This window comes from Mauremys reevesii, linkage group 13, assembly GCF_016161935.1.
Source record: "Mauremys reevesii isolate NIE-2019 linkage group 13, ASM1616193v1, whole genome shotgun sequence".
Classification (NCBI taxonomy): Eukaryota; Metazoa; Chordata; order Testudines; family Geoemydidae; genus Mauremys; species Mauremys reevesii.
The window spans coordinates 11296956-11369044 of NC_052635.1; the positions used below are offsets into that span (position 1 = coordinate 11296956).

Sequence of the window (72089 nt, forward strand, 5' to 3'; positions counted from 1 at the left end):
GTTCCTGTACCAGCTGATCCAAGAAGCAGTCATTTAAAGTATCGAGAAATTTTGTCTCTGCATTTCATCATGAGGTGACATGTTTCCAGTCAATATGAGGATAATTGAAATCCCCCAGTATTTCTTTATTTTGATAGCCCCTCTAAACTCCCTTGGCATTTCATCGTCACTATCACTGTCCTGGTCAGGTGGTCGATAATAGATCCCTACTGTTATATTCTTATTAGAGCATGAAATTACTATCCATAGATATTCTATGGAACATGCGGATTCACTTAAGATTTTTACTTCATTTGATCTATATTTTCTTTCACATATAGTGCCACTCCCCCGCCCCCGCATGACCTGTTCTGTCCTTCCACTATATTTTGTACCCCAAAATGATTGTGTCCCATTGATTGTCCTCACTTGACCAGGTTTCTGTGATGCCTATGATATCAATATTCTCCTTTATTACAAGGCACTCTAGTTCACCCATCTTATTATTTAGACTTCTATCATTTATGTACAAACACTTTAAAAACTAGTCACTGTTTATTTGTCTGGCTTTTTCTGATGTGTCAGACTCTTTTGTATGTGAATGTTTTTTATCTGATCTCGCCCCTTCTTTATCCTCTTCCATCCTCTCCTCCTGAATAAAATTAGAGTATCGCTATCAGTAGACTCTCCTCTAAGATAAATCTTTGTCTGATCCACGTGCTCCTCTGCAGCAGTCAGCTTTTCCCCATCTCTTAGTTTAAAAACTGCTCTGCAACCTAGGGTAACTAAATTTCCTAAACTGCTGTGAAAATCCCATTTTCTATCTTTATAGATTTATTGACGTTAAGCCTCTGTTGAGTTTTGGGGTATCCAAACAAGATTTGACAAATACATTCAATGCTGACCAAAATGGAGGGAAGAGTTCACATTGACTTCAATGGGTATTATGGCATAATGACATCCTTTGTTCTTTTTTCCTCTTGTGTTTTGTTTTAAATAATTATTCCAAAATTGTCTGAACCCTTATTAGTTATTTTTAGGGTTGGCAAAAGTCCATTTTTAATAATAATCTGTGATTATTTTAAGACTTTTTTTCCTAATTTATATTATTTACATTTATACATTCCACAAAAATACGTATTTTAAACTTTTTTGGTATCTATTTATATTTTCACAGTTGTATGCGGGAATCAGACATTTTTAAAATTACATTATATATTGAGAATCAAAGAGTTTAAGCTGTAGAACTATTTAAACACAAATTGTCAACATCACATGTGAAAATATACAAAGTAAAATCCTTAAATAAAACCCTAATTTGTCAGGAAGCATTTTCTTACTTTCCTATCAGTAAATTTCAATTTTTATCAATGTAAATATTTGTTGTCTGTTTGTGTGTGTATGGTGAAATCAATCTTTGTGTATATTTACAGATCAAAATCAAGTCCTTCCATGCCTAGTTATTTGTAATATACCACAAAAACGTTCTAGTTTGTAATTATTAGATTCCCCGTTATTTTTTCCAGTCCTAGGGAAATGTCTCTATTTCTCAAATTAAACAAAAGTGGGGATCCAATACTTAATTTGTAATGAAAGAGGTGATCAAACAATTTTTTTACATTCGTAACTGAGACAGTAATCCCAGAGGTGTCAGGGCTATGAATGGCCAAGCCTAGAGGTGCTGGGCTCAGCCCTGGAAAGCCCTAGCACAATTTAAGCATTGCAGGGATCTGTTTAGCAGAAATGGTGGGTGATTCCATCCACGCACCCTCCTGTGGAAAACCTCAAAACCTTTATTTTTTCAGGAATTTTTCAAAAAACTGAAACCACCCAGTCTGAAAAATGACAGTTATAAATGGGGATTTACAATGGTCTCTGGTTCTGACTGTTCATCCACTATGTGAAAATCTACTTTACCTGCAGGAAATCCAACCAGCAAAAAAATGACTAACTGTCCCTGGCAAAAGAGTCAAATATTAAGTCATACTATAATGTTTTCCCCCTTTCTTTCTCATGTATTTCTGGAAAGGATATTCTGATGCCTTTTGACACTGCCAGAAACCTATTCCATTTGTGATATAACCACAGAACCCTGTGGTCTGTGTTTCTTGTGTTTTCCATTAATGGTTCCAATCTCTGGAAAATATCCCAAAGTGACGAGATGATACAAATTTTGTCACTTGATCATCATTCTTGTCACTGCAGCCAATATCTGTATTTAGAATCATAGAATCATAGAATATTAAAGTCAGAAGAGACCTTAGGAGGTCATCTAATCATCCTAATGACCTCAGGAGGTCATCCAATCCCCTGCTCAAAGCAGGACCAATACCAACTAAATCATCCCAGCCAGGGAGTTCTCTAGCCAGGCCTTAAAACTTCTAAGGATGGAGATTCCACCACCTCCTTAGGTAACACATTCCTCCTTAGGTAACACATTCCAGTGTTTCACCACCCTCCTAGAGAAATAGTTTTTCCTACTATCCAACCTAGACCTCCCCCTGAAACTTGAGAACATTGCTTCTTGTTCTTTCATCTGCCACCACTAAGAACAGCCGAGCTCCATCTTCTTTGGAACCCCCCTTCAGGTAGTTGAAGGCTGCTATCAAATCCCCCCCTCACTCATCTCTCTGCAGACTAAACAAGCCCAGTTCCCTCAACCTCTCCTCGTAAGTCATGTGCTCCAGCCCCCTGATCATTTTTGTTGTCCTCCGCTGGACTCTCTCCAATTTGTCCACATCCCTTCTGTAGCAGGGAGACCAAATCTGGACACAATACTCCAGGTGTGGCCTCACCAGTACCGAATAATGCCACAATCCACTGGCAATGTTCCTACTAATGCAGCCCAATATGCTGATGTCCTTCTTGGCAACAAGGGCACACTGCTGACTCATATCCAACTTCTCGTTCACTGTAATCCCCAAGTTCTTTTCTATAGAACTGCTGCTTAACCAGTCAGTCCCCATCTTATAATCGTGCATGGGATTCTTCTGTCCGAAGTGCAGGACTCTGCACTTGTCCTTGTTGAACCTCATCAGATTTATTTTGGCCCAATCCTCCAATTTGTCTATGTCACTCTGGACCCTATCCCTACCTTCCAGCATATCTGCTTCTCTCCTCAGCTTAGTGTCATCTGCAATCTTGCTGAGCATGCAATCCATCCCATCATCCAGATAATTGATAAAGATGTTGAACAAAACTGGCCCCAAGACCGACCCCTGTAGCACTCCACTTGATACTAGCTGCCAGCTAGACATCGAGCCATTGATCGCTACCATTGAGCCCGACAATCTAGCCATCTTTCTATCCATCTTATTGTCTATTCATCCAATCCATACTTTTTTAACTTGCTGACAAGAATACACCTGAGCTAGCTGATGTCTGTAACTCTTACTTAGTTTGAACATCTTAGGCCAGGAGTTTTAAATGACCCTAAGGGAGTTAGGCACTGTTGCACTAAATCCTTGAAGGTTCCTTTCCAAGTCCTTGTGCCCAGTCCTACAAACTGTTCTCTGTCAATGCAGGATCAGCTGGCAGGATCAGGGATTATTCCACGTATAGTCTCATTGAAATCAGACCACTTGCATCATAAGGTACTACGCCCCAAGAACAAGTGTTGCAAAAACCTGTAGAAATACGGATGGACAGAACATGTGAATGAAGAGAAACCAAAAAACCCCCACATTGTCTGTATTAGACTAAGCGCTAAACAATGGGCCTGACCCAAAAATTATTAAAATGAATGAAAGTCTTTAATGGGCTTTGGATCATCCTATGTTGTTGCCCCTTTGGCTCAAGAGGTTAACCAGTATTCATGGCTTTGTTGGCTTGTTTCCATTAGGGGGTGGAATTGAAGCTTCAATTCAAATGTTTCTTTGGTGCAGTCCTGTTTATTTACAAAGCATGCACAGCATCCTGTGGAGACAAACAGCAGAAAGCAAGTACCTGGTTCAGAAATTCCTAGGTCTGCCCCTCCACCAAACTTTGTGCCCAAGCTGCTCTGTCTCTCTGATTCTCCTAGGGTGAGGATCATAGCTGCCTCTCCCCCCTAACACATGCTAAGCTTGCAAAAATCAAACCAAACTCATCTGCAATCAGGGAATTCCTTAGACCCCATGGCTCAGATCTGCTCAGACCTCCCCAAGCAGCCCAGGGCCTTGAGCCATTGGGTGATTAACACAGCCATTGGTGTCCACCAGGTCTGTGGTGGCTCAAACACTCACTTAATGGCAGCCATTAGCACTGTCCAACATAATAGTATGTATCCTTATTGTAAGTCAAAACTCAGGCCTGGACTATAGTTAAAATTTAGGTGAACATAGCTATGTCACTTAAGGAGGTGAAAAATCATCTACCCCCCTGAGCAATGTACCAATCCCCACCTATCCCCTGCTGTAGATGCAGCTAGACCAACTGCAGAAGACTCTCTTGACCTAGCTACAACTGCTCCTACACCAATGGAAAACTCCCTCTCACCATTGTAGGCTGTGTCTACATTCTGGGGTTATGCCAACATTGGTATGGCACCAGAGCTAGGCCACCATAGTCCCCATAGTGTAGACATGGCCTCAGACTTCCCCAGCTATGCTGCATCACCTTATCTTCCACAGCTGGTATCCTTTCTATATATTCTTGTGTAATGAAATAGCTTGCACTTGCAGCAGTTTTGATGAACTGTATATATCTGATATGAACTCAGAATGCAATCAAATGAAGAGTGGCATCAGCCTTTGCTTCAGATATATCCAATGCGGGGACACAAAACTCAGGGGGAAACCCCTACTCCACCATCCATTTACCCCCACATCATGCCTCTCATTCTCCTGAAGCCTGTGGCTGGGATTTTCAAAGGAGGCTAAGGGATTTAGACACCCAGGGCTATATCCATAAAGGGACTTAGGTGCCTAACTGCCACTTTTGATGCCAAAGTCAACATTTAGGCACCACTGAGGCCTTGAAAACTCCTGCTCAGCTGCCATCCAATTCTACAGGTGCCTACATTTACACTGGTAAAGTCCTCAAGGTGCCTAAGTTATTGGGCATGCACAAAACTGGCTATGTCCTGAATCTGCTGTGCTGCTTGTCACCTTAGCACACACCTAACCCCCAATGGGATTCACCAGTTAGTTTCCCCACTCCCACCTAGCTCACTACGGGGCCCAATCAGGCATTCTCAGAAAACACCTACCAGTTCAGGCAACACACAAAAGACAGCCAGATCCTGAATTTGGGGCATCTGCACCTCTCATTGAGCTTCTAGAGTGCAGCATTTACTACCTTATTTGGTGCTTATTTGGAGTCCTGCAGGTATTGGTTCTTGGGGATGGAAATCATGTGTGGTGTGGAGAAGGCTGTAGAGAGCACAAGGAAAAGTCAACCCAAGGATGTAAATACTGAAAATACATAATTTGATTTACATCTATATTAGGTATTTTATGTGTCCAGTTATATGCAGTGCTTTGGAGCAGTTCTTGGCACTATGCTTTTCAACATTTTTATCAGTGATCTGGAGGGAAACCTAAACTAATACTTGATAAAGTTTGCAGATGTCACAAAAAATTGAGGGAGTGACAAATAATGCAGAGGACAGGTGATTCATACAGAGTGATCTAGATCACTTGGCAAGCTGGGCACTAGCAAACAATAGGTGTTTTAATACAGTTACGTATAAAGTTACACATCTAAGAATAAACAATGTAATCCATACCTACAGGATGGGGGTCTCTATTCTGGGAAGACATGACTCTGAAAAACACTTGAGGGCCATGGTGGATAAACAACTGAACGTGAGCTATCAGCTATGATGCTATGGCAACACATTAGATAGAAGCAGGAGATTCAATCCTTGGAAGCATAAACAGGGAAATCCTGAAATGACATAAAGAGGTACATTTATCTCTATATTTGGCACTGGTCCAATTGTTGCGGCAGTACTGTGATACTTCTTCTGTTGTCAAATTGGAGAGGATATGGAGAACAGCCAGGAGAGTGATTAAAGGATTAGAAAACATGCCTTATACTGATAGATTCAAGAAGTTCAATCTATTTAGCTTATGAAAGAGAAGGTTAAAGGGTGATTGAACAGGGATGGTGTCCCTAGCCTCTGTTTGCCAGAAGTTGGGAATGGGTGACAGGGAATGGATCACTTGATGATGACCTGTTCTGTTCATTCCCTCTGGGGCACCTGGCATTGGCCACTGTCGGACCTTTGGTGTAACCCAGAATGGCCGTTCTTATGTTGTTATGATTTGATCACTGTCTATAAGTACCTACCCTGGGAATAAATATTTCATAATAGAGGGTTCTTCTATTTGGCCGGCAAAGGCATATCAAGATTCAACGGCTAGAAGTTGAGGCTAGACAAATTGAGATTGGAAATAAGATGTAAATTTCTAACACTGTGGGTAATTAATTATTGGATCAATTTATGCGGGTCTGTGGTAGATTCACCATCACTGTCAATTTTTAAATAAGACTGGATTGTTTTTCTAAGAGACTTGCTCTAATTAAAACATGAGTTCTTTCAGGAAAATTCTATGACCTTGGTTCTACAGAATGTCTGACTACATGATTACAATTGTTCTCTTCTGTCCTTCAAGTCTATGAAACCAAAACTGGATTGGATGGATATTGAAACTAATGCTAACCATTTTCACTTCATTTACAGTACATAATAGGTCAATTCTAGCATGAAACTGCCAAGCACATTCTGGTTACCTAACAGGATCCTGGTCTCAGGTGTATTTAGGTTTGGAAGCATTAGATATTTTATCAGTAAATGCCGTAAATATTAATTGCACAGTATTCACACAAAGTGACAAAAATATTTCCATCTATAATAGATTAAATGTACAGATAGAAAGAGTAAGAAAAATTTCACCTGAGAACGTATTAGAGTTTGATTACGGATATTTTCTTTGTTTAGTTTGACATGTGAAGTTGACAATTTGTGTTTTAACAGTTACAAAGTTATAAAGTTATTAAGTAATTATTTTCTGACCCCTTCTATTGTCTGACACCCCCCAATTTCCCACAACTGTGAAATTTTAAATCAATCAGAATTGAAAAAAGTGCTTAAAATAAACACTGAAATTTTTCATCAACATTATTTAAAAAATACAAATCAAATTCTGCCAAACCTATTCATACTGGTGTTAATCTAGAATAACTCCATGAGCTTCAGTGATATTGATCCAGATTAACTCACCCTTTAATGAGAGCAGAATCTGGTCCATTGACGTGGGATATAGTTACAGAAAAATACAAATTTCCCAATGTTAATTCTGCCTTAGATCACTTATCTCAGTGCTAGGTTGTGCCTTCTTTAATGTAGGTATGTAGTCAGGGCCAGGGTACTTGTGGACATAAGGACCAGGGGCGGCTCTAGAAAGTAGGCTGCCCCCAGCGCGCGCGCGCGCGCTGCGCCGCTTCCCGCCCGGGTCGCGGGTCCCCCTCCCCCGCGGCTCGTTGAGCTCCCCCCGCAGCCAGCCGCAGGTCAGCCGCCAGCGCGGACCGGACGCGGATGGCTGCGCGCGGGGCCGCGCGGAGCGCTCAAGAAGACCGGGACCGCGGGCACCGCTGCGTCATGGTCCGCCTGCAGTCCCGCTCCCGACCCCGTCGCGGGCCGCGCGGCCATGCCAACCGGAGCCAACGCCCCCAAACCGCCCCCCAAACCCCCGCCAAGCGCCTGCTTGGCGCGCTGGGGTCTAGAGCCGCCCCTGATAAGGACTATAGATGGTCAGCAATTTATTGACATTTTAACATAAAAAAATGCTGGTTCACTGAAACCAGAATCATTTGTGGGTAAGGGGTTCACTTTGATGAATTTCTTTTCTCAATGTATATGAAAAACAAGTTCTGAAATTGTCAAAATAGGAAATTTGGATATTTATGAAATGAAACAAAAAAGTCTTTTTTTCATTCAAAATGACTTTTTTGTTTAGAAATGTATAGTAAAAAATACCAAAGATCAAAATTGAAATGAATGTTTTTGAAATTATCATGATTTAATATTTTGACCAACCTGATTCATTTTTTCCCCAGTTTGTGAAAACTTTGACCTTTCATCCTGATTCAGCATGGGTTTTATTTGTTTGTTTTAAATCTCACAAATTCTCACCACACAGGAAAACTGTTTCACACTCAGCTGTAGTAAGGACTGTTCCTTGCTCCTTTTTCAGCCCAAGCAGAATTGCAGTCTCCGAGAGGAACAGTGACCATTTTTCCCCATATTCTCCTGGAATCACAGGGGTTGGTAGTAGAGCTGGTGGGAAATTTTAATTGAAACTATTTTTCAATGGTCACTCTCTTCCTGCATCATGGGGGTCTGTTCCTTTGGGACTCCTTCCTGCCACCCTCTGACCAGCTCTTCACAAACTCATCGGCCAGCCACCCTGCATGTTGCGGGTTCTCTGGCTTTTTGTCCCTCAACCACAGCCTCAGGTCAGATGGGCACCGCTCATACAGTTGCTCTAGTACAATCAGATTAACCAGGTCCTCCTTCGTCTGGGTCCTGTCTGCCCACTTATTGGCGTATCCCTCCATGTGGACGGCTAGTTGCAGATATGAGACCTCAGGGGTTTTACACTGGCTCCAGAACCTTTCCTGGTACATCTCAGGAGTCAGCCCAAACTCATGTAGCAGGGCCTTTTTGAATAGTTTGTAGTCCCCTTTCTCCATCCCTTCCAGTTGGCGGTACAATGCCACGGCTTTGGGGTCCAGTAAGGGGGTGAGAACCCGGAGCCTGTCCGTAGGATCAACCTGGTGCAGCTCAAAGGCCATCTCAAAGGCATCCAGGAAGTCATCAATGTCCTCTCCCTCCTTACTCTGGGCCAAGATGCCCTTATCAAAGCTCCATGCAGTCCTGGGTCCTCCCTCACTCACCACAGCCAGGTGCCCGCTGCTCCTCAGCCTCTCCAGCTCCAGTTCATGCTGCCTCTGTCTCTCTTTCTCCTCCAGTTCATGCTGTCTCTGTTTTTCACAATCCTCCAGCTCTCTCATTTTTCTCTCTCTCTCCCATTTCAGCCGCTTCCGCTCCACGGATGCCGAGCATCACTGGGAGGATCCCCTGCTGGCCGGGTGTGTCACGGTGCCCTCGGTATTTTCTGGGCTCCTCCCCGCCCTTCCCCTAGGCATACACAGGAGAAGTCTCGAGAGGCCCTCAGCAGCCGACTGACCACTCCCTGCTGGGAGACAAGGTGCCTGCACTGCGTCTGCCAGGCTGCTTCCCTCAGAGACAGGGATCAGTTCATTTGAGTGATCTCCCTCCTCCAGCTGGGGAATCAGCTGTTCTTTGGTGAGCGTCCCACTGCGCAGCCCCCTGTGCTTGCACAGCTCGACCAGGTCACTCTTAAGGCACTTGGAATACATCTTCCTGCTGGCCACTCACAGGTCTGAGTGCTCACCGCTCCCCACAGTTTCCAGGGAGACCCCTAGTGTGCCAGCCCTTCTCGAGGTCACCACCTCTCTCCCAGTGTTGAACGGCAGACTCCTCCACCCCTGGGACTGCTCGCTGCAATCCCCCGGGGGACCCTGGTAGTGCAAAAGTCCTTCTTGCTGGTTACACACTTCCGGGGTTTAATTGTCCCCTGAAACCATCCCTCACTGACTCTTCAGCATGCCTGGTACCCGTCAATCCCCCTTTGTTTTACTGCTCCTCAGTCACTTACTGCAGGAAGTGCCGTCCATGGGGTGCAGTAGATCCCACCTCTACCACCAGTTGTCACAGAGTGTGGGGGAGACAAGGCCCTGCACCCCTGGCTTCCTGCAATTCACCATGACTCTCAGCCAGCCAGTAAAACAGACGGTTTATTTAGACAGTCCAAAACAGGTCTTGCCGATACAGACAACAGGACCCCCTTTAGTTAGGTCCATCTGGAGGTCCCAGGGAGGCCACAGCCCTGTTGGTCGGGGTGCCCCTCTTTATTTCCCAGCCAGCTCCAAACTGAAACTCCATTCAGCCATCTCCTTTCTGGCCTTCCCCCTGGCTTCTCTCCCAGCCTTTGTGACCGTTGTCCAGTTTCCCAGGCAGAGGTGTTACCTGGCCTCCAACCCCCGTCCTGGGTTCTCATGTTACATGTTCAGGTATCCTCCCTTCCTCAATGCAGGCAGTCCCAGCAAACTCCCCCTGCAACCTTCCCAGGTTAATACTCCCCACTCAGCATTCAAAGAACACATCAAGAACATTCCCACTTCATCATGGGGGTGAAGGGCCTTCAGGGGATATTTTGTGGGGATAGGGATTCCAAGTGACCCTCCTCTGAATTTTTGTGTAAATCACTTCGTGGTGGCACCATACCGTCCAAGGACAAGGAAAGGAATTTGTGCCTTGGGGAAGTTTTAAACCTAATCTCAGGTGATCTTCAGTGGGATTCTACCTGTTCCTAGGGAAGGGCGCCAAAGGGGTGAGAGGATCGTGATGATTAAGTTTTGGAGGAGGTGGTGGTTACAAGGGAGGGCTTTGGATGTATGGGCACTGGGCTTTTTTGGGGACAGACAACTGTTCTTCTGGGGGCTCACCTAAGTAGGGAGGAAGGAAGAGGAAGAGAGGAGGAGGGAGCTGCTCATCTGATTAAAAAAGCTAAACTAGAGGGACTGGGGGGAGGGAGGGAGGAGGTCCTGTCTCTCTCGCTTTTTTTTCATTTTCACATTGAGAGTAACAGAACAACATATATAGCCAGAGGGGGGGGGGGAGGGGGAAGAGGAGGGGGGGGATCTATCTATAATCTAGTTTCACCAATAAAGCTTAGGAATGGGAGGAGGAATGGGGAGCTCCTGGTCCGGGAATTGAACGAAAATATCGAAAACAGAATAAAAGAAACATGGTGTAGAGTGTCATGATGGAGTACATGTATGGAAGGGTATGTGAGTTTAAGAAAGGAAAGGGTAAAGGTGGTAAAGGGGTAGGGTAGCATAAAATAATAATGTAAAATGTAATGTAAAATGGCAATAATGAATATAAAAATACAATACAGAGTCTGTTTGGGCAATGGTCACAGAAAAATAGAAAGAAAAGGAGCAGGATAGTGATTGTGATTGACCGCCAGGAGAGAGGATCTAGGATAGAGATGGAGAGAGAAGAGAGCTCTTTAAATGTTTTAAAAGAGGAACACTAATAGATCAATTCATGGGGATGATATAGATTGGAATAGATTAGAAAAAAATAATAATGAATAATATAATAATAATCAGCTTTTCCTAGTTAGATAGATAATGAATTCATCATCAAATCAAGTGGTTGCTGAATGCGGGGATGCCATTTTAGATTTGATTTTTGTTGAGAAGTGGTGTTGTGTTTGTTGTGTTGGACAATGTTGACTCAGGAGTGATCATGATCATGAGTGGTTTCCAAAAATAATGGGAGAATATATATATAATCTGAGACTCATGATGGTGTGTGTATGATTTATTTTAAATTAATTTTAATAAATAGGATAGTTAGTTAGTTAGGGAACTAGATATATAGGGGGGGGGGGGGGATCTATGGGCAGGGGGGTTACTTCAAGTTGAAGTTGTTCAGAGGCATGTAGGCATGTAAGGGGGCATGAGAAGAAGAAGGCTTAGACCGAGCCGTTTTAGATTTAGCTGGATGAGCAAGCAGAGGTAAGAGGAAAAGCAGAAAGCAGAAAGCGGTGGGAGGAGGAAGGAGTGGGACGAGAGCCTTAGGGAGGTCAGAGGGAGAAAGGGCTGTGAGAGAGGGAAAGGAGAAAAGGCAAAGCGGGAGGTGGAGATGGACCCTAGCGCAGCATATTAAAATTTAGCCATATATTTTAAAAGAAAAAAAAAAAAGAAGAAAACCAGAAAAGAAAAAGGGAAATGGATTAGATTAATAGGATGGATGGGAGGATATATCAATGAATATGGCAATATCTGAATGAATATTTTTTATATGTCTTTAATGAGGCTAAATGATGAAGGAGGAAAGGTGATGAAGGGGAATGGGGGGATGAAGATATGGGGGGGGGGTAGTATCTAATATAACTAGAACAAAACACTTGAACAAATGGGAAAATAAAATCCGGGCGAATAATATTAAAATATATTAGATATTGCTAGCCTAGTATATTATAATTAATAATAAATATAAATCCCAATTTTGTAGAATGACTGATTTTAGACTGACTGAGAACTAGCTGAATTAAGTCAAAAATAAAAGAAGAAGGGGAAAAAAAAGAGGCCTGTTAGTCTATATGTGGTAGTAAAAAAGTTCAAAAAAAAAGCAAAAAAGAGGGAAAAAGTAGAAAGAGGTAGATGGCAGCGGGGATGGATTATGGCATGGATTTACGAAGATCATTCCATTTAAATTTGAGATCTCTACCAATCTTTTTTGAACAGATTTTTTTGAGAGAGGACATGATTTTTTTGAGATGGATCTTTTGGATCTATATTATCTGGATTTATTACATGAGAAGGATGGTGTTAAATGAAAAAAAAAATTTTGAAATGAAAAAGGGAGGGGAGAAAGGGAAAAAGGAGAAGGTGGAGAAGGAGGTGGGGGGGGGGGAGGGGGGAGGGGGGGGGGGGAGGTTAACTGTCAAGGCTCGGGGGGGTTGGGGTTTTATTTTTTTGCTTTATTTTTATCCGATTTGGTGGATTTAGGAGTGGCTGATAAAAGACCAAGAGATGACACCGTTGGGGGGTTTGGGGATTCATTGAGAGGGGTGAGATGGATATTCTCCAGGAGATTTAGATGAGGAGGGGAGATTTAGATGAGATTAAACATGAAAGTATTTAGTGTGGAAGTGTAAGGTTAGGATGAGGGGAAAGGTTATGAGTTTAGGTATAAGGAAGAGAGGGGAGGAAGAGTTGGGAGTAGAGGAGGAGAGAGAGAGAAGGAGGAGAAGGAGGAAGTTGATGAGGGGATGTGGCATGATGATAAATGAGAAGGCAATGAATGAAATGGTGTAGGTAGGTAAGTAGGGGTATTTGGTTATTAGGGGGGGTGTTAGTAGGAGTATTAATAGGAGGTGTGTGTTAATGTATATTCATTATTGTGTGTGTTTCATTTTTTGGAGTTTGAGGTCTCTGGTACAAAGAAGAAGGAAGAAGGAAAAGAAGAATGAGAACAGAGAAGAGAAGGAAATGAATGGAGGAAGGAGAAAAAGGAAGAAAGGAGGAGGAAAGGAGAAAAGGAAGATAGAGAGAGATGAAGAATTTCTTTATTAAATATAAGAATAATAAGAGATTTATATATATAATATAAATATAATTACAGATAGGAGAAGATAAATTTCAGGTCAGTGATAGAATTCAGCTGTCAGAAATTCAGACAGAAGGCTTCAAATTAGAAAAACAGTCAGGAAATTCAGGGGGAAAATTAGGAACAAACAGGGGGAGGAGGAGACTGGCAGGACAGTAGGGATGACTTGGAGGATGAAGGAGTAAAGATTTGGAAATTAAGTATAATAAGGATATGGAGGATATATAACTAGCTGGGGATATATGTAGGTATATCATGAGTAGTCAATAGGTCAATTTGGTGCCTGGTTTGAGGTTTCAGCTTTCAGAGCTGTAGAGGGGCTAGGTTGCGGGAATCTTCCGAGGTTGGAAGGCAATGGGAATGGGAATTTTTTTCAGAGGTTTTTCAGGTTTGGGCAAGCATCCTCAGGGCATGGGGAGCAGTCTCAGGTGGTGGCAGGGCAGGGGAGTGGGTGTATCGGGGGGGCATGGTCATATTCAGGATGGTCTGATTCCCTTCTGATCTCTTGATTCTATGATTCTAATCTGGTAGAATAGTGTATAAGCTTAGGGGGTCTTTCATGCAGGTCCCCACATCTGTACCCCAGAGTTCAGAGTGTGTGTGGGGGGGACCCTGACAGGAGATTAGACTATAATTATTTAATGACAGTATATGCTGACATTCAAAATTCACACTTTATAACTATTAAAACACAAATTGTCACATCATATGTCAAGATATACAAAGCAAATATCCTTAAAGCAAACTCTAATAAGTTCTTAAACAGCATTTTTCTTACTTGGCCTATCTGTAAATTTTGAATATTATCAACGGAAATATTTTTTCATCAGTTTGTATGCATATGGTGAAATGACATTTATGATACAATTCTAATCATTCTGAGTCAAAATGTAAAAAATTGTAGTTGCCAGACCCACACCTCAGATTAGAAGAAAGTTATTTAGAAGAAAATTGTTTTTTTCCTCTACTGATTCATTTGTATGTATTTGATATCTCTCTGGGTGAAATTCGCCCAGGCTGGGATTTTCAGTTGACACTCAACCCAAAATGAATCTCAATAGGAGCAGAGTGCCCTTTTGAAAATTCAAGTCCTTGTCTAAAGAGACAGCACAATTCCAATACACCATGGAAGTCGTTCCTTAGTGGACTACCTATGTTTGAAGTGTTGCATAGGCCTTTATTACACCCTCTCCTTATTATTATTGTTATAATACAATAGGAGTGTGAGTGTAGGCCAATTTCTGATCATCATCAATATCCACAAACGGGGCAACAATAAGACTACAAACATAGCCTATTGTTGTAATATGTGACCAGTTTATTCCCTATTTGTATTGTGATTTTTCTCCTTGTTTCACCCAGTGCATTATAGTAGCACACTAACAGAAATTCATTTCTCTGCAGTCTTTTGTTAGCAGGGAACTAAACTGTGAAAGAATAAAATCAGAAACCAACTTTTTTCCAGATGTTTAACGATGGGAAGGCTTTTCCTGGCCCAGTCAGCTTCCTGGGTCTGCAGGGACTTGTTAGAGAGCCTGGTTAGTAATTGTCTCCCTGCTAATTAAGGTAGGAAGTCATGGCAAGGAAGCACTGTAGTTGTGCATATCCTAAAGTGTCTCATTAGATTAGCAGATTAGGGTTCTTGCCAGCTGGGCATCCCAGAGGCAAAGCTGGGAGCGTCTTTGAAGTGACTGTAACTGCAATGACTGAGACTCCCAATGCTTGTCATTTCAGGTCTAATCATCCTCTTACTTTGGTCCTGCATCCCTGGCCAGAGCCTGTAATTGAATTAAGTGTGAAATCGCCATCCTCCTGTGCATCCTCTGCTCTTTGAGCCTAGCTGGGTCATTCACATCATTTTCTATGTACACAAACACTGGGTAAAGCCCCTGGGACAGTCCCACAACTGAACTAGCAGCTGAGACTTGCTGGGCAGGAATACTCAGCAGCAAACATCACTGTGATTGTGGCAGATTGAGCCAAATGGAAAAGGTCAGAGAAAACCTGTAACCTTGGGAGTTTAATACAAGTGGCCAGTATTAATTTTTAGAATCCTTGTGTGCCTCCACCCTCTGCACTCAAGTGGTGAATCAGCCTTGACATGGTGCCAGAGCTGTGGGATCATTTTGAACCAGAAGCACAGACCCCAGGATTTTAAAAGGACACTTTTCCTTTTGGCAGCCTGGAAAGCCAGGGAGTTTTTTTTTTCTTTCATTCGTTTCTTTGCTGGCTGAGGGAGAACAGGCATGTAAAGGGTTCAGCAAGTCCAACAAGCAGTTTATTTATTTTTTTCTATTTTCGTGGCAACAAAATAACTAGGCAAAATAGGACAGCCCTGTGCATGAGGTTGAGGTCGGGCACCAAAACCCTAGAGAAACCAGTCTTCCCAGTACGGAGCAAAGATGTGAAAATTTGCCCCATGCTATTAAATGATGAGTTGCTGGATGAAGCAGATAGTTCAGGGTTATCTTAGACAAGGTTTCCTTGGATTGTTGCCATTACAACTTGTGCACCAGAATTTAAGATTTTATATATTTTAAGGGGGATTTTTTTTAAAAAAAAGGTCAATAGATGAAAGAGTCAATAGAATTTGAGTGCCTAAATCCCTTAGGCTCTTTTGAAAATCTTTCATAAAATATAGAGCCAGAAAGGGACAGTGTGATCATCTAGTCAGGCCGCATGTATAACACCGGCCAGAGCCCTTTCCTGAATTAATTCCTTTTTGAACTACAGTAGATCTTTAAGAAAAATATCCCACCTGGATTTAAAAATTGCCACAGCCCTCTGTAAATTGTCCCAGTGGTTAATATCCCTTTAATGTTTATGGGGCCAGGATTTGAGTGAAACAATATAATGTGTTCCGGAGTCTGCAGAGAGCCTAACACAATGACTGTGGGGTAGGCACGAGCTGCTCCCATTCACTGCAGAAAGCAGAGTGGCTCAGAAAAGGTGGTGAGAGATTGTTTTTGTTTTCTTTTTTCCTCTCAACTGAAAAAATGACATTTTGTCAAAAAAGAGAAAACCCAAAATCTGACTTGCTTTGGTCAAAAAATAAAAAATAAAGTTTTTGGGGTGTCAATTTTCAGTTTTCACATGAAAAAACAGACATATTGTAGAAAGCAGATTTTGGAGGAAAGTCTTTGTTTTGTCACAAACCCAATTTTTGACCAAGCCTAGAAGTAAGATGTCGATCCTGAAACCTAATGGTGGTTGTGTACATGCCAAAGAATCCATTAACTATTTCCCTGCTGTTGAAATGAAGCAAGGAAGAATATGGATAGTCTGTTGTGAGTGACATTTTAATTTGAATTGTGAATGGGTGGATGTAGGAGTTTGTGGACATCCCTCCCTGTCTATCTCGGAAGGAGGCCGTGCCTCCTCGCTGTCTAGTTCCTAAGAAGGCAGTCTGGAAAAGAGAGAATTCAGTTGTCTCTGGTGTCCAGTCCCTCTGAGCGGGGCTGGGCAGTAATCAGGCTCTGGAGCTCAAGCCCTCAGGCAAGGGGAGGCCCCAAACAGTCTAGGGCTCTGGCCCTCAGGCAGAGCAGTAAGTAATCTTTGAACCCAGACTTTCAAGCAGTGGGGCACAAACGGTCTATGGGAGCTCCGGTCCTCATGGAAGGCAGAGCTCCAAACAGTCTAGGTCTCAGGCCTCAGGCAAGGTGCAGCAACACACAGTCTAGGGGTCCAGGCCCTTAGGCAGGGCAAGGCACCAAGCAGTCTAAGGCTCCAGCCCTCAGGCAGGGCAGAGCAGCACAGGGTCTCTAGCATCCTAACTCTGGCAGACAATAGACTACACAGGCCTCCCGGCCTACAGTGGGGAGGCTGCCACCGCAGGGCTGGGGTGGCAGGGGCAGGGTAACCAGGGCCCAGCCTACTCCACTGGGTCCCAGCCCAGGGCCCTAACAGTGATGGAGTATTCCACAACTGGGTCAGTGGGAAACCCAGCTGCAACATGCTGACCTGTCTTCAGGCAGCAAGGCAACCGGACTAGAGTTGGCTGTCCCTAGGCTACTTCCTCTCCCACCCTTGGTGTGTGTCTGGATCCAGGGGTCATCCTCTGTCTCCCAGGGATACAATGTCAGTGGAAGTCCCAGTAGCTCCTTGGTGTTTGGAGTGGCAGGACGCTCTGGAAGCTCAGGCAAATCCTCGGGGCAGCAACAGTCCTCGACATCCCACTCTGGCAGCAGGGGAGAAGGATCTGTCTCCCTTGGATGCTCCAGACCAACTGAGCTTCAGGGTCTACCTTTTCTACTTCCTGTTCCTGTCCTGCCCCTCTGCTTCCAGCATGGAGGCAGGGACTTCTTAGTTCCGCCTACCAGGATGTGTGAGGACGTCCCTCCCTGTTGATCTCCAAGGGAGGTCACACCTCCTTGCTACAGTGGAATTTAGGTTGTGGAGGGAGCTGGGAAGAGTAACACCACTGTTTGGATTTCAGTATGGACCTGGCATGTTCAAATAAAATAACTTAGCAAGTGGTGCCTAGATATTCTTGAACGAACCTAACAAAGCTTCCCCACCATGATCATAGAATCATAGAACCATATGGTTAGAAGGGACTGCAAGAGTCATCTAATCTAATCCCCTGCCAAAATGCAGGATTTGTTATATCAAAAGCATCCAAGACAGAGGCCTATGCAGCTTCCTTTTGAAAACCTCCAGTAAAGGAACTTCCACAACCTCCCTAGGCAGGTCCTGCTGTTCTTACAGTTAGGAAGTTTAATCTCAATCTGCTTTGCTGTAGTTTGAACCCAATGCTTCTTGTCCGGCATTCTATGGCAAAAGAGAACAACTTTTCTCCATCTGTTTTATGGCAGTCTTTCAAATATTTCAAGACTGCTATTGTGCCCCCTTTAATCTCCTCTTTTTCAAACTAAACATACCCAGTTCCTTCAGCCTTTGATCATACGGCTTGCATTCCATCCCTCTGATCATCTTTCTCTCTCACCTCTGGATTCTTTCCCATTTCTCTACATCCTTTCTATACACTGGTGACTAAAAGTGGACACCTTATCTGCTAGCTGGATCCTCAATTCACTTATTCCTAATTAGATCCTGATCTGCTAATATGGCGAAGTGGGTAGAAAATAGTTCACCTCATAGTTTGATGGTTTCTTCAGAGTTAAAGATTAGGGTTACAGCTCAAAAATGCATTCAAAATTTCTCAAAACTACACTCTGTGTTGGCCTGCTTTTCTAGTTTGTTACACTATAAAGCTCATGAGCCAGAACCCCAGCTGATCTAAACTGATGTAGTCAATGGGGCCCAGTCCCTAGCTGGTGTAAAACAGCAATAGTACCAATGGTGCCATATTCTTGGAAGAGAGATTGTTTTGCTTTGAATTGAATCTCTTCTTCCACTGAATCATCCTTGGATTGATGAGATGATCTTTCATTTGCTGAGCTGGGGTCCTAATGAATTTCAGTGACGGTCAGGTGCCCAACTCCTTTAGGCTTCTTTGAGAATCCCGATATCAGTGAATGAAAATACTATGATTGCATAGGGGTCAATCCTACAGGATGTTGGGAATTGCCCTTAAATGCTCTCAATTCTCACTGAGAACTCAGAAATCGCTGAAATTTGAGGAGATTTCCTATAGATTAGGTGCCATCTCCCATTGAATTTCCAAGGGAATCAGGTACCTAACTCCAGCAGCCTCCTTTAAGAATTCCAGTTTCATTACCATACAGGTAAGGTCTTGATGAAGGGAGGTGGTACATCATACAAGTCATATGGCTGTGGTGCATCATAGAATATCAGGGTTGGAAGGAACCTCGGGAGGTCGTCTAGTCCAACCCCCTGCTCAAAGCAGGACCAATCCCCAACTAAATCATCCAAGACAGGGCTTTGTCAAGTCTGACCTTAAAAACCTCTAAGGATGGAGATTCCACCACCTCCCTAGGTAACCCATTACAGCATAGTGAAAAAGTTTTTTTCTAATATCCAACCTAAACCTCCCTCACTGCAACTTGAGACAATTACTCCTTGTTCTGTCATCTGCTACCCCAGAACAGTCTAGATCCATCCTCTTTGGAACCTCCTTTCAGTTAGTTGAAAGCAGCTATCAAATCCCCCCTCATTCTTCTCTGTAGCATAATAAATAATCCCAGTTCCCTCAGCTTCTCCTCATAAGTCATGTTCTCCAGCCCCCTAATCATTTTTGTTTCCAACTGCTGGACTCTTTCCAATCTTTCCACATCCTCCTTGTAGTGTGGGGCCCAAAATGGGACCGCTTCATTGCCATCTGTTACCCACTCCTCTACCTCAAAAAATGGGGTAGAGGGGTGCGTAACAGATAGCAATGATGCGGTCATATACCATGGCAACCAAGAGGAACTCTTCAGTGGTGATGAAGAGGGATAACAACAGCAACTGGGTCACTCATCCTGCATACGAAATGGCCTGGTTCTGGGTGAAGAAATTGGCCAAGGGTCTGGGGGCTGCCTTTTTTTTAAACTTTGAAATTTGGCCAAAAAATCATTTTTGGCAGAAAATTTTTCAGCCCAAAGCTTTTTAGTTTTGGACTTCCTAAATAACTCAGGCCATAGGAGAGATCATAATATTTTAAACTGGTATTTTAAAAAAAGTCATAAGTGAAATTGGTGCTTAACTCCCAATGTCTTTTAAAGGGAACTGGAAGTCTAACTCCTTCAGGCCTTTTTGAAAATCCCAGCCTTAATAAACACATTTTGCCCACTCTCTGCATATGTGTGTAATGATACCCATGGTTGCACCATTTGAGCATGCCATTGGCAGCAAGAGTTACAGGTAGGACACACTTGAAAATGGTTGTTTTTCCATGAAAAAAATTGACTTTTCTTTGAAAAACTAACACCAAAACTTTTGCCAAAAATCATTTTTTAATTAATATTTTTAGACTAAAATTGTGGTGTTTTAATTATTATTTTACTTTATTCAGACAAAAGTTAAAACATGCATAGTTCTTAAGAAAAACTTGATTCCCTCCTTCCTCCTAACCAGAAAGCAGAAACTTTTGGTAAAAAAATAAGTTTAGTAAAAAGCTTAATTTCCAAAGAAAAACAATTTCCATGGAAAATTTCCAACCATCCTTCGTTACAAGGCAAAAGAGCCTCTATAATCCATTACACTTAAATGAAAAGCTGGGCACAACTCCAGTGTGATGGGACATAAGTATATCCCAAAGTATTCTGTGACTTACTGGATCTGTCTCCAACCACTACCTATGCACAACTGGGTTGTATAGGGAAAACCAAGCCCACACTTGTCTTAGGACTCACAGTGGACTGTCTCCAGAGCATCCAGTCTGACGTTTGACAGGCAACAGACTCTTTCCAAGAGGATGCAAAATTGTCATTCAAGAGACTCCAGGTCTATTCCTGGCACTGACACTAGCATGTTTTCTGACCTTAGTCAAGTCCTTTCTCTTCTCTAGTTCCTCTTCTACATCATGCATGTACAACCCCTCTCATGTGGATGCACTTATAGCATCATAAAAATGAAATAGACAGGTATTACTTCTTCCTGTACTGGAAGGAAAATAAATTATATAATATAAGGCACGTTTTTACTGGTATAACTGTGTCCATAGTATGGGTTGTATTTGTATAACTATTTCAACAACAAGACATTTACACTCCTAACTAAAATAGATACAAAAGCTGTGTATAGGCCAGGACTTACCCTGTGTCTTGTAAGACACCTAGCACAATAGAGCTCTGATCACAGTTGAGGCTTCATGGTGTTACTTTTAATATAAATAGATGGAAAGGCACACACTCAGCTCAATTGCTATTCAGCCTCATCATCCTAGGTGCAACTGCCTTTTATTGTTCTAGGATTCCAAACAGATAATCTCCAGTATAAGCATCATGATGCCAGTTACAGTCTCTGGGTGATCTCCAGTTCAATTGTTCTCATATCTATTCTTTTTCAGGTGCAACAGTTGTTGGCTTCAGTGAGCACAGAAGGTTTTCATTAAGAGGGTAATAATCTACATTCGTACTTTACCTTCTTTACCAATGAGTACTGCTGTGCAAATAACTGATTTTCCTGTTCAATGGTGGTGTAACAGGGACAACTCCTTGTCTCTGAGTCTGGGAAATGAGCTCTGGTCCAGTTGGCACTGCCTTCTATCATTTGATCATTCTGAGGCCTCTCTCTCTCTCTTTCTCTCTCTTGCTCTCCTCCTTCGCTACTCAGCCTTCCAACTGGATCACTGTATAGTCCCCCGCCTCCTTCCAGGATAACAAAATCCCTCTGGACCAGCTGTCCAGTTGGCATCTCCCACAATCCTGTGCCCAGTGGATAGTAGGGAAACCTGGGCCAGCCCTCTACTCCAAGTTCCAGCCTATAGTCAGCAGCCAAGCTCTGCACAATCTCAAACCTCACTGCTCTTTCCTTGTGCTGCTTCCTACTCTGCCTCCAACAGGCTTTCTTCTCCACCCTTCTGGGTAAACCCTTCCATCGGGCCAGGATCCCAGGGCTTCTCACTCTACTTGGCTTTCCTCCTTTTCCATCTCCAACCCTGAGAGTGACTGGTGGCTTCCACACTGCAGTCCCTTTCTGCTGCACACTTCCTGGTTTTATTCCTTAGCCAATTTCTCCACCAGCTGGGCTTCATCAGCCATTGGTCATTTTCAGTCAAGCCAGAATCCCTACCGGTTATGGCTTATAAGGTTAACTGGCCCTATCTATGCCATCTTATCCCCTTCTAGGATCATGTGGTGAGAACACCCAATCACAAAATGAATAAAAAATTAGAAAAAATAAATTGGGAATAGGGAGAGATGTCCATCCCCTGTTGCCCATTCACAGCTTCTGGCAAACAGAAGTGTGTTATCGTATCTCCCTCTACTGGCCGACCTCATTTGCTAAACTCCCTGCTATTGTCCAAAGGGGTTAAGGTAGGATTTTCGGGAATAATCAGTGTTGCAGTTAATGGGCATTTTACCTTTGACTTCAATGGTGAAAGATTTAGGTTGACAGCAAACACTTCTGAAAATCTTATTCTGATGCTTTCAGTTCAAATTGCAGGGCTTTGTGCTCTGTTACGGGGATTTTCGTAGCCTAAAAGAAACAGGGGCCCAATTCCCTTTGTTGCTCAGTGGCAGATGGGTGCCAAACTCCCTTTGGGGATATTCACAAACTTTATCCACAGTTTTCAGTTCAAACCCATCTCTGGTTTATAGACTCATAGATTCCAAGACCAGAATGGACAGCTGTGATTATCTAGGCTGTAAAACACAGGCCATAAAACTTCCCCAAAATAAATACCAGAGATCACCTTTTATAAGAGCATACGATCTTGATTTAAAAGTTGCATAACAGTGAACTGGAGAAAGAAATGATGTGTAGCAGGAAATGAAAGGAGTGAGAGAACAAACTCATGAGTAGAGATGGGCAAACATTTTTCAGCTAAAAAAATGTAGATTCTGCTTGGTCAAAATATTTCATGAATGTTGGTCAAATTCACCAAAAAGTTTCAGTCCAAAATAAATAAATACATGCATACATACATAAATTAAATAATTAAATCATAAAAAAGCTGAAACAGTCTTAATATTTTTAAAAGAAATGTTTCAGTTCACAAAAATCCATTTTTTTGTTTAGAATGTTGCTCGCTATATTATTTTTAAACAAAAGGTTAAAAAAAAACCTTCATTTTTTTCTCAAAGCAAATGTTTTGTTCAATCCAAAAAGATTTTTTTTACTTGTTTGCTTCACTGAAAAATTGAACAAGAGTTTGTTTCAACAGACTTGTCAGACACCTAGTTGAACATAATTTGTTGGGGAAGAGTCACTATGATTTTTGTTAAGGGAAATCATGCCTCACCAGTTTACTAGAATTCTTTGAGGGGGTCAACAAGCATGTGCACAAGGGGTATCCAGTGGATATAGTGCACTTAGATTTTCACAAAGCCTTTGACAAGGTCCCTCATCAAAGGCTCTCAAGCAAAGTAAGATGTCATGGATTAGGAGGGAAGGTCTTCTCATAGATCAATCATTGGTTAAAGATATGAAACAAAGGGTAGGAATAAATGGTCAGTTTTCAGAATGGAGAGAGGTAGATAGTAGTATCCCTCAGGGGTCTCTACTGGGACCAGTACTACTGAACATATTCATAAATGATCTAGAAAAAGGGGTAACCAGTGGGGTGGCAAAATTTGCAGATGATACAAATCTACTCAAGATAGTTCAGTTCAAAGCAGACTGCAAAGAGTTACAAAGGTAACTGGGTGACTGGGCATGAAAATGGCAGATGAAAGTCAATGTTGGGAAATGCAAAGTAGTGCACATTGTAAAACATAATCCCAACTATACATATACAATGATAGGGGTCTAAATTTGCTGTTACTACTCATGCAAGAGATCTTGGAGTCATTGTGGATAGTTCTCTGAAACCATCCATTCAATGTGCAGCGGCAGTCAAAAACACTAACAAGATTAAGTGCTAGATAATAAGACAGAAAATATCACATTGCCTGTATATAAATCCACGATATGCCCACATCTTGCAGTTGGGCTCGCCCCATCTCAAAAAAAGATATATTGGAATTGAAAAAAAAGGTTCAGAAAAGGAAAACAAAAAATATTAGGGGTATGGAACAGTTTCCCTATGAAGAGAGATTAATAAGTCTGGGTCTTTTCAGCTTGGAAAAAAGACTACTAAAGGGTGAGATGGTAGAGGTCTATAAAATCATGACTTGTGTGGAGAAAATAAATAAGGAAATGTTATTTAGTCCTCCTAACTCAAGAACAAGGGGTCACCATGTGAAATCAATAGGTTACAAGTTTAAAAGAAACAAAAGGAAGTATTTCTTCACACAAAGCATAGTCAACCTGTTTAACTCTTCACCAGACGATGTTGTGAAGGCCAAGACTAGAAGAGGGTTCAAAAAAGAACTAGATAAATTTATAGAGGATAGGTCCATCAATGGTTATTAGCCAGGATGGGCAGGATTGGTATCCCTAGCCTTTTTTTGCCAGAAGCTGGGAATGGGCAACTCTCCCCTTTCTCAATTTCTTTTTTTCTAATTTTTATTCATTTTGTGATTGGGTGTTCACACCACATGATCCTGGAAGGGGGTAAGATGACACAGATAGGGCCAATTATCTTTATAAGCCACTCCTGGTGGAAATTCTGGCTTGACTGAAAATAACCAATGGCTAATAAAGTATGCGAGCGCACACACACGCACACACAAAACTATTTCTCCCCAAGATTCAAGGGTGTTTGGATACAGATTTCTAGACTAGTGCATTTCTAAGGGAAATGTAAAATATAACATAAAAACATGGAGGATTTATTTATTACATTTTTTTCTAGTGGCATAGGACAGTGTTTGATGATAGATAGATTAGATTAGATGTTGAACAATAAATCCTTCCAATATACCAAGGGATTATTTAGCTCAATGTTCATAGAAAAGGTTCATTTCAAAACCATTATACAGCCTATAGTTCTTCTCAAAGCTTCTTTAACATCGTTGTTCCTTAGGCTGTAGATGAAGGGATTCAACATGGGGATGACTAGGGTGTAAAATACAGACACCATTTTACCCTGATCTGGGGAGGATAATGAATTCGGCTGGGCATACATGAAGGAAACAGTCCCGTATAATAAACTCACAACCACTATGTGGGAGGTGCAAGTGGAGAAGGTCTTGTGCCTGCCCGTGGCACAGCGAGTCTGGAGGACAGCAGAAATTATATAGATATAAGAGACAAGAATGATCAGGGCAGTGCTCATTATGATGAGGCCACATAAAGGAAACAGCACCATTTGATTGATGTATGTGTCGGTGCATGAGAGGGTTAGCAGGGGTGGAACATCACAGAAGAAGTGATCAATCTCATTAGAGCCACAGAAGCGCAGAGTAAAGGTGAAGCTGGTTTGCACCATGGCGTTCACACTGGCACAGAGATAGGACCCCACCACCAGCTGAATGCAGACTGGCTTGGACATGGTGGTGGGATACAGGAGTGGGTTGCAGATGGCGGTGTATCGATCATATGCCATGGCCGACAGGATGAATGCCTCAGTAGTGACAAAAAGAGAGAAGAAGAATAATTGGGTGGCACATCCCCTGTAGGAAATGGTTTTGGTGTCTGTTAGGAAGCTCACCATGGCTCTGGGGGCAATAACGGAGGAGTAGCAGAGGTCTAAGAGTGACAGGTTCATGAGGAGGAAGTACATGGGGGTGTGAAGGCGAGAGTCGGCTGTAATGATGAGGACCAGGATGGTGTTCCCTATCACAGTTATTGTGTAAATCACCAGGAACATCATAAAAGGGACCACCTGGAGCCCTGGACCTCTTCCAAACCCCAGCAGGATAAATTCTGTCACTTCAGTGTGGTTCGCATCTCTCCCTGGCTCCGCCGCTGACATTTCCTTTGTAAAAGTGATGAGATAAAAGATTAAAGAAGAACTGAAGGTGCTAGATAGATTGCAGCAGGCTAGAGGTGTGTTTGGGTTCATTCTCATTGAAGTCCAGCACAAGACTCCCATTGGTTTTGTTAACAGTGGGCAGAAACTTTGGAAAGCTAGTTAAATATATACGGAACAAATCTTGAGAAATGCTGACCCTTTTGCAGTAAAGTAAAAATGTATTACATTTCTCATGTAATAATGATTTGTGAGAGTGGACTTTGATAGTGCAAAATTATGATAATCTCGTAACCCACATGGATACCCTGTCCCATTGAAATCCATGATACTCCCTATGAGTGAAGGTGATTTTACCCACTCCTTGCATGAGTGCGTAAAGATGCCTATGTCTGGGTGCTATTCAACATGAGTCTGTGTGGTGGAATGTTGCCCTTGATCCACAGATTCATATATCTTAAAGCCAGAAGAGAGCAATATGAGCATCTAATATGACCTCTTGCCCAATAACTTTTAGCTGACTTGGAGCATATCTCTGCCCATGCCACAGTAATTACTCAAGACACTGAGTCAACAGATTTATCAGATTGCTTCTCATCAACTCCAACACAAGCACCCCATCCAAATACCAGCATTAACAATAAGCTATAAATACAGTCATAGGACCGGTCCTGCTGGGTAATTTCCATTGAACTTCACTGACTTCTTAGCAGTCAGACTGGTTGTCCTTCTAAAATATCTGCTCTAGCTTAAACAGATGTGGGAGTCACTGGATGGGTTTCTCTGCTGTGTGCTACCCAGGAGGTCAAACTAAATGGTCTCTTCTGGCCTTAAAATCTTTCAGCTGATGGAAAACATCAATGTCTTCCTGTGAAATAGGTGCAATTGCAAGGCTGCAAAACTGGCTTAATGATTCCCGTAGACTGGGGTTCAACCTAGAGCTTAAGTCCAACATAATTTTGGCTCCTGCTATTTGTACTGGCCCCCTGCATAGTGTGAATTTCACCTGTGTAGAGTTACACACTTTAAATTGCTCACTAAAAACTACGTTAAAAGAATGTTATTAAGACTACAAGTCAGGTACTCAAAAGTTAAGAAACAATGGAATTAAAGATGCCCACACAATCTTAATTCAGTCCCCTTGTATATATCCATTATGAGGCAGTTTTTAATTAAATGATCACATATTATTTTTTACACCAGACACCCACCTCATTCGGTCCAGAGGTGGAACGGTGCTCTGGGGAATGAATCATGGCTGTGTAGTGAGGGGAGCTCTAGTCTGTAGGATCCATTTAATGCAGAAGGTGGAAGGTGTTTAGAAATTGAGGCAGGGAACTGCAGCAAGAGAAAGGATGGCCTAAGGCAGGTACAGCAGTTGAATGTTGCCCTTGCGAACTACATTCTACCCCTGAAAGTCACTTAAAACAGACATTTCACAGGTGATCACTAACTGTGTGTTCCTCATGTTCTGGGAGCCTTACCTGAGACCCTGAGATCTAATGCTAAGAAATGCTGAGCAATCACAGCTGCAGCTGAAGTCAATGGGTCCTGGGCTCAGCAGTTTGAAAAATCAGGTGCTACGCATCTCGGATTGGGCAGCCAAAATTTTGACCTGAATCTCTCTGTGCCTCGGTTCCCCATCTGTAAAATAGAGAATATAATACCTGTTAAAATAAATGGGTCGCCACGTGTACCCTAATTGTGAGTTCAGTGGTAAAAAAACGAGCAAAACTTCATAAGATATCACAATAACATCTTGCAACATATGTGGATAGGAAAAAGTGCAAAAAAGAGACTGAAAGACTGAATTAGTCCAAACGAAGAGACCTGCTGACGTAATTTGTGAGCTGTGTTGAAATCCTGTCTCGTAAACAAGGACATTTTGAGAATGAAAATCAAGGAACCAAAACTAGAGTGTCGGAAATTAGGCCAAATTGGTGGACAAAATAAGGAGGGGATGGGCTATTCCACTCATCACTCCCCTTTGGGGCCCTTAAGAAAGAGACTCTGGAGAGAAACATTGGCTATTGGAGTGAGCTTCACCATCATGGCTGTCACTCCCACCATCTCCTGGGAACTGGGTCTGCATCATCCTGACCCTGAGTAATGCCCTGATGAGACCAGGCAAGAGAGAGGGAACCAGATGGCATCACCATTTCTACCACAACTGGCTGAATCCCAATTACCACCTAGAGTTTGTCTCTCTCTCTTCTCCCCTCACCCCTGTGTGTCCTTTTCCTTTCCCACCTTATGTTTTTTTTCCTGATCTCTCTCCTTTTGCCTTCTATTTAGTAAGAGTCTGGCTTAGCTGCCCAAGACTACATGTTCTCCAACACTGCTGTAAGCCTGTGAGCAGAAAGGCAACTAAAAGCGATGTCCTAAACAGCCCTATGCTGGCACAAGCTTGTCAGATTTTGGAGTGGCTGACAAGACCATGTGCTGTGCCTGTGTTTTTTCCAGCAGTGAGGTTGCACGCGAGAGTCAACTCCAGAGATAGAAGCTGCATTTTCTATCTTTGCTGTTCTTTCCCCTCCCCTGTTTTGTGTGTTTGTCTTGGTTTGTGTTCCAGGAGATGGGATCTGACTTTAACAACAACAGCTCCAGCCCACCTCAAGTAACATCTTCTCCTTTCCCCTCTAAAGGATAGTTATTATCATCTAAAGATTGTCATACAATGTTCCCCCTCCTTTTAAAGACTCTCCAGCTAAAGGGAAGGGAATAAGGAATGTTTTTAAAAGGAAACCTTACCTAATACTCTAAAATTAAAATGCTTTAAATGCCCGCCCACCCCCATCTTCAATTCAGGGTCAAAAGGATGTTTAATATTGTGTTTGCCATGGCACTAGCAGGTTGAAGTCACTTTAGACCAACCCCAAACGTTGTTTAATGTTGGACAGTGGCTGTGTTATGTTAACACATGTGGCTCCTATATTCCATCTAACTTAACACAACATCTCCCTGGTCTCAGGTGCTATGAAAACAAATTCATGAATGTTTGTGAAGCACTCAGACAGTACAGGAGAAAAGCCTATGAAGAAATTAATACATTATTTCTTCAGAGCGAGGTTTGACTAGTGTGCTGTCAATGAGGCCAGGGACCCCACACTGAGCAATATGGATAAAACAAAATATTGACTAGCTGGTCATTAAGGTACTGGAAACAGAGTTGTCATCATCTATGAGGACCAGTACTATGGAGAGGTGGGACCATTTCCCAGTGAGTTTCAAAGCTATTTGCTGATAGCAGAGGAATTATAAGACCCAGGAACCTTGGGTTCCAGGTACTGGAGGGGAGAGTGATCTACAGGGTGCGGATTTTTCTGCTCATTCCCCTAAAGCCTGAGCTCTCCTGCCCCATCCCCTCCAGACTGTCCTTATGTCACGTTTCTCTCATCTGCCCCCTCGGCTACTTGTCCCATTCCCAGCCTCCTCACCTTAATCTCGATCTCCAATCTTCCGACTTCTCATCCCAGTCTCCATGCCCAGCAATCCTAGTCTGACACCTCCAGATTCCCAGTCCTAGTCCCAGTCTCTCCTACCATTCCCAGTCCCAGTCTCCTTGCCCAGCCAGTCCCCTTCCCCGGGATTTTTACCTGATTTGTTTCTCTCTCCTACCCTGGCTCCCATCCCCCCACCAACACTACATTCCCCTTCCCTGCTGGTTCCCAGTCCAATCTACCTAACCAGGCTCCTCATCCAATCTCCATGTCTCCTTCCAACAGATATTTCTCCTGACCACTTTGCACAGCCAGTGTCAATTCTTCCCCTTCACCCACGATCCTCATCAGATTTGTCTCCCATCCTCCCTCATCTCCTTCCCCTCATCCCACTGGTTATCAGTCCCAGTCTTCTTGCTCCACAAGTCCCAGTATCCCCTGAAGTTCCTCATCTGAGCTCAGTCTCCCCCTTGACAACTGGCACCCAATCCCCATCCCCGCTTCCTTCTCTGGCCCCCAGTACTAGTATCTTTGCCAACAAGTCCCAGTCTGCCCCCAACTCCCAGTCCCAATCTTCTTGCCAAGCCTGTCCAAGTCTCCACTTCATTACCCAGTTTCCCTCTCCCCACCCCACCACCTTTCAGTCCTCTGCCCCCACCAAAGTCTGGCTCTTCTCTCCACTGCATTTGAATCAGGCAGCATCTTCCTCTATGCTGCCAGCCAGGTGATTAAGAGCACAGGAGAGACGGACCCTTTCTCTCAGTTCAAGTAAACAGACTCTGGACCTGGCATAGCCCACAGCAGCCCAGAGCTGCAATTGCAGGGACAGTCCCTCTCAGTCACACACCGGAGCATGCTCAGTGTGGATGGAACCTGGAATATTTCAGCCCAAATAATTAGCATTTTGCCATGTTATAAAGGAACTGAAAACAAGGTCTTACAAAGGGAAGTGTCGAGTAACCTTAATAATCAGTAGCACTATCAAACAGTCCTATAACAACAATTTTGCATTGCCAACGTAACATTTGCAGGGGATTCTGATCCATAACTGGGGCTCTTCCTCACTAAAATGACACACAGAAATAATAATCATAACAACTTTTTAAAAGTTAAAAACTAGAGGTGGGATTTTTCTTTTCTGCTGAAAATCAGTGGGAGTTGGGTATCTAAATCCTTCAGGCTTCTCTGAAAATCCCAGCCTACATCAATGCCGATGTTCCATCTATCAACTTTTTCAGTATCAGGAGACTCATCATATGGGCTTTATTATGTTTCTTCTCTCACTTTCAAGATTAGGAGCAATCATAACATTCTTTCAAATCCGGCTTACAATGGGCACTCTTACAGTGTGAAGTACCTGACTCTGAGTAACCCAACTGACTTCAGTTAGACTCCTCATGTAGTAAGACTAGAATTTTTAAAGTACGGAGTCCTCATATCCCAATGAACTGAGTTGGGAGCCTACATGCCAGATTTTAAAAGGTATTTAGGCATGTAAAGGTACAAATAGGTGCCTAGTGGAAATTTCAAAAGCACCCAAGGCCAGATTTTTAGGCACCTAAATAAGCTCTAATAAGAATAAATACAAACAAAACACAGGTGTAATGACATTTCAGGTTGTGTCAGGACACACCTCACTCACCAAAACCATAAAGCATGGGAGTTAGAAGTGCAGGAAAAAATCTTCTGCATTTCTTGCCAACTTTTAATTGTCTATACACTGTCAATAGCTCACCCCCAACTCTCCATATGGCTTTCACTTCCATCTGCAACAGATACTTTGAAGCAATATATACCACAGCTTCATTCAACTCACACTCTAGTGCAAAACATTAATAGCAACAACACAGACTATTGTATCAATAGATCTGCACAACTGACTGGCACACAGCCCAAGCACTTGGGGAGTTAGTCTCCTTTAAACATAACTGAGGGAGCTGGGTGGTAAAAATCCACTCCTCCCAACTCAGGTGCCAGGACTGTGACCATTATAGTTCTAGCACTAGCCTGAAAAGTCACATTTACCTCTGCCAAATGTCCACGTTTCCTCCTCACCGACCTCTAAACAATGAGCATAGCTCCATAGATTAGTATTTCTGCTTGGTTCCCAGAACCTCTGGGTCTTCCTCCCTGGGTGCCTCATTAGGGTCAGAACTTCAGACTGGAAGACAACAAACACCCTGTCAGCAAGATTTTTGGCACGATTTTGTTTGAATTACAATAATTTCTGAGACAGAAATATTGGGATCTCAAGCATTCAGTGTGTTTTTCAACTTGTTTCCATATAGACCCTGGGTACCTTCCTAAAATGAACACACTTAATGAAAGCAACCTTGTGTCCTATTCTGCAACCCTTACTCTCCCTGAGTAGCACTTACAGATGCAAGTAGTTCTCTGGAATAAAGGTTGAAGAATTTGCCCCTGGGGAGTAATAATTGTTTATATGAATATGGGACTGCATGAACCAGTCCTTAGACTGGAATTTTCAAGTAAGCCTGAGGGGGATCGATAGGTGCCTCATGTCCAGTGAAAGTCAATGGGAGTTGGTCACCTAATTTCTGTAAATTCCTTTGAAAATCACAGCTCTTCACCCCAATAGCAATAATAATCCCATGAAAGATCGAAAATAGGAAGAAATGACTCACAACACAAATTTCTGAATACGAAAATGACTTACAATTATCAGCATTTTTCACAAAAAAAGTTTGCCTCAGTTTTCAACCATCTATCATCTCTATGAAAGGAAAAAACCCTTGACAATTAGGCCTAGTCTACACACAATTTGTGCATTCAGTATACATAGATTCTAAGGCCAGAAGAGACCATTGTGATCATCTAGTCTGGCCTCTAGTATAACACAGGGACATAAAATTTCCTTGTATTCATTTCTGTTTGGACTAAAATATATTTTAGGGAAAAAATATCCAATCTTGATTTTAAAATTGCCCCCCACAATCCTTGGGAAATTGTTCAGATTGCTAGCTACCTTCATTACGGATTGAATTCTTTAATTAGGAGTGTGATTTTGTAGCTATTCAGTTAAATTACGCTAGTCTTTCATGTGTACACATTTATACCCATATGAAGATATTTAAACTGATATAGCTTATTCCTGTGAATTTACATTTAAAGTTCACATAGTCATTGCAGTGACTGAGTAAATCCACTACATTGTAATACCTAATTCAAGGGAAGTGACTACATTTGAATAAATAACTTCATAACCAATACTGCTACATCTATATGGAAGGTCAGATTTTTACAAGCATTCAGTGCCTGGTAGGATTTTCAAAAGGATCCATCAATTTCAGTAGGTGTTAGGTGCCTAGGTGCTTTGCAAAACTTAACTACTGACTGTGGGATGTAAACTATCACTAAAACCAGCTTCTGTGCCAGATGAGTGGAGGATAGTTAATGTGACACCAATTATTTAAAAGGCTCCAGTGGAGATCCTTGTAATTATAGGCCAGTAAACCTAACTTCAGTCCCAGGCAAATTGTTTGAAACTATAGTAAAGAACATAGATTGTAGATTCATAGATTATAAGGCCCAAATGGATCTTGCGATAATGTAGCCTGAGCATTTGCATAATGCCAGCTATAGAACACATTTCAAAGGTTGGCTGGGCTATAAAGGGAGGAGGAGTGAACCCCTAAGTCATCCTTCACTTGAGGATACAAGGATTGGCTACAAGCGGTAGCAGGACCGGGGCCTACCCTACTCCACCAGGTCCCAGCCCAGGAGGGTTCTGCCACTGGATCAGCAGGGATCCCACTGAAACATGCTGACCTAGACTCTGGCAATACAACCGGACTAATATCTGGTGACCCTGGGCCACTTCCTACTACCCCTTCTAAATATACCTCCATCTCTGGGGGTTCCTCGATAACTCCAATGTACATGGCTATTGTCAGTTCCAGTAACTCCTTTGGGTACTTTGTGGCACTCTGTACCTCAAAGCAGCACTCTGGAAAACCCATATTCACCCATCATATAATGATGAGATAGATAGATAGATAGATAGATGTGAAAAGAAAGAAAGAATGTGGAGGGAAGGATAGTTAGCAACAGAGGGGCAGTTAGCTAGATAGATACCTCATTTAAGATTTTGTAGTCCAAGGTTTGTATCACTTACTATGTTAAACTCATTACCAAGATGCGTTAACCTCATTACCCTAAGAATAAGTTTATTTTTGCCTCTGGGCTTTAACCAATATCAATACTGAACAATGCTTTATATTCAGAGCATGAGTAGAGGGGTTCAAATTTTAATAAACCATCACAAATTATTGCCATCTGAGCAGAGTGAGCCAATCCACCCAACCACCCCAGTGTCACTAGATCCATACACATGCCAGGGTTCACGATTGTCAAGTATCTTAGTGGTTTATAGATGGCCACATACTGATCAATCACCGTCCCCACAAGAAAAAAGACCATAGCACTAGCAATGAAGTGGAAGAAGAACATCTGTAGGATGCACTCATTGAAGAAGATAGTTTTGCGTTGGGAGAGGAGATTCAACAGCAATTTGGGAGCATTTACCGATGACTCACTGATGTCTAGGAAAGCCAAATTGCCCAGCAGGAAGTACATGGGGGTGTGGAGATGGTGATCAATAATCACAGTCATGATGACGGTGAAGTTTCACAGCCAGATGGTGATCTAGACAGTGAAGAAGACCATGAAAAGAAAATACTGTAGCTCATGATTCTGAGTGAGGCCCAGTGGAACAAATTCAGTCATGGTGGTGGTAAGGTTCTGCTGGTCCATTCAGTATTTTTACAGTATACCTGCAGGGAAAATAGCAATAATAAGGATAATATTTATGATGCACTTATAATTATTTCCTCCTTAAATTACTGATATGAAATAAAAAATAACTCTGCATTAACAGAGACATGTTCGTTAGGAATTTCCTTAGTTTTCTAAATTCTGTGTCTTCAGCAGACCAGAGAAATCCCAACAGCGGGTATCTTTAATCCTGGAGTGAAGGAATAGTAATGTGCTGCTCACAAAATATCCCTCTATAACCACTGTCTCCATTTATCTGCCTGCAGCCCTTATTCTGCAGAGTTCCCAAGATTCACAAAGGCCACATGGGACCTTGAGATTCAGAGCTGGGAAGAATGTGGATTTGTAGTGGATGCATGTAGGCAGAGATTCTCAGAGTCAACATGGGGATCACAAGCATGTGTCAGGACTGCAATAAAGTTTTATCAGAAAATGGCCATGTCATAACTATAAAGGGACGGGTAATAACCCTCCTGTGTATAATACAATAAAATCCCTCCTGGCCATGGACACCAAAATCCTTTTACCTTAAAGGGTTAAGAAGCTCAGGTAACCTGGCTGACAGCTGACCCAAAGGACTAATAAAGGGACAAGATACTTTCAAATCTTGGGGGTGGGGGAGAAGGCTTTTGTTTGTGCTCTTTGTTTTTGGGTGTGCGTTCGCTCTTGGGACTAAGAGGGACCGGACATCAATCCATGTTCTCCAAATATTTCTGCACAAGTCTCTCATATTTCAAACCTGTAAGTAACAGCCAGGCAAGGCGTGTTAGTTTTATCTTTATTTTCTCAACTTGTAAATGTTCCTTTTCTAGAGGGAGGTTTATCCCTGTTTTGCTGTAACTTTGAACCTAAGGCTAGAGGTGGTTCCTCTGGGCTCTTTAAATCTGATTACCCTGTAAAGTTATTTCCATCCTGATTTTACAGAGATGAACTTCACCTTTTCTTTTAATAAAATTCTTTTAAGAACCTGATTGATTTTTCATTGTTTTAAGATCCAAGGGTTTTGGATCTATGTTCACCAGGACTAATTGGTGAGGGTATACTCTCAAGCCTATCCAGGAAAAGGGGTGTAAGGACTTGGTAGGGGGGAGGAATTAGTCTCAAATCTGACCAGGAAAGGAGGGGTTAGGGACTTGGGAAATAGTTGGGGGAAGGCAGAGTTCCAAGTGGCTCTCGCCTAAGATTTGGAACATCTGCTTGAGGTGGCAGCTTACTGTTCACCTAAGCTGGTAAATAAGCTTAGGGGGTCTTTCATGCGGGTCCCCACATCTGTATCCTAAAGTTCATAGTGAGGAAGGAACCCTGACTTGGTGGCAGTGGTGGGATTATTTTAAACCAAAAGCCAGTAAGGTTTTTTTTCCTCTTTTTTAGATGCTTAGAAAGCATCGTCCCAGCACAGCAGTCTCCAGCAACCCACCTCGCCCCAGTGAGCAGTCAGCTGGGTGATGTTTTAAATGTAATGAGCTGGGGCATGAGAAGGCCAAGAACCCCAACAGACTGCAGTTCATTACACCAGAGTCACACCCAAAGTCCTCAGGCCCAGATGCCTCCCAGGTACCCTCAGAGCGAAGGAAAACTGTGAGTCTGGGCGGGAAGAAGGTTACAGCATGGAGGGACACTGGAGCACAGGTGTCAGCTATCCACCAATCCTTTGTAGACCCCAAATTCATCAACCCAGAGGCCCAAGTGATGATTCAACCATTCATGTCAAAATCTTTAAACTTGCCTATAGCTGAGTTGCCTGTCCAGTACAAGGGCTGGTCAGGAATGTGGACTTTTGCAGCCTATGATGATTAACCCATTCCCGTGCTGCTGGGGGAAGATTTGGTCAAAATTTGAAGCTAGCCAAGGGGGTGGGAATGGTCACCGGCAGCCAGGCTAAGCAAGCCTTCACACCTATCCCTGTTCCTGAGCTTTACACCATGGCCCCGTCTGTGTTACCAGAGACCCAGACAGAGGTGGTGGAACTGGATTCCCTGCCATCAACTGCAGTAGTGGATCCAGTCCCAGAGACTAAGCAAAAGCCAGTCCCAGAACCGGAACTGTCGAAGCAACCAGCACCAGAACCATTGCCAGTACTGAGTCCAGTGCTTGCAAACCCATCTACAATTTCAACACCAGAGGGCACCACCGATCCTGCACTGGCAGCAGCAGCAGATAACCCTACACAAGAGGCTCAGCCAGAGCCTGAAATACCACATAGTGCAGCAGCGGAGAGCGGTTCACCATCAACGGAAACAGCCCCATCACCTGCATCGCTTCCAGAGGGACCAACCTCAGGTCCACAATCCAGTGAGGCACTGATGTCTCCAGCATCAAGGGAACAGTTCCAGGCTGAGCAGGAAGCAGATGACAGCCTCCAGGGAGCTTGGACGGCGGCACGGAGCAACCCACCGCCTCTCAGCTCTTCTAACCAATCCTGGTTTGTTGTAGAACAAGGACTTTTATACAAGGAAACTCTTTCTGGTGGACACCAGGAAGACTGGCATCCTCAGAGACATTTGGTAGTTCCAACTAAGTACCGGGTAAAGCTCTTGAGCTTAGCCCGCGATCATCCTAGTGGCCATGCTGGGGTGAACAGGACCAAAGACTGTTTGGGGAGGTCATTCCACTGGGAGGGAATGAGCAAGGATGTTTCTACTTATGTCCAGTCTTGTGAGGTGTGCCAATGAGTGGGAAAGCCCCAAGACCAGGTCAAAGCCCCTCTCCAGCCATTCCCCATATGTGAGGTCCCATTTCAGTGAGTAACTGTGGATATTCTGGGTCCTTTCCCAAAGAAGACACACAGAGGAAAGCAGTACATACTGACTTTCATGGAGTTTGCTACCCATTGGCTGGAAGCAGTAGCGCTAAGAAACACCAGGGCTAAAAGTGTGTGCCAAGCACTAACAGACATTTTTGCCAGGGTAGGTTGGCCCTCTGACATCCTTACAGATTCATGAACTAATTTCCTGGCAGAGACCATGAAAAGCCTGTGGGAAGATCGTGGGGTGACCCACTTGGTTGCCACCCCTTATCACCATCAAACAAATGACCCGGTGGAAAAGTTTAATGGAACTTTGGGGGCCATGATACGTAAATTCATAAATGAGCACTCCAGTGATTGGGACCTAGTGTTGCAGCAGTTGCTCTTTCCAGTTTAGGGTTTTCACCATGTGAACTTGTATATGGCCGTGAGGTTAAGGGGCCATTACAGTTGGTGAAGAAGCAATGGGAGGGTTCTACACCTTCTCTAGGAACTAACATTCTGGACTTTGTAAAAAACCTACAAAACACCCTCTGAGACTCTTTAGCCGTTGCTGGAGAAAACCTAAAAGAGGCTCAAGAAGAGCAAAAATCTTGGTATGATAAACATGCCAGATAGCGTTCCTTCAAAGTAGGGGACCAGGTTATGGTCTTGAGGGCGCTCCAGGCCTGTAAGATGGAAGCATCTTGGGAAGGGCCATTCACGGTCCAAGAGCGCCTGGGAGCTGTTAACTATCTCATAGCATCCCCCATCTCAAACCTAAAGCCTAAAGTGTACCATGTTAATTCTCTAAAGCCCTTTTATTCCAGAGAATTAAAGGTTTCTCAGTTTACAGCCCAGGAAGGAGATGACACTGAGTGGCCTAAAGGTGTCTACTACAAAGGAAAAAGTGACAGTGGCGTGAAAGAGGTGAACCTCTGCATGACCCTTGGGCGTATGCAGTGACAGCAAATCAAGGACCTGTGCACTAGCTTCGCGCTGATGTTCTCAGCCTCCCCAGGACAGACCGAATGGGCATACCACTCCATTGACACAGGTAATGCTCAGTGATGAGCTGCCAAAATCTTAACAACGGGCTCCCTATAAAAAGTTCTGATTTAAGGGATGTGCGACAGCATGTATTTTTTGTACCAATAGGGTTACCATACGTCCATATTTTCCCAGGAGGTTATTAAGAACCGAAAAGCCTGACATGTCCAGGAAAATACAGATGTATTTTAACCCTACCTAAAGTTCTTTTTTAAAAAGATGGGGCTGAACTAGAAATGAGCTCCGTTTCACATGTGTGGGTGGTGATCAGGGATAGTCTCAATTTTTGGGTCTTTTTCTTATATAGGCTCCTATTACCCCTCACCCCCGTCCTGATTTTTCACACTTGCTGTCTGGTCACTCTAGGGTGTGCACATGTGTGGGTCCCAGCTGCTCCTGCCCCCATTGAAGCAGGTGTGCAGGGTTACGGCCCTGGGAACTGCAGGGCACCAGTGGATGTGGGGCTGGCTGCAGATAGGGGCGTGGGGCAGGGCTAGCTGGAGGCAGGGAGTGACACGGGCTGGCTGTGGGCAGGTGATGCAGACGGGCGGGCTGCGGGTGGCTGTGAGCAGGGGGTGGCTGCAGGCAGGGGCTGGCTGGGGGTGGCTGGGGGCAGGGAAGGCGGGGGAGGGGCGCAGATACTCACACGGGGGGCGGGGCTGGGAGCAGCAGGACGCAGCCGGGGACCCACCAGGCAGCAGCAGCAGGAGTCCCAGGGCCAGAGGTCCAAAGAGCAGAAGCAGCAACCGGGCCAGGAGGCAGCTCACATGGCTCTCGCAGCACAGCGCAGCGCCCCCCGGCGGCCGGGAGGAGGAATTACAGGCTTCCCAGGCAGAGCCCATCAAAGCTTCCCTCGCAGGGAAGCTAGTTAACAAGCGGTTCTAAAACCGCTTCTAAATTTAACAACGGGGTCGCGCGAACCGGTGCGAACCGGCTCCAGCTCACCCCTGTAGCTCACCCAATTAGAGTCCATCCCTACCGGGTGTCTCCTCATGCTCAAACTGCTGTAGAATGGGAAATCAAGGATATGCTACAGATGGGTGTAATCCACCCCTCTGACAGTGCATGGGCATCTCCAGTGGTTCTAGTTCCCAAACCAGATGGGGAAATACGCTTTTACATGGACTACCATCAGGGGCGGCTCTAGAAATGACGCTGCCCCAAGCAGCGCGGAGTGCTGCGCCGCCCTTCCCCGGTCCCGCGGCGGGTCCCCTCTTCCCGCGGCTCCGGTTGAGCTCCTGCCGGCATGCCTGCGGCAGGTCACCGGAGCCCGGACGAGCGGACCTGCCGCAGTCATGCCTGCGGGAGCTCAACCGGAGCCGCGGGAAGACGGGACCCGCCGCAGTCATGCCTGTGGCAGGTCCGCTCGTCCCGGGCTCCGGTTGACCTGCCGCAGGCATGCCGGCGGGAGCTCCACCGGAGCCAAATGCCGCCCCCCCGGGAAACAGCCGCCCCAAGCGCCTGCTTGGCGCGCTGGTGTCTAGAGCCGCCCCTGACTACCATAAGCTAAATGTTGTAACTCACCCAGACAACTATCCAATGCCACACACAGATGAGCTATTGGAGAAACTGGGATGTGCCCAGTTCATCTCTACCTTAGACTTAACCAAGGGGTACTGGCTGGTACTGCTAGATAAATCCACCAAGGAAAGGTCAGCCTTCATCACCCATGTCGGGCTGTATGAATTTAATGTGCTCTCTTTCGGGCTGCAAAATGCACCCGCCACCTTCCAAAAACTTGTAGATGGTCTCCTACTGGGATTGGAAGAATCTGCCATAGCCTATCTTGAAGATGTGGCCATCTTTTCTGATTCATGGACAGAACACCTGGAACATCTGCAAAAAGTCTTCGAGTGCATAAGGGAGGCAGGACTAACTGTTAAGGCAAAAAAGTGTCAAATATGCCTAAACAGAGTGACTTACCTTGGATACCAGGTGGGTGAAGGAGCTATCAACCCCCTAAAGGCCAAAGTGGATGCTATTCAAAAATGGCTGGTCCTAAAGTCAAAGAAACAGGTCCAATCCTTCTTAGACTTGGCCGGATATTACAGGTGATTTGTACCACACTACAACCAAATCGCCACCCACTGACAGATCTAACCAAAAAGAAACAGCCAAATGCAGTTCAGTGGACTGATGAGTGTCAGAAGGCCTTTAACCAGCTTAAGGCGACACTCATGTCTGACCCTGTGTTAAGGGCCCCAGACTTTGACAAACCATTTCTAGTAACCACAGATGCGCCCAGGCATGGTGTGGGAACAGTTTTAATGCAGGAGGGACCAGATCAAGAATTCCATCCTGTCGTGTTTCTCAGCAAAAAAACTCTCTCAGAGGGAAAGCCACTGGTCAATCAGTGAAAAGGAATGTTATGCCATTGTATATGTGCTGGAGAAGCTGTGCCCATATGTTTGGGGACGGCATTTCCACCTGCAAACTGACCATGCTGCGCTGAAGTGGCTTCATACCTTCAAGGACAATAACAAAAAACTTCTTCGGTGGAGTTTATCTCTCCAAGATTTTGATTTTGAAATACAACACATTTCACGAGCTTCTAACAAAGTGGCTGATGCACTCTCTCATGAAAATTTCCCAGAATCAACTGGTTTAAATCATCCTTGAAATGTGGAAAATATTGTTAGTTTTTACATAATCAGTAGTATATCTAGAATTGCAGGTGTCTTATTAATTCTGTTTTCTCCTAGAGCTCCAGGAAGAAATCACAGCCAGTGTGGAGCAGACTGTCCAGCACCGTCTATGATTTGGAGGGCATGTCATAAACATACAGCTAAAGGTAACATAAAATCCCTCTTTACACTGTAAAGGGTTAATTCCTCTTTTACCTGTAAAGGGTTAAGAAGCTCAGGTAACCTGGGTGGCACCTGACCAAAAGGAGCAATAAGGAGAGAAGATATTTTCAAAACTGTGGAGGAAGGTTTTTTGTCTGTGTCTCCCAGAGTCAACAAGGAACCAGGGCAGGGAAAATACATCTACCTAAGCCATATCTAAGCTAAGCATCTAATATTGCAGAAATAGTAAGTAATAGCAAATAAATGTGTTAGGTTATCTTTTGTTTTAGCTTGTGAATTTTCCCTGTGCTAAGAGAGAGGTTTATCCCTGTTTTTGTAACTTTAAAGTTTTGCCTAGAGGGGAAATTCTCTATGTTTTTAAATCTTTTGTTATTGTGTAAAGTACTTGCCATCCTGATTTTACAGAGGTGATTCTTTTACCTTTTCTTTAATTAAAATTTTTCTTTTAAGAACCCAATTGATTTTTCATTGATCTTAAGATACAAGGGTTTGGGTCTGTGTTCACCTGTACCAGTTGGTGAGGATGTTATTCCCAAGCCTTCCCCAGGAAAGAGGGTGCAGGGCTTCGGGAATATTTTGGGGGAATAGGACTACAAGTGATTCTTTCCCTGATTCTTTGTCTAAATCACTTGGTGGTGGCAGCATACTGTTCAAGACAAGGTGGAATTTGTGCCTTGGGAAAGTTTTTAACCTAAGCTGGTAAACATAAGCTTAGAGGGTCTTTCATGCGGGTCCCCACATCTGTACCCCAGAGTTCATAGTGGGGAAGGATCCCTGACAGATGCTGTGTGGAATGCTTTTGGGGGAGAGAGCACATAGGGAGCAGCAACCCTGGAGTTCTCCAAGGACTGCAAAGCCTGGGGAGTCTAGGATTTTGAACCTGTAGTTCAACCAGGGTCTTGTAGATTTGGGGTTTTCTGCCTGAGAAGACCCTTTAAGTCCTTTGGCATCTTCCTCTTCACATCCTGCTAATAGTTCTGGGCCTTTCTCCTGTCCACTTTTTCCTTCTCCATGCTGTCTGCCATGTCAGCCCTCCAGACCCTTTGCTCACTCTCTGATGCAGCACTGGTTTACAAGATCTTGATGATTATGTCCCCCTTAGTCCTCTTCTTTCTCCTCCTCCTCAGGGTCAGATATTCTGTGTGTATGGAGGAGGCCCATCTCAAGACCACAAAAGCAGCAACTTCTGATAAAAACACAGATATGCCACTGGATTTACAGTCACAGTGGAAAGGGAAAACTCTCTTTCCTTATTCCCATCAAAACTTTTTATAAGACATGCTTACTGGCTAGCCAGCTTTGGAGCACCTCTGCACAGCACTGCTCTCTATCCCCAGTCCAGGTGAGTAAGGCCCACTGGGGGTGAAGCAGGGGAAAGGAATATTGGTTGCATGAAACAATTCCAGCTCCTATTTCCATGGGTATGAGTACAAGGACGATGGCACGGAGCACTGGCACTATTTTCCATGGTGGGTGTTAATTTTAGCTGATATCTCATACCTGATGGTTACAAAGGAAGAGAGAACACAGCTGCTGCTAATGAGCCAAAGCCACCCAGGGCCATATGCGGCTAGCCTGTTTACTACAATGATACCAACTGAACTCACTGTGGAGTTGCATAAGAAAACATCCTACCAAGGGGAAAGAGATAAGGCCTGTTCCAAAAAATCTTCAGGAGAGGATTGCAGAGAATCTCCATAAAAGTTTCATTAAGATCTCTCAGGAGGATACAAAGGACATTCCTATGTACATAAACAAACAAGCTCTGCATGGCTCCCATGCCTAACCCAAGAGGGGAATGAAAAGCATGTCAGCTCTATCTCTGTCTGTTGTAATGCTACTATGACACTGGAAGACTAGGTGCCAGATCATGCCACAGTCCCGGGGCCTCACTGAAAGCTGACAAATCCAGAGCTGGAAACCAGTCTGGCTTGCCTGTGGGTTAGTATAGTTAAAAGAGAGATTATTGTTATAGGAATGTGTTTAGTGTTTAAACTTTACAGAATGCTGGTAGGATGCTGCATATATTAATCCTGTATCCCGTGGTATAAAGTGATTGCATTATAATTGTGCAACAATTTATAATTTTGTAATTGTGTAACAACCCAAACAGAAAAAAAATAATTAGCTAAGGTAAAGTGTTCATTGTGCACATAAGATGGTCCACTGAAGGCAAATGAGTCATTGTGCAGCACCAAAGGACAGAGACTTTTTTGGTTACATTCCTCTCTCTCTCCAGGAAGGAGAGGCCTGTGCATGAACTCATCCCTTCAGCCTGGATTCTGGGGTGAAGGGGATAAAAATCCCTAACAAGAAGAAACTGGGATCTTTATGCTAAGTGGACTCTGAGCAGAAAAGATTCCTAAACATTAGCAAGAGATCCCCATAGTGCTTGGCACGGGTCAGCCATAAAGGATATATAGAGCTGCCTATTATAGAAGTTTATATGACCCTTTAAAACCTAAAACTAATTTATTTGTGTGTGTGTGTGTTTCTTGTTTTAACCTTGTAAATAACTCATTTATTTCCTTAGTTAATAAATTGTACAGGATTGGCTACAGGCACTGTCTTTGGTTTGAGATCTGAGTACAACTGACTGGGAGTAACCTGACTATTGTTGTGATTTTAGGTGTACAGTGACCTCATATCATATAGTCCATTTGCCTGTGTGGCAAGATAAACTGGAACGCCCAAGGGGACCGTATGTGACTCCTTGGTAAAGACTATTACAGAGCTTGAGGAGTTCACACAGCTGGTGTAAATTGACCGTAGCTCCATGGAAGTCAATGGGCCAGCTCCCCAGTTTTATGAGTTGTTATAGCTCCATTAGAGTCAATGTGGTCAGATACCCAGCTGGTGTAAATCAAGGTAACTCCATTGAAATCAAAGGTTCAGACCCCAAGCTTGTGTACATCAGCTGTAGCTCCTTTGAAATCAAAGGTCCAGCTGCCCAGTTCGCATAAAAAAGCCTAGCGACCCTGATAGTCAATGGAACTATAGCAATTTACATCAGCTCCGGACTTGGCCCTCAGTTTTAAGTGCTTGTCTCTGGCAGCTTCTTAGTGACCAACTTCAAACAGCCAGGGCAGCCTGAGCTGTGGGTTCCTCTAGTGGCTGCATCTCAAGAGCTGATGAAGCAATGCAGGAGAAAAACTTCCCTGTTCCCCAGAGGTAATCATGTGGAGTTAATTAAGGAACAGGCTGCTCCAGGCCAGCTGGGGCTCTGATGCCACTGGGCTTTGAGCTATTGTAGGTCACATATTTGTGCTTTAAATATATATTTTATTCTGAAAACGCCTTGGGAAACCCTCTGTGCATCAGCCCTGACTTCTTTTTAGCCAAGGGTCCTTGCAAGGATGCTGCTGTTGTGTGAGATCCATGGCAGGTGCTGTTCCCCCCTGTGGAGATATGGTCAGATAGGGCATGGTGACCAGTGGGTTTGCTCCTGAGGTGAGATCAGAGCTGAGATCCCTGCCCTGGAGAGCAGGTTTTGTTATTTAGCCTCCGAGCAAGGACATCCTGGTCTGTGACACTGTTGGAAGCCTGCACAAGCCAGGATCAGCTCTAGGGTTTGGAGGGGTGTCAGTCCCTCATCCCATTTAGTCCTTCGCCTCTCAACCAAGCCTGCCCGAGGAGGGGAGCAGGGAGCACCTATCTATGGAGTGGATCCCTGTCTGCTAGGAACTGCAGAGAGACCCAGCAACTCAGGAAATCCAGGAAAGGGACTGTGAAAGAGCTGGTGGATAATGCAGTGATGGGGGCATGATAGACTGATAGATAATGGCCAGTGATTGCTAGCACTGGAGGATCAAATTCATCACAAGCTGGGAAAAATTCCACAGAGATCAACACAGTAAGTTTGCGCTTTCAATTAAATGAGTTAGGATATTAGACAGCTCAAATTTAAATAGATACATATGGAGTATTTTTGGAACTCTTTAAGACTTTTGCTATCAATTTAATCAAATATCTAGAGCTTGTCAGAATTTTTTTATCACAAAAAATGCAGACTTTTAATAGAAGTCCCCAAAATCCCAAATTTTTGTGTTTTGGCTGCTGAGAAACAAACATTTTAAAGCAAAAATGGCTGTAAACTGAAAATTTTCAGAGTGAATCTATTCTCCAGAAAGGGGTTCTCAGTTTTCCTTCTTCACCCTGGCAAAGGCCTTTAATCATAGATCAGGGTTGGAAGAGACCTCAGGAAGTCATCTAGTCCAATCCCCTGCTTACAGCAGGACCAACACCAACTAAATCATCCCAGCAAAGTCTTTGTCAAGCTGGGTCTTGAAAACCTCTAATGATGGAGGTTCCACCACCTCCCTAGGGAACCCATTCCAGTGATTTATCACCCTCCTAGTGAAATAGTGTTTCCTGATATCCAAACTAGACCTCCACCACTGCAACTTGAGACCATTGCTTCTTGTTCTGCCATGTGCCACCATTGAAAACAGCTGAGCTCCAGTCTCTTTGGAACCCTCCTTCAGGTAGTTGAAGGCTGCTATCAAATCCCCCCTCAATCTTCTTTTCTGCAGACTAAACAAGCCCAGTTCTCTCAGCCTTTCCTCGTAAGTCATGTGCCCCAGCCACCTGCTCATTTTTGTTACCCTCCACTGGATTCTTTCCAATTTGTCCACATCTTTTCTGTAGTGGGGGGCCCAAAACCGGATGCAATTCTTCAGATGTGGCCTCACTAGTGCCAAATAGAGGGGAATAATCACTTTCCTTGATCTGCTGGCAATGCTCCTACTAATGCAGCCCAATATGCCGTTAGCCTTCTTGGCAACAAGGGCACACTGCTGACTCATATCCAGTTTCTCATCCGCTGTAATCTCCAGGTCCTTTTCTGCAGAACCACTGCTTAGTATAGGCACATCTGTACTGCAACTGCGAGCATACTTCCCAGTTTAGGTAGACAGATAAGCACTAGCTGTGCTCAAGCTAGGATGCTACAAATGGAATAATCAGGGGTAGAAATGGTAGGGGCTTGGATTAGCCACCAGAGCACAAACCCGTTGTAGGGTGTGAAGGCACATATTCTAGGTCAAAGACATCAGAACACCTCCTGGTCTAGCACTGTATTGATTGTACAACATTGCTGCCAGCTAAGCACAAATATAGTAAAGGAATACACAGAACATGCACATAATAAAACACAGACCATCCATCCCTTAAGACAAAGGCAAGCTCCTGCTAGGGAGCGGGGTCTGGGACTTGCTCCACTCTGGCACTATGGCTGGGGAACTGACTCTGGGGCTGCACCATGCAGCGCAGCCCCACTCTGGTACTCCAGACGGGGGCCGCTCCAGCACTCCAGGCAGGGCACTGGGTCAGGGGTCACACCACATGGCTTGGCCCTGCTCTGGTACTCCGGCTGGGGTGCTGGGTGAGGGGCCACACCACGCGGTGCCTGGAAGCCATGGCACACTCCTACACACTCCAATGCCCACCCCCAGTGCTCCAATGGGAGCTGCAGGGGCGGTGCCTGGGATGGGGCAGTGTTCAGAGATGCCTGGCCGTGCCTCTGCATAGGAACTGAGGAAGGGACATGCCACTGTTTCCGGGAGCCACTTGAGGTAAGTGCTGCTTAGAGTCTGCACTCCTGAGCCTCTCCCCATGCCCCAACTCTGTGCCCCAGCCCTAATCCCCCTCCCACTCTCCAAATCCCTCAGTTCCAGCCTGCAGCAGCCTCCTCCACCCCAAACCTCACATCCCCAGCCCTACCCCAGAGCCTGCACCCTCAACAGGAACCTCTAATGGTGTAACCTGAAGCAACCCCATTGACTTTAAGGGAGCTATGCCACTTTACACTCATGTGACAACCCCCTGATTAGTGCTCTGAATCTCTGTGGTGAGGGGCACTCACCATCCACAGTGAATGGAAGTGACAAATTCTGTGCTCCTTTGACAGTCACATTATGAGATATTATAAAAAGGGAAGTCAGGGTCAATCTTCTGACACTCTAATCCTGCCCTAATGCCCTTCTCCTTCCCTCCACAGCCATCACCCAATGTACTGAGAAAGAAAATGTCTAACCGAACCACTGTAACTGAGTTCCTTCTTCTGGGATTCTCTGACATCTGGGAGTTGCAGATTTTGCACTTTGTTCTATTTCTAGTGGTTTACCTGGCAGCCCTGGTTGGTAATCTTCTCATCATCATGGTTGTAGCCCTTGACCACCACCTTCATACTCCCATGTACTTCTTCCTGATGAATTTGTCCATCCTAGACCTCGGCTCCATCTCTGTCACTGTCCCCAAATCCATGGCTAATTCCCTAAGCAACACCAGATTGATTTCCTATTCTGGATGCATTGTCCAAGTCTTTCTCTTCATGTTCCTTCTTTCATCAGATCTTGCCTTACTGACCATCATGGCGTACGACCGATACATTGCCATCTGCCAACCCCTGCACTATGAGAGAGTGATGAACAGGAGAGCTTGTGTCCAAATGGCTGCAAGTGCCTGGATGAGTGGTCTTCTCTACTCCACACTACACACTGGGAACACATTCGCATTAAATTTTTGTGGAGACAACGTGGTGGACCAGTTCTTTTGTGAAATCCCTCAGTTACTCAAGCTCATCTGCTCTGACTCATACCTCAATGAATTTGGGGTTATTGCATTTGGTGCACGTGTAGCCCTAGGTTGCTTTGTTTTCGTAATTGCGTCGTATGTTCAGATCTTCAAAACAGTGCTGAGAATCCCCTCTGAGCAGGGCCGGCATAAAGCTTTCTCCACCTGCCTTCCCCACCTCATTGTCATTTCCATGTTTCTTTCCTTTTCCTCCTTTGCCTATCTGAAGCCCACCTCCAGCTCAAAAACAGGGTTGGATATCTTGGTGGCTGTTCTCTATTCCATGGTGCCTCCAGTGATGAATCCGATTATCTATAGCATGAGGAATAAGAAGATCAAAGATGCAATTAGGAAGCTGACTGGGTGGAGGTTATTCACCAATAATAAGAGTACTATCTGTCTCCCTTGACTGTGGTTTTATCCTACATTTCTTTATAAATATAATCAACTGTTGACAACACTGTTGCCATCGCGTGCAGTCTGTTTATGCAGTAGTAAAAATCCACACTTACTCGACTGAAGTCAATTGAATTCCACAAGAATGAAAAAATATCAGAATCTATCTATCTTAGGGATTTGTACTGCCACAGTCACCACACTATCCAAGCACTTTGAATATAAAATATGAAGCCATAGTTAAGCCCCTGATGGACTTCATGGAGGCTGTCTCTCTTCTTTTTAGGGGTAAAATTTTTGATTGAAATCTGAAAGGTTTTGTTTGCTGGATTGTCTCTGTTTCATGTTTTTTTGTACTGGTTGGTTAGTTGATTTATTTCTTTGTTTCATGTGTTTACCCCAGCAGAAATAAAATCACAATCTATCTTTCTAATGTAAGGATCTACATGGCCATCATCACCACACTATCTAAGCATATTACCCACAAAATCAGTAGCCAGAAGTAAGTCCACATTGGAATTCATGGACTTTCTCTCTTCTCCTATTTTGGGATAAAACATCTACTTGGGGTCTGAAAGGCTTTATTTGTTTGTTTGATTTTCTTTCTCTTTGCTGTTGTTTTTTTCATTAACTAGTTGATTTGTTGTAGATTTGGGGGCGGGGAGGAATTTGAGAGGGTCAGGTGTGTTTGATTAGATGGTGGTATCTTATTGTCATCTATTGGAGGTGTCAATGTGATCACCTCTTTAATTAGGTTCTCTGTCAAAGGTGAAGCTTTACTTCTAACAATTATGGAAGGTGGAAAAGAGATTCTCTAGGAGTGTGGATGGCTGAGATTCTGTAGAAATTATTATTTTAAAGGTTTTCAAGATTTTACTGTGTTAGTGATATTTTCAGGCACCTAGATCCTTGGATAAACATCTTTTTACTATTTTTATATAAATGAATATCATTCTTGATATGAGGGAAACATTTGTTTGAGCAGAAAAGTTTTGCCATGTTTCCTAAAGACAATCTGAACCTGAATAATGAGAACAATATTTTATCCCATTGAACTTTTTGGTGAGACAAATGTGGGGTTTTTATGTAATCTTTTCTCTGATGTTCTGCTTTGTTCTTACTGTGGTAAATAAATCAGATTTTATTTGGAGCAGGGTGTCTGGTCACTCTACGTACTGCAGGTCAGAGCTCCTGACAGAAGAGCTGCATGGACCAAGGCAGTCTGATCTGCTGGGAAATCACAATTAGTGCACAGGGGGATGTTGCCTGGGACAAATTTAAGAGGGGACGAATCATGTGACTCAGGCCTAGGAGATGGGCAGGCACAAGGCCAAGACCTTATGGGTGAAGTCAAAGAGACCAGAGAAGGGTCAGAGGTTCAGCTAGCACTGTAACCACGACCACTGGGATTTAGCCATTCCCTTCAAAGACAGATGGATTTGGCTAATAGCCTTTCATCCACACAAGGATCCAAATATGTCTAAAGGTGCCTTGAATTACAGGATTTGGCTACTGTTTATTTATTTATTTATCGCTATGGTCAGTCTCTCTTGTTGAAGCTGTTCTACTGTTGATAAATATTTAAAAACAATCATTGGAGTAGACAGAGAGTGACAGATCGAAGGACTCTGTTGTCTGGTTTTTAGAGCCCTCTTCTAGAGAGTGGGAAACCCATGGCCATACTCCAATGTCTCTTTAATTGTTTGCCCACAATGGAACAGCTTCAACAGAAGAGACTGAGGGACCAACATCAGAGTACCCAGCAGCCAGTGGTTTGGACACTCTGCTTAGAGGTGGAAGTTCCCTGTTCAGTTTGGCATTATTATTTGAATATACAGTTGTTTACACTACATATTCAATAGTCCAGTGGTCCCCAAAGTTTTCAGGGGCGCACCCGCCTCTTACCCCTCTCTCCAGAAGCTGGGGCCAGGAGCAGGGCTGCCTCTCCTGGGGGAGGGGTTGATGAGGAAATGGGCCAGGGGATTAAGGCTGGGGTCACAGAGTGGGGCAAGTCTGGGGCCAGGAGCAGGACCTGGAACAGAGCTGTGGCCAGGGGCTGAGGCTGGGAGCCAGATCAGGGCCAGGGCCAAATGCAGAGCTGTGGCTAGGCCATGGTCGGGGGCTGAGGCTGGGGGTGGGATGGACATGGGTCCAGGAGAAGGGGCCACAGCTGGGGTGGGGCCAAAGCAGAACTGGGAGTGGAGTGGGTCTGGCTAGTGCTCCATTCCTGCCCCCCTGTAGGTTGACATGTGCCCCGCTATGACCCAACAAAGGTTCCTCGCCCCATAATTTGGGGACCTCTGCAATAGACAGTGCTAGAGACAGGAGCATGGTTAGATAAATAGATAATCCATGAAAATTATTGTTCTTCTTTTTTCTTTTATGACTGTCATTGTCTAGATCATTATTTTCTTAAAATATTCATTCAGCATTAGTCACCAAATAATGTATTTGAATATTGCTTGCTCGATAGCTCATTTACAAGCAGATCCTGATTTTAAATGTGTGACATTTGAGCTGTTTTGACTGGTTACATTTTAACATGCTCAATTTCTCTTTCCTGGGTGGATACACGGAAGAATTATAATCAGACCTTTTAAAACTGAATGGGAGATTGTCAGTTGGTCTAAATGGTCATAGATTCCTATCCAAAAACTCCATGATTATGACTCTAAAACTTATCTCCTTTCAATGTTTTGAACTAAGGCACAGATCCAGAAAAACACTTAAGCAAATGCAACAAAGAATCCTGTGGCACCTTATAGACTAACAGACGTTCTGCAGCATGAGCTTTCGTGGGTGAATACCCACTTCTTCAGATGCAAGTCTGAAGAAGTGGGTATTCACCCACGAAAGCTCATGCTGCAGAACGTCTGTTAGTCTATAAGGTGCCACAGGATTCTTTGTTGCTTTTACAGATCCAGACTAACACGGCTACCCCTCTGATACTTAAGCAAGTGCTTAACTTTAAACATATGAGTAGGCCCATTGAAGGCGTAAAGTTGAATACATGGTTAAGTGTTTTCTAGGGCATGAATGAGCTTTTCAGCAGGGCCTATGGTAATTAAACATGATTTTCAGTGTGAGGTCAGCAACCAACTCCTTTGGGCCACTTTGAAAATCCCATCTCAATTGCTTCAACTTCACTGTTTCCTTGCACATTCATGTCTGCACTGGCGGAATATCCGTGCACTGTAACCACAAAGTGGTCCTGAACTCATCTCAATTATATTTATTTAAAAAGTAAAATTGTCATTCAACCAAATGTCTCTTTTACTGTTGCATTTGGTACCTCAAATGACAGTGGGTAGGATCTCACTCAAGCTTCTGGGAGACATAAATACAGATGTGCCTCACAAGAGTTGAGTGTTGTAAAGTTATGCTGTATATTTCAGTAAATACCAATGTCCATACTGCTTCCTACACAGCAGTAACACCTCCAGATGTTAGGCCTCATTGAAACCATCATGGTACAGAATCTCTCCTCTCAACTAGTAATTCAGACCCCCACCCCCGAGTGTAACTGGAATAATCTGATGAGGCACCTGAGCAAACAAGTGGTGTTTCATTGATAGTGGAATTGTCTTCCATGCTACAGTCTGAGTCTATTGAAATTCAGAATGTGTCCCATAGCCTACCAATTCTCCCAAACCATCCTCAGAGGGGTGGATTGAGAGTATGAAATGACTGAGTTGATAGGAAAAATTATAGAGAGATTTTGTTGATGGAGGAGGGAGAATGTTATGGTCAATGGATGGACAATATTCTTATTAAGAGTTAAAAGGGGAGAAGTCTATTGTTGGTTGGGAGCAAAACTGTATAGATCGTGAATAGAGAAAAGTCTACAGTTTCAGTTGGAGAATTTTGTTGTTGGTTGTGGTTGGTTCCTAGGCTATGACTGCCTCTGATTGCTGCCACTATTCCCTTTTGCTTTCTGAGAGCACAGCTCTCTGTCTCTTACGTTCTCTGTGACCAGCCTGGGTCTCATCCTGGGACTTGTTTGACAACTCAGCTAAAACTGTTACTTGACATCCACATTCCCACACTAATCCAGGTTTCCCATTGCTTACAGAGCTGCAAGGATGCTCCAGGTCTGATAAAGGCTCCAAACTTCAAAAGTCATTGCCATGCTTCTGTACAATATCAATCAAGCATGTTTTCCAACACTATCTCTAACTTTCCAAATGTTCCTTTTCTTTCTGACATATTTTCTGACTGGACCAGGCTTATTAGCTTGAGCCCTGAATCAGTAGTGGACCATATCCACAAATCAGTTTGGGACTACAACACATAAAATTACAAGTTTGCAACCCTGCTCCATGTCCTCCTCCTCTATGCCAAAAAAACAAACACATTTTATCAATCATCTCCTTTCTTTCCTCCACTCCTGGCAACCAGATCACCAAATTTGTTACTCAGGGTTTTTAGAACTGAAAGCAGTGGTATCTTAATTGTTTCACTCCAGGCAGTCAGGAATAAATCAATGGGAACATGGCAATTCCATCTGATAAATGATTGATAGAAGCAAGTGTCATCACAAGCTGGGAGGAGCAAGCCACCAACCGACCCCAATGGTGCCATATCCTCCATCAGGCGGTGGCCCGCTTCAAGGGGAAGCACCTCGCCCTCAGAGCTGAAAAGAGAGAGAGAAAGAAGGAAAAAGAAAGAACTTTTTCCCAGCAGGCAGCTGGCCTACCATGAATTGTCTGTACCTACTGTTGGCAGATTTGTGGTTCAAATCTGTGGTGGAGATCACCAATCATCAGAAGCAAGTGTGCTCTTATCTAAAACTACAATTTATTATATTTTTAAGTACACACACATACGCGATTATGATTTTTTTTAAAGTGCTTGACAGCCTTATCGTTTATCTCTTTTCATTGACATCTTTGAAATGTTGGTTAAAAATAATAATTTTTAAAACACAAAAATGCTTTAAAAATGAAAAGTAATCATTGAAAAATGAAAACATCAATCAAAAAATTAAACCATTAACTAAAATATTAAAATTAGTACTGAAAAATCATTTTGTCCCTGTTCCTATTGTGTTTCTTCTGTAGGAAATCATTCTTCCCACAGATCCAACCTTGAGTTTATGAAAAGTTGGCACATCAGTATAAGCTATGGCATCCTTCCACCTCCCTTCCCAGGGACCAATGCCTGCCTTAAGACATAAAGGAGACAATCTGTGTTGTCATATACTCTCACTGTTTCTTTGCTTTAACCCCTAGGAATGTACCTGTTGGACAATCAAAGGAGTTGCTCCGTTCCTATGGACCCCAAATCAGAGTTAAACATATATGTTTTATACTAATAACATTTTTGATAACATTTTTATCAAAGTATTAATTAAATGTTAACTTGCTAACTTAAAACTATGGGTGGAGACATTATGTAACCTGTTAACCATTGGCTAATGTGCTATTTTGTCTTGCTGCAAAACCTATCCCAGGGTGTGGAACTGCCTACCCCATCACTTTCCTCCGCCCATGGAAAATCTATGTATTCTATTGTAATCAATTAACTGACAGTGTCTCTGAGCCTAATAAGCAAGGTGACACTCCACCAGCACTGTGTGTAATAAACTCCTATGCTTGACCTCTACACGGTGTGGATTTGTCCTTCATTTATTATTTTCAGTTTTCGTGTGTGTTTTTGTTTGTTTGTTTTTCATAAATAACAGAAAATTTGGATTCAAATTGAAATCTTCTGCAAAAATATTCATTTTCGTCAACAGACCATTTTTGACCTATAAATTCCAACCAGCTCTACTACTTGGGAAGTTTTGAAAATCTCAGTAAATGTTTGGGGTGTAGAAGGTCCATCACTCTCTTTTCCTCTGCCCTCATTCCACTATCTGGAACTCCCAGCCTTGACACCTAACAAGGAACATAAGGAAACCAGATGGAGTAGGGCAAAATTGGGTCAGAAAGAAAGGGGAGTAGGGCTGGGAAAACAGAACACTGTTTCCACAAAGATGCTGGTTTCTTTCTGAGACACACACATTAATAGCTGGGGTATCTTGAGCATGTCTACATTGCAGATGGGAGTAACCTTCCCAGCTTCTGTAGACAGACTCACACTAGCTTCACTTGAGCTAGCGCACTAAAACTAGGAGTGTGTGCATTGCAGAGACTCAGGCTGGCAACCCGAGCATTACAATGCTTGAGAGCCTTAGCTGCTGCTTGAGCTGCACTGTCTCCACTGCTGCTTTAGCAGGCTAGCTTGAGCACAGCTAGCTCAAGTCTGTCTAGGTGGGCTGGAAGGCTCACTCCTAGCTGCAGTGTGGACATACCCTCAAGGGCAAAGGTCCCAAGAGAAAGCTCACAAAGGTTCACCAGCCTTTTAAAATGTGCTTATTTTTTGCCAGCAAGAGATTGGTCCCAAACACCAACCCCTCCCACCACAGCCATGCACCACCCAAGCTTAGCAGAAGTTGGAATCCAAGTCTACAGCTGAAGTAGTTAGGATCAATGTTGGAATTTCAATAGTTGGCCAATTCCCTTTGACGACTTTGAAAATCCCTTTCTAAGTCTACCACAGGGCAGATTGTCCATCTACTCACACATGTGTTAATCAGGAGAAACTCCACCAAAGTCAATGGTGTCACTCACATGAATAAGGGTTTCCCAAGATTCCAGTCAAGTCAAACTAAAAATGGACATTCCACTCTTTGGAAAAACATTTCCTGGCTATCACCCTACCCAGAGCCTCTCTTATCTCCTTATTCCTCAAGCTATAAATGATTGGATTTGATAACGGTGGCAGCACAGCATAGAGCACAGATGCCAACAGGTCCCAAAAGGAAGAAGACATTGAGGTTTGCCTCATATACACAAAGCTGCCAGTGCCAAAGAATAAGCCAATGACCACAAGGTGTGGCAGGCAGGTGGAGAAGGCTTTACGCCTTCCCTGCATGGATGGGATCCTCAGCACGGTGGAAAATATCTGAATGTAGGACACGATGATAAACACAAAACAGCCCAGTGCTAAGCACACCCCAAAGAGGACCACCACAACCTTGTTGAGGTATGTGTCAGAGCAGGATAGCTTGAGCAACTGAGGGATATCACAGAAGAACTGGTCAACAACATTGGAATGGCAGAAGGGCAACCTAAAGGTGTTGCCTGTGTGAAGCATTGAATACAGGAATCCACTGACCCAGGAACCAGCTGCCATCTGGGCACAGGTGCCCCTGCTCATGATCATCCTGTAATGCAGAGGAAAACAGATGGCAGCATAGCGATCATATGCCATCACGGAGAGAAAGGCACATTCTGTGGCTGCAAGTGAAATAACCAGAAAGACTTGGGTGACGCATCCAAAGAAGGAAATGGACCTGGTGTTGGTTAGGGAGTTGGCAAACATCTTGGGGATGGTGACGGAGATGTAGCAGAGGTCTAGGAAGGATAGGTTGAATAGGAAGAAATACATGGGGGTGCGAAGGTGGCAATCGAGGGCTACAACTGCAATGATAAGAAGGTTCCCTATCACAGCTGCTAGATAAATGAGTAGGAACACGACGGAGTATAAAATCTGTTGCTCTCGGATGTCAGAGAATCCCAGAAGAAGGAACTCGCTCACAGTAGTTCTATTGACCATCTCCTTCCACATACTTGGTGCTGCCTGCAAAGGAAAAGGACTTGGAGTAATCAAAAAGAAAGGAAGCATATAAAATATTAAGGCACAAAACTCCCATTTCAGTTAAAATTGAGTTAAGATTTTGCACCTTTTTTGTGTTGATGGAGGTTTTACTACTCATACAAATATCTTGATGGAGACTTTGAAAGCCATCTAGGGAATGTGAGTGCTGGAAAGTGGTGAATGTGAGGAGGATCTAAGGGTTAACATGAGCTCCTAATGTGATGCTATGGCACAATCATGTGGGGAACATCAACCTGAATAAAATGTGATGGAGGTCTCATGCAGAGAGTACTAAAATATCTTTGGAATTCCTAAATAAAATAGGGGACAATTTCCTAACTCAAAATTGTTGCATCTAAAATGGGGGTAATTCTAGATTAGACCTTGTCCTACCAGATAAAGAGAAACTGATCACAGAACTAAGGATTAGTGTTAGCCTAGGTAATGTGATCATGACTTGATCACATTTAAAATGTGTAAGTACAATGAAGTCCAGACCATTAATATATATATACTCTGTGCTTAATAGGGCCAGTTTCGCAAAGCTGAAAACAATTGTGAGCCAAATCAGCCGGGAGGAAGACTTTAATCACAAAAATGTGAATTATAATTGGGAATCATTTTACAAATGCCCTATTAGATGCCCAAAAAGCCACAATCAAGGAGGAAGGTTGTGCAGAATATATATAAAATCTGGATTAGAGGGGAAGTTGTAAAAATAAATAAGTAAATAGAAAACAAATGGAGGAAAGGGGAAGTTGACAGTAATGAATCTAAATCAGAAGTCAAGAATTGCCGCAAATTGATAAGGGAAGCAAAGGGACACAAGGAGAAATCTATAGCCCACAGTTAAGGACAAAAAGAAGAAAAGATTTTTTAAATAAATTAGGAACAAAAAGAATCTTGATAATGGCATAGGTCCAATTACTATATAGCAATGGTAGAATTATCAATATAGTATATATTTCTATTCTGTATCTGGGAGAAATATGGTATAGTGTCGCATTGTGATGATAATACTCTTTCCACACCACAAATATAATGGATTATGTTAAACAGAATCAACTAATGTTAGACATTTTAAAATCAGCAGATGCAAATAATTTGCATACAAGTGTTTTTAAAGAGCTGGATAAGGAGCTTGCTTGGCAATTAATGTTGATTTTCAATAAGTCTTGGAGAACTGGGAAAGTATCAAAAGACTAGAAGAAAGCTAACCAATGTGCAATTTTTTCAAACAATGGCAAATGGAATTACTTGGGTATTTATAGGCTTCTCAGCCTGACATCAATTCTAAGTAAGATAATGCAGCAGCTGATAAGGGGCTTGATTAATAAAGAACTAAAGGAGAGTAATGTAATTAACTAAAATCAGCATGGATTTATAGAAATTAGATTCTGTCAAACTAATTTGATTGTTTTGATGATATTACAAATTTCATTGATAAAGGTAAAAGTGCATGTAATATACATAGATGTATGCAAGGCATTTGACTTCGTACCACATGATATTTTGATTAAAAAAGTGGAAGCATATAAAACTGAGAAGGCACACATTAAATGAATTAAAAACTGGCTAAGAGATAGGTCTCAAAATCTAACTGCAAATGGAGAATCATCATTGAGCTGGTGTTTTTCCAGTGGAGTCTGACAGAGATCAGTTCTTGTCCCTACACTATTTAACATTTTATCAATGACTTGGAAGAAAACAAAAAAAGTCACGGATAAAGTTTGCAGATGACACAAAAATTGGAAGAGTGATAAATAAAGAAGAGGATTGCTTGAATTGCTTGGATTGCTATCTGGATTGCTTGGATTTGGATTGCTACCTGGATTGCTTGGTAAACTTGATTGCTTGGTGAACTGCTCAAGAAAACAGTATGTGTATTAATATGGCTAAATGTAAATGTGCACATCTAGGAACAATAAAAGTAGGCCATACTTACCTGAGAGGCAGCTCTGTCCTGGGAAGCAATAACTATGAAAAAGATTTGTGGTAGATAATCAACTGAACACAAGCTTCCAGTCTTTCACAGTGGCCTACAGAGCTAGTTTTATCTTGAGATGCATAAACAGGGAAATCTCAAGTAGGACTAGAGAGGTTATTTTACCTCTCTTCTTGGATCTGGTGAGATCAATGCTGAAACACTATGTCCTGTTCTGGTGCCCACAATTCAAGAAGGGGGTTGATAAATGAGAATGGGTTGAGAGAAGAGCCATGAAAATGACTAAAAGATAGGAACACATAAATAATGATAGACTTCAGAAGCAAAATTTATTTATCTTACAAAAAAGACAGTTAAGGGGAGGGGTTGATTACAGTCTATAAGTACTACATGCTCCCTATTTTTGAAAATATCTGAAATTCTGAAATCATTGTAATTCCATTGGTTTTCAGTACAAACTGGGTTATTTTGGTGGTTGTTCAGTTGGTTTAGTCTTTAAACTTTTCCAATGATTTCTTTAAAAAAAAAACATTAATTTCTCTTCAGTTTTGTTCTCAAACTAATTAATTTTTGGACAATGCAATTTTCCAGTTTTTTGAAAATAACTATATTTCCTGTTTGATATTGTATGTTTTTGAAACATAGTTTCTGTATGTCAGCAAGCAAAAATCATCCCGAAATGCCAAAAACCAAATAAACAAAACATCAGTGAGGATAGCAACCAAAACACAGAAAAAAATGAAGGTCCAAGTACCTCATGCCAATAAAGACAAACACAAGGTTTGACATCTAATTCCCAGGAAAGAGAGGAGAACTTACAAAATGGGATACACACATTTACAAAACAAAAACAGGAAAAGTTCAGCTAAGCAATACACTCAAAAAAGACATGACCAGTGAACACTAAGGAAAAAAAAAGAGAAAGAATAAAGATGCAGAAATTTTGCAGCATACAGTAACTTAGAATTCAGGAGGCAAATGGACAAAAACCATTAAGAATTACTATTTCTTCTTCTGTAAATCTATCTATATTAGATTCTTATATAGTCCCCATCACCACAGCATCTGAGATCTCAAAGTGCTTTACAAGGAAGGAAGACTGAGGTGAATTAAGAAAAGTAACATGACCAGGACAATTCCATACAATGGGTCAGTACCACAGTCAAGAAAAGAACCCAGGAGACCTGACTTCCAGCCCCCGTCTCTACCACACTAGATCCCTCTCCACTCCTAGAACCAGGGATAAATCCCACAAGATCTGATTCCATGGATCTATGTTCCCTAGACCCTCTCCTGTCATTCTAAAAAGATGGAAGGGACGGATACACATTCAGACAAGATACTAGAGCCTCTGTTCTGAAAACATGCATAGCAAGAAGTTCTGCTTAAGCAGCATGCTTACAGTTATGTAGAAGGGTTTTCAGGATTAGGGCCTTAACTACCTAGGTCTAATTCTGTTTTGTTATGCTGGTGAAAATCTGGAGTAAAGTCCTTTGGCTTAAATTTCCACCCTTGGAGCTGAAAACAGGATCTGGCGCCAATCGCCCAACAGACTTTTTTCTGCTAATACTATTTGTCAGGTGATAATTCCAGGGGCAGATACACATAGATGCCAAATAGTGGGTGGCCAGTTCACAAATGGATTAGGGTCCCTTGGAAAGTTGGCACAAGAGGTGGAAATTACCTCTGCTTCACACGTTCAAAGCGGGATAATTCAAAGAGGGGTTGGCTGATTACATGGATAACTAACATATCCAGAGTTATAATAGTTAATGCTACAAATATGATTTTGGAAAAAATGTAACATCTCATACCTGAAGGCTTGAACCAGCTTCTGTCAGAGATCAAGATGAGATCTTCATGGAGAGCAGATTATACCATATATTTGTTCCATAAGGTTCTTGCACCATCCTTTCCATCATCTGGTACTCGTCACTGTCAGAGACTGGATACTGGGTTAGATGGACGAGAGGTCTGAGACAGTGTGGCAACTCCTAGCTACCTCCTATGTTCTCTGGTTTACAGAATATTCTTCACACTTTTGTCCAGCTGTATTGTTAAATGAAAGCAGATTAAATATCTGGATAACATCCTCAACTGAAATAAACTGAATCCCATAGAGCTCAGCCAGGGATCTAGCTTATTGACTCCAGTGGATCTATGGACAATTTATACCAGCTGGGGATCTGTCCCTTTGTGTTATTCTGAAAGAAAAGAAAACCCTGCTACCTCCTCTACACTAGTGCAATTGCATTTATTTCAATAGATTTACTCCTGATTCATACCTATGTAAATGAGAGGAAAATGAGACTTTTGGTTTCCATTTAGTTTATGTTCAAGACCTTTAATATATGCTCAAATTCTGGATATGAAGGGACAACTTCCAGATTCAGTTATATCAGTATTAATTCAGACTATAAAACACCATAAATGTCAATGCAGCCACAACAGATCTGCACTGGAAAAAAATAGGACATATGTAGGACCTAAAGAATCTGACTCTCTTGACTTGGTTCTGATTGATTTTTTCCATGACAATTATTGATGAAAATGAATTTATTTTCTTATTTGTATTTCCCACACACGCACCCCCCAAAAAACCCTCCCTTTTGGGGAGAAGGTGTCATCAAATAACTGAAACCCCAGCATGTTCTATAAAAACAGATTTTTTTCATTACAAATTCTATTTTCTCCAAAAAGATTTTTTTCAACAGAAAACTTTGAATCAGATCTATTCTCAACCAATAGCAAAGGGATTACACTAGTGTCAAAACACCGATTTCCAAGAAAACCTGCTTTTGAGCCCCTCCAGTCAATTTTCAAAATTGGACATAAGCACCCAAGTCATTTAGATGCTTTTGAAAACGTTATCCATGATCAGAATTTGTCTCATTACATAACAATTTCTCATCTTTATTCCAGCTGCCAATTTTAAGTTGCTTAGAGAAATGAGAAAGAAAACATTTAATAAAACTGCACTAATATCTCAGCTGGCATAAATTGCCATAGCTGGATGTATGTCAGTTTGTTCCCTTTGAGAATCATTTGAATAAAACATGTCCCTTTCACATCTAAATGACTCTGGTCTCACACCAAAGGAATTATTCTTGATTTATACCCTATTAATGTGACTAGAATATGGCCCATTGAATGCAATGACACAAAGATGCTCAAACATACCTGTCCGCAAGAAACACTTGCCCAGTGAGCGTGAGATGTCAGATCAGCATTCAACAGTGTTCAATGATGCTTTCCAAACAAAATATAGTTCCTGTGGCCTTTGGAGGCATGTGCCATGGGGATTTTCAAAGTTAAGATGCTCATGCGAACTTGAATCGGAAAATTCACATCTCAGTTATAATTTAATAACCACATTGAGTTCTATGGGCTTTACTAGTATGTTTAGCTGAGATCAGAATCTAATTGCATTTACTAATGTTTGATTTGATTCTTTGGCTGTGGTTTTCAAAGGAGAGAGTTAAGCCTTCAACTCCCATGAAACTTTCAATGTATAGACTCATAGAATATCAAGGCTGGATGGGACCTCAGGAGGTCATCTAGTCCAACCCACTGCTCAAAGAAGGACAAATCCCCAACTAAATCATCCCAGCCAGGGCTTTGTCAAGCCTGACCTTAAAAACCTCTAAGGAAGGAGCTTCCACCACCTCCCTAGGTAACCCATTCCAGTGCTTCACACCCTCCTAGTGAAAAAGTTTTTCCTAATATCCAACCTAAACCTCCCCCAATGCAACTTGAGACCATTACTCCTTGTTCTGTCATCAGGTACCACTGAGAACAGTCTAGATCCATCCTCTTTGGAACCCTCTTTTAGGAGTTGAAAGCAGCTATCAAATGCCCCCTCATTCTTCTCTTCTGCAGACTAAACAACCCTAGTTCCCTCAGCCTCTCCTCATAAGTCATGTGCTCCAGCTCCCTAATCATTTTTGTTGCCCTCCACTGGACTCTTTCCAATTTTTCCACATCCTTCTTGTAATGTGGGGCCCAAAACTGGACATAGTATTCCAGGTGTGGCCTCACCAATGTCAAATAGAGGGGAATGATCACGTCCCTCAATCTGCTGGCAATGCTCCTACTTATATAGCCCAAAATGTTGTTAGCCTTCTTGGCAACAAGGGCACACTGTTGACTCATATCCAGCTTCTTGTCCACTGTAACCCCTAGGTCATTTTCTGCAGAACTGCTGCCTAGCCACTTGGTTCCTACTTTGTAGCAGTGCATGGGATTCTTCCATCCTAAATGCAGGACTCTGCACTTGTCCTTGTTGAACCTCATCAGATTTCTTTTGGCCCAATCCTCTAATTTGTCTAGGTCTCTCTTTATCCTATCCCTACCCTCCATCATATCTACTACTCCTCCCAGTTTAATGTAATCTGCAAATTTGCTGAGGGTGCAGTCCATGCCATCCTCCAGATCATCAATAAAGATATTGAACAAAACGGGCCCCAGGACCGACCCTTGGGGCACTCCTCTTGATACCGGCTGCCAGCTAGACATTGAGCCATTGATCATCACAGTATCTGAGCACCTCAGCACCACAGTATCTGAGCACCTCAGAATTGTTACTAGATTTTTTTGGAGTTCGGTGTTCATCTGCAATGAAAGGCAAGAAGATTTGGACACCAAACTTCCTTAGGCTATTTGAAATAATATACTTCCTCAGGATCCTTTGACATAATATACTTAGACCTCTCTAAGGTGTTTGACCTAGTACTGCATGACATTTTGATTAAAAACTACAATTATATAATGTTAATATGGTATACATTAGATTGATTAAAACTGGCTAATTGATAGGTCTTAAAATTTAAATGTAAATGAGAGTCATCCCTGAATGAGTGTATTCCAGCGGGGTCCAGCAGGGATGGGTTCTTGGGCCTTTGGGATGTAACACCTTTATCAATCACCTGAAAGAGAACATCAGATCATCACAAATAAAGTTTGCAGATGACACAGAAATTAGGGGAGTGGTAAATATTGAAGAGGGCAGATCACTGATTCAGAGCAATCTAGATCTCTTGGTAAAGGAGGTGAAAGCAAACAATGTGTGGTTGAATATGGCTAAATGTAAATGGATACCTCTGGGAAGAAATAATGTTGACCATACTTAGTGGATGGGGGTCTCTATCCTGGGAAGCAGTGACTCTGAAAAAGATTTGTCAGTTGCGGTGAATAATCAGCTGAACATATTTTTCATAGATTTCTAAATAGATATTTTGTATTTCCATTCCATGAGAAATTGTAATATATTGACTTTTCATTTCAATCTGGAATGAAAACAAATGTTAAAATGTAAGAATTTGCCACAGAATGGAAATTCTGGTTTTGGTGCTGCTTCAATGAGCCATAGAATCTGGCCTGCTATCGGTGCTAGAACCTGCAAACCCGATTTAGGCTTGTCTACACCAGTGGCTCTGAACCTTTCCAGACTACTGTACCCCTTTCAGGAGTCTGATTTGTCTTGTGTACCCCCAAGTTTCACCCCACTAAAAAACTAACTACTTACAAAATCAGACGTCAAAATTGAAAAGTGGCTCAGCATGCTATTACTGAAAAATTGTGTACTTTCTCATTTTTATCACATAATTATAAATCAATTGGAATATAAATATTGTACTTAAATTTCAGAGTATAGTATGGGGGTGGCCAAACTGTGGCTTGTGAGCCACATACAGCTCTTCTACCGTTAACGTGCAGCTCACAGAGCCTTCCCCCCACATCCCCCTCCAGACTGGGGGTGGGGGAGCTTGGGACCTCTGCCTTGCAGCGGTGTGAAGTGGTAGGGGCTTCTGTCCAGTGAGGGAGGGGGGTCATCTCAGAGCTTCAGCCCTGTGGGGTGCACCTGGTGGGGCTTGGGGCTTCAACAGGAGCAGGGCTGAAGCCCTGAGCCCTGTCAGGTGCGTTTCACAGGGTTGAAGCCCCGAGCCCCAGCAGGTGAATCCTGGCTCTCAAACTTCTGAAGGATCAGTAAGTTTGGCCATCCTGGTAGAGTAACAAGTCACTGTCTGTATGAAATTTTCATTTGTACTGACTTTGTTAGTGCTTTTTCTGTAGCCTGTTGTAAAACTAGACAAATATCTAAATGAGCTGATGTACCCCCTGGTTGAGAATACACGACTGCATTAAAACACACTACGGAATTTTTAATGCACACCAGCTGGGTCTACACAGACCAATTAGCACACAGCACATTAGTGTGCTTTTAAAAACCACACCCCTGTAGACGCACTACCCCACCCTGTAGATGAGCCCTTAGATGAATCATCCTTACTGAGGAGAGTTGTCTCTCTGACTCAGAACTTTCTGCAAAGGCCTGTTGCTGAGTCCAGCTCAATCCCTCAAGTGACAGCTTCAGGCTCAATTGGAAAATTTCATTTTTGATTAAATTAAAACATTGTGAAAAGTGTCTTCTTTCCTCATTTTTTTTAAATTCTTCAAAAAATGAAACCTCAGAGTTCTCTCTCTCTCTCACTCACTCTCTCTCTCTCTCTCAGCTCTTCTCAGGCTTTGGCTCTACTTCAGCAATCCCCATATTAACTAGTTTTTTTCTCCCACAGATAAAGCAGATGCGAGCGCCATGAAAGACGCTGACTGAACGGTTATGGCTGAGCTCATTCTCATGTTTTTTCCACATCCCCAGAGCCTTTTGTGATGTTCCTGATCATCTGCCTCCTGACCATTGTCACCAACACTTCCATCATTGACATTGTCAAGACTTGTCCTAGCCGCCACTGCCCTATGTATGTGTTACTCAACAACCTCTCCTTCCTGGAAATCTGATACACCCAAGTGACAGTGCCCAAGATACTGGGTGGGCTTCTGCTGGTCAATCTCTGTCAGTAGGTGCATTGCCCAGACGTCCTCCTGGTGCTAATGGCATATGATTGCTATTTGGCCATATGCTACCCTTTGCAATACTCCACTGTTATGTGCAACACCTTATGCTTCAAGCTGTCAGCAGTCACTTGGGTCTCTGGCTTCCTGGGCTCATCCATCCTCACCTCAGCAGTGTCCATGGCCACTGATATCTACTCCTTATTCTGGACTTTGTTTCCCTGGCAAATCTCTCCTGCTCAGTCACGTATCTCATCAAGTTCATGAGCCACACCCTGATGTGGGTCCTAGCTGGTAGCTCCTTACTCCTCAGCACTGGTTCCTAACACTGCATCATACGGATGGCACAGAAGACACCTTTGGAAAGTGGGCTCCAGAAAGCTCTGTCCACCTTCAGTTCCACCCCTCAGTCACTGATATATTCTGTGGCTTAGCCCCCTCTAGGTAGGCTTGGCTGCCAGTGTTGGCGTCCTCCAACATGGACACGATGGTATCACTTTTCTTCTGCATCCTGACCCCACCCTACAGAATGACATGGTGAAGGATGCACTGAGGAAATCCATGGTGACCACAGGGTTATGTAGGGTCTAAGGAAGAACTTTCTCTGGGTGGCTTTGTAATGTTGTGGAATATCAGTGACTGCATGAATCACAAACCTCATTGATATTGGGTGTGAAGTACCCTTCAACTTAGTGTTCCAGAATTTTAAAATGTAATTCTGTGTTGTAGATGTTTAAAATAAAATAAATTAATGTTTTAAATCCCTGGATTTCAATAGTTCACTGTAAATAACTTAATAAGAATTTATCTTAGGGCTTGTCTTCACTAGGGAGAGATCAACGCTGCTGCAATCGATGCATCAGGGGTCCATTTAGCGAGTCTAGTGAAGACCTGTTAAATCGATGTCACAGTGCACTCTGGTTGACCCCGGTACTCCAGCTCTCTGAGAAGAGTAAGGGAAGTCGACTGGAGAATGCCTCCCATTGATGCAGCACAGTGGAGACACTGGGGTAAGTCAACGTAAGCAGTAGTCCAGCAGTAACGTAATTTAGATTGACTTACCTGGGTAGGAGACAAGCCCTTAGGAGTGGATCACAGTTCCTTCCCACACCAAGTAGCAATTCTCTCAGTGTGGATATTATTGGCTTTCTCTGCTGATACCCAAAGGGATGCCTCTGTTAGAAACGTTAAAGCTTTCATGAGCCATACCATGAACTTTTCTAATTGTGGTACCGAGATCATTATATGGGCTGGATTGTTTCTCTCTTGACCTTCTTGAGGAAACCTCAGTTGAAAAAGTCTAACTTTTGAAGAAGATATTGTGAGATAACTAAGGAATGAATTATCAGGAATGCTAAGGTTCCACAAACACCAATACATTGCAGTTTTTCAGTTGCAGAACTTTAGCACAGAGAGAACAGATTTGCCCACTTTTTCACAGATCTGGGAATTTAATTCAAAGAAAATGATTAGGAGGTTATGACTCTATGATTCTATGAATTCCTATCAAGCTCCTTAACTACAAAACCAGCTTTTTACTTCCCAGGCTAATAAGGCAATATGTTCAAAAGAGCTTTTCTCCCATTTGGATAATAAAATAAGTGGCCATGTGAAATGCTGGGTGCAACTTGGCTGTTGAGCTCAGTGGAATATTTGGCCATAAGTCTCACTCTGGGAACTTTGGGGTACTGAGAAATTATGAAAACATGCCCTTTAGTCGGGGGCTGAAATATGAGCTGTGCTCTTTTGAAAATATGTCTCTGACTCTTTAAATCCTGATTGAAAGTGGAACAGCTTCAAGAGGAGAGATTGAGAAAGCCACACAGCCCAGTGGTTAGGTAGGGCACTTAGTTGAGATGCAGAAGATCCTGTTCAAATCCCTTCTCCCTGTCAAGCAGAGGAGGGGACTTGAACCAGGGAACTTCTACATCCTGAGTGAGTACCCTAACTGCTGGGTCAAAATTTACCAGGCAGGTTGACCTTCCCCAGGCCCCAGCTGCTTAGGCACATGACTCTAAGCAAGGCCTGAGAATCCCAAACAGAGACTGACTTCTCCTCCAGCTGGGATTTATATGCCAAACTCCTTAATAGGGGCAGGGCTTAGGACACGTCCTTCGCCTTAGCATCTCCCATTGCCTAGCTTAGGTGGCTTCCCACTTGGCTTGCTGGTTTCTATGAATCCTATTCTGGGGTCCCATCTTGTTCCCTGTCATTGTGTGGGGAGCCTACCTTCCTAACTCAGGCCAGGTGAATCTCGTTGACTTTCTAGCTGCCTATAAGTTAGGTGCTGCAATGCACAGCATGAGAATGCCTAAGTCCCTTTGTGAATCTAGCCCTTAATGGGGTTTTGAAAAGCATCTAGGCACTTAACATCCATTGAAATCAACAGGTGTTAGGTGCTTCAGTGCTGGTACAAATCCCACTGGGAACCTAAATACATTAAATATCTTACCCTTAACTCCCATTTGTGCCTTTCAAAAATCTTCCTCAGACTTCTTCATTGTACACAAATAATGCAGTGCACCCTCTCTAAAAATAAAGCACTTTCTCTGTATACATTTTAAATTATGTACAAGGATATTTCTTAATTAATTTTAGAGTTAAAGTTATGGTCAAAGCTGTTTTATCTGCACTTCACCAACGAAAAAGCTCTATAAACTGGAATTTCTGATCTTTATTGAAATTCCAGTTTATAATCCGATTGGCGAGGGATCGGCAGGTGGTTGGGGTGTGGGAGGGGATGCAGGGTGTAGGCTCTGGGAGGGAGTTTGGGTGCAAGAGGGGACTCGGGCAGCAGGCTGGGGTGTGGGGTGCTGGATCCAGGGGTCACTCCCCTTGAGTGACTCCCTCAAGTGGCGACCTGTCTTGGCTGTTTCTAGGTAGGAGCCGCAAAGGTGGCACCTGCAGGTGGAGGCAGCATGCCGAGCTGCCTGCTGTGCCTCCACCTAGGAGTAGCTGGGACAGGTTGCCGCTTGCAGGGACCTGCTTGAGGTGAGCACCCCCCAGATCCAGCACCCCAGCCCCACTCCCAAACTCCCTCTTAGTTAACTGCCATTTTTAAGTTACCGGCATCCGCCATTCCCCCAGCATGACGGATAAAACAGCTTTTACTGTAGTTCAAAATGGTTCCTTTGAGAAAGGCAGCACTTGTGTTCTCTTTGCTTTGGCTCAAATGGTCTTAATAAAGAAATAACAGATTCTGTGAGCTTTATATGTAATGAAAATGCCTGAAAATTTATGTGGCTCCAGTTGGAGAAATGTGGTTGCAATCAAGTTAAATAATAGTATTACTACAAAAGCAGCAAAGAATCCCGTGGGTATTCATCCACGAAAGCTCATGCTGCAAAACGTCTGTTAGTCTATAAGGTGCCACAGGATTCTTTGCTGCTTTTACAGATCCAGACTAACACGGCTACCCCTCTGATACTAGTATTACTACAGTGAGAGCTACTTTAGCATTTCAGCCCATTGAGTCTCAAATGTGAATTTCCATTGCTTCAAATGTTAGAATTTCTTTTGAATTTAATTGTAAATTGAAGGCTCTTGTAACATTTGTTTTTGAGATAACCACTGCATTTCATGATTTTATTTTATTCTTAACTTCCTGATGATTATTCTCAACTTTCACTCCAATGTAACATAGATGGCACTTTTTTTTTGCCATTTCCCTCTCAGACTTTTTTTAAGTTATGTTAAAGCAATTTAATTACTTTTAATTTTAATTGATTTACTTCGAATTGATGTAATTTGAGTTAATCATTTAAATGTATTTAAATTTAAGTATAAATAGAACAGGAAAAGATTCCCTTCTCTAGCCTTGGACCTCTAACAGTGAACAGCAGCATAAGAAGCCCTTACGCCTCAAAACTGAAACCAATATATTTTCTAGCCAAGCAATGTACCACCACACTCAAAAAACCCCAAAGCCAACAGATTCACGATATTGTGGGCTTCTTCTGGTATAGGAAAGAGACAGTCTGGGCTGGTTTAAATAGCAGTCAGTAAAGACCTATGCTAAACTCCAACTCCTGTAGTCAACAGATTATGTCTAGGCTTGCATAGACATTGGTGGGTCTATTATAGATCACTAACTAGATGACACCAATATCCTTCCAAGATCATGATGAGCTAACTCCTTCACCATCAGTTTGTAATATGTGAACATTACATTTGTATTATGGAGAACTTCATTTTGGAAGAGATATGCAGATGTAAGAAAATTGCATTAGAGTTTCTAACAATTACAGATTATAATACAGGTTATTTCATCCCACATGGTGTTACTATACACTGGACTTCATCATGATGGAGAAAGATGAATTAGTCACTGGACTGGAAGTTGGTGAATGCCTAGAAACCAGTGATCATGACTTGGTTGCACTCAATATGAGCAAATGGAGGACAGTCTCAATCTGTAATGTATATATATACTGGATATTTAAAAAAGGCTAATTTCCCAAGGATGAGGAAAATTATGAATGAAACTGATTGGAAGAGGGAAAAAAGAAGGGCAAATGTGAATGGGAATTTTTAAAGTACTTTAAGAAGAATTCATGAACTGGCCAAAAAGCCACAATTCTAACACAGATCACCCTCTGACTCCCTATGCATGTAATACATTGTTATTATATTTGATATTTTTCCAGAATTTCCTCTTCCTAGTGTTTTTAATCATTTACATAATAACTATATTTGAAAATATGGTGATCATGCTGGTGATAAGGGCTGACTCTCATCTCCCCCCACACGTACTTTTTCATGTCCCATTTATCCTTCATTGATATCTGCTATTCCTCAGGCATGCTGCCTTAGAGGCTGGAGAACTTCCTGGTGGAACAGAAGACAATTCACTTTTGTGGTTGCATTACTCACATTTTCTTTTGCACTCTCTTAGGGGGTAGCAAAATTTTCCTCCTCTGAGCCATGGCATCATACTGATAAAGTGCATATGTGACTCATTATGTTATATGCAGATCATGAGGGAGCAGATCAGCAGCCAGCTGATGAATGGTGCATGGTCCATTGGTTTTGTATACAGTTCTTTGGGACCAATGAAAGCAGACACTTCAGCTGAAAGCTACTTCAGCTCTTAGGCCTCTCCTGAAATGAGAGTTTTCTCCACCCACTTCCAATGCACAGGGCATGCATATATATTCCCTCTAGTGAAAACCCTTGGCACACGGACCTTTCTTCCTTATACAGGTTTATGTCCTGTGCATTAGAAAGGGTGGAATTGGAACCTTACTGGAGCTCTAGATAAGCCAAGCACAGCTCCTCCAGAGTCATATGGTGGAGGACTAACTCTGATCCATAGGCTGGCACACAAGGGCTGTCACCTCACCACACTGTGCTCTTCCATCTGCAACCACTGCCATGTTGGCAATCTCCTGGGAGTTAACTGGGGTCATCCAGAGCTGAAAGCACCAGCCACCACAACGTGAGGTAAAGAGGCATTTGATGTAGCTAGTGCCTGTAACACACTCACATCCTGTATGGATCAGAGGGACAGGTAAAGCCAGTAGGTTACATCTGAACCCTCTAAAACAGCACCTGCAGGAACACTAAGAGGGAGCAGGGAATATTTTCCTAAACACAATTCTGCTCAATTCTGGTGCAGAACTAAAGGCGGAAGGGGCTTAGAATTGCTGTGTGCGTTCTCATTCCTTGCTCACTCATGCACGACATAGCGTGTAGCCCTTGCTCAGACATTTCAAGGGAATTGGCTTTTGATTTTCTTCAGATGTATCTTGTTTTATAGATCTCACTGAGAGCTGAAATTCAACCCAGTTTGGAAGAAGATAAATCCACTTATTATTATTAATAATATATTTAAATGTTGGGTGTCATGCTGCCTGGAGTGGCTCATGACCATGAGTGCCTGTCTCAAGGCATGCTGTTAGAAAACAGGGCAGACACCCCAAAATGGTGATGTGTTCTATAACTAGATTCCACCAAACCAGTAACACGTGTGATCTCCTGGATCACTATATCATTCTAACCATGGAGTCACAGACAGTTTCCTGAGACTCTCCAGTCTATCTTGCCACCCAAACAAACTGGAATTTGTAATAAAATGGTCACTTACAGCAAAAATCACAAATATTCTAGGTTACTTCCAGTCCCAAGAGACCAGTCACTTACCCCGGATCAAGTAGTATCCTAGACCTTACACCAAAGACAACGCTGGTAGCCAATTCCATAATAAACTAACTAAAGGTTTATTAGCTAAGGAAAAGGAATGAGCCTTATTGAGCGGTTAAAGCATGTAAAATATATTTACAGGTGAGTCATAGTTTATTATTCCAAATGGTAGCAGAGATGTAATCTTCCAGTTTCCCAAAAGTCTTTCAGGGCTACCCAGAATATCTCTGGGGATCTTCATCTTCTCGTTCAGTTGTTTCACCCTGTAGTAATCTGAAGAGTCCAGAGATGAAGAATCTTTCTCTGAACCTTTACTTACAGCTTCTTCTCAGAAAAGAAGCTACTGTGTCACTACCCACATGGGCTCATCCTTTGATGACAGAGAGTGAGGAATTCATTTTGAGTCTTTGACCTGTGATAATCACACACAATAACCACGTTCTTTGAAATTAGCACTTTTCTGTTAAAGCGTTTCACTTGCATTCCATAAAACTTCTTTCTTGGTTGGTGGGTCATTTAGTTACAGGGGTATACACAATGCAAACATTTGCAACTACATTATAACAGGATACAGATAAGTGAAAACAATGTATCCAATATCCCATAAGTTTTCATGAAGTTTAAACACCAAAGACACTCTTATACATTCAAAAATCACTTTAATCTGTACTAGTGAATTGGCCCACCTTTCAGCTATGCATTTGTAAGCATTCAGTGTGGCCTGGGACTTTGGCATGAGCTGGCACCTGGTCTACCAGCATCACATTGAGTGTAACCTTTCTGAAGCCAAAAAGTGAGCAGTTGTGATTTTGTGTATTGGCAACAACAGTGGGTATCAGAAGCCCTGACTCTGCCACTTCTGCTGACTTCATTGTGTGCCAGGCTAGGTTAAGGTGCAAGGCTCCTGAAATCATGTGTGTTAGTGTATAGATCTGTTTGTTAGCCTGGGATAGAATTTTGGGTTTGACTTTTTGATACTCTTATATGTTATATCAATATGTTTAAACAAAGGACAAAGACTGTGTATGTTGCCTCTGCCTAGTCAGATGGATTTGTTAGTTCAACGGGAACAGGTCAGAGCAGTTAAAGTGTTATTCAAGAGCACACTTTAAGATTGTCTCAACCCCTATTTCAAGGCAAAGTCAAGCAACCCATCGGGAGGGGCAAAAGTATAAAACCACTAAAAGATGAAAGAAATGCCTGTCTCTGACTGCAGCAAAACCTCTCTCCTTACCCCTCCGATCGGGTACAAAAGGGGTGGGACTGTAGATGTGCATTGCAGGTATATTTGGGCCTGCTAAGAAGGAGGACGGGGAAATGAGGAATGGGAAATGAGAATAGGGAATGGGAAATAGGGGAATGGGGACACAGGCAAGGCTCTGTGGCATCAGAGCTGGGAAGGTGGACACGGGGTAAGTGCTCTGCAGTGTCAGAGCTGGGAATGGAACACTGGGAAACAGACTCTGCCGGAGTGTAGAGCTATGGACCTGCTTGCTTGAAACTAACCCCAATAAACATCACATTGCCTGCACTTCGGACTTCTGGTCTTCTGTGTGACAAGAACAAGGGGAGGGGGTGAAGGGAAAGCCCTCTAACCAAGTGATCACCAGAATCTGAGCTTGCATTTTAAAAAGCAAGTTTTATGGTTGAGTTGAAAACCTTGAAAGCATGACCCAAACATAACTGATACAGTGATACCTGCCTGAGTATGCAGAGAGCCTGAAACAAGTGGTTTAACATCTACACATCACTTGATCCAAGCCCTAAATGTTGAATGTAGGATTCTTGCTTTGTTGTCTCCAGCTCTTACCAGTAGACTACACTCACTCTATGATCTGACAGTCTCCATTCATATAATTCACAATAACTATTTCCTCCCTGAGCCAGGAAAAGAAACCAGAAATCTTTAATCACACTCCCTAGCTCTTACTACAGGACATTTCTTTCTTTTAGCCCTCTGCTCCAGTTATGTTGTGATTCTGGGGCACTGGTTCACATTTCCTTTCCAGCAGCCACTACCCTGCCATATGCCTATGACAATGTGGCCATGGCTTTTTGGAGTCATCAGAAAGAAGATCAGAGCTCCAACCCAGCCACCCACTGAGAATAGTTTCTCAGAAGGATACCACATGGCTTAAATGGTGTGGTGGAATTTGTTTAAGCTGAATCCCTTGGCCATAA

The 72089-nt window shown here is 43.0% G+C and overlaps 3 protein-coding genes across 3 annotated transcripts; 1 reads left to right on the top strand and 2 right to left on the bottom strand.

Annotated features, from left to right (window-relative positions):
* Positions 1–24587: 24587 nt before the first annotated feature.
* Positions 24588–25544, bottom strand: LOC120379998 (olfactory receptor 12-like). The gene has a single exon (XM_039497506.1). It carries the CDS (start codon positions 25542–25544, stop codon positions 24588–24590), a length of 957 nt encoding a protein of 318 aa, XP_039353440.1.
* Positions 25545–46382: 20838 nt separating this feature from the next.
* On the top strand, positions 46383–47339 carry LOC120379999 (olfactory receptor 14A16-like). The gene has a single exon (XM_039497507.1). The coding sequence runs from the start codon at positions 46383–46385 to the stop codon at positions 47337–47339; it is 957 nt and encodes a 318-aa protein (XP_039353441.1).
* A 6638-nt stretch (positions 47340–53977) lies between these two features.
* LOC120380000 (olfactory receptor 14A16-like) lies at positions 53978–54928 on the bottom strand. Its single transcript, XM_039497508.1, has one exon. It carries the CDS (start codon positions 54926–54928, stop codon positions 53978–53980), a length of 951 nt encoding a protein of 316 aa, XP_039353442.1.
* Positions 54929–72089: the final 17161 nt, after the last annotated feature.

What these genes read in the sequence shown, in the direction of transcription:
- LOC120379998 (XM_039497506.1), bottom strand. Translation starts at nt 25,544, where the DNA reads ATGTCAGCGGCGGAGCCAGGGAGAGATGCGAACCACACTGAAGTGACA.
- LOC120379999 (XM_039497507.1), top strand. Translation starts at nt 46,383, where the DNA reads ATGTCTAACCGAACCACTGTAACTGAGTTCCTTCTTCTGGGATTCTCT.
- LOC120380000 (XM_039497508.1), bottom strand. Translation starts at nt 54,928, where the DNA reads ATGGTCAATAGAACTACTGTGAGCGAGTTCCTTCTTCTGGGATTCTCT.